This window comes from Antedon bifida, chromosome 5 (genome assembly GCF_963402885.1).
Source record: "Antedon bifida chromosome 5, ecAntBifi1.1, whole genome shotgun sequence".
Taxonomy (NCBI): domain Eukaryota; kingdom Metazoa; phylum Echinodermata; class Crinoidea; order Comatulida; family Antedonidae; genus Antedon; species Antedon bifida.
Genome location: NC_136230.1, coordinates 16,070,643 through 16,142,731, shown reverse-complemented (window position 1 = coordinate 16,142,731; position 72,089 = coordinate 16,070,643). Strand labels below are relative to the sequence as shown.

At 31.3% G+C, this 72,089-nt stretch overlaps 4 protein-coding genes, 1 long non-coding RNA gene and 1 pseudogene across 5 annotated transcripts in view; 3 read left to right on the top strand and 3 right to left on the bottom strand.

The window, feature by feature from the left end:
• Positions 1 to 7,263, top strand: part of LOC144843364 (uncharacterized) — a 14,673-nt gene extending 7,410 nt beyond the window's left edge. The window contains exons 10-21 of the mRNA XM_078700155.1: positions 1 to 45; positions 320 to 478; positions 823 to 1,071; positions 1,590 to 1,775; positions 2,099 to 2,254; positions 2,342 to 2,623; positions 3,085 to 3,165; positions 3,620 to 3,836; positions 4,273 to 4,419; positions 4,922 to 5,218; positions 5,690 to 6,013; positions 6,589 to 7,263. The exon at positions 1 to 45 is cut by the window's left edge and continues 45 nt beyond it. Of these exons, the coding sequence (XP_078556281.1) occupies positions 1 to 45; positions 320 to 478; positions 823 to 1,071; positions 1,590 to 1,775; positions 2,099 to 2,254; positions 2,342 to 2,623; positions 3,085 to 3,165; positions 3,620 to 3,836; positions 4,273 to 4,419; positions 4,922 to 5,218; positions 5,690 to 6,013; positions 6,589 to 6,851 (2,406 nt within the window). The 3' untranslated portion in view covers positions 6,852 to 7,263. The remainder of the gene's footprint in view (positions 46 to 319; positions 479 to 822; positions 1,072 to 1,589; positions 1,776 to 2,098; positions 2,255 to 2,341; positions 2,624 to 3,084; positions 3,166 to 3,619; positions 3,837 to 4,272; positions 4,420 to 4,921; positions 5,219 to 5,689; positions 6,014 to 6,588) is intronic.
• Positions 7,264 to 14,383: 7,120 nt separating this feature from the next.
• On the bottom strand, positions 14,384 to 24,435 carry LOC144843363 (organic cation transporter protein-like). Its single transcript, XM_078700154.1, has 10 exons — positions 24,025 to 24,435; positions 20,875 to 20,978; positions 20,200 to 20,354; positions 19,132 to 19,300; positions 18,562 to 18,691; positions 17,903 to 17,988; positions 17,183 to 17,391; positions 15,452 to 15,560; positions 14,941 to 15,150; positions 14,384 to 14,456 (listed from the first exon to the last, which is right to left on the bottom strand). The coding sequence occupies exons 1-10, from the start codon at positions 24,433 to 24,435 to the stop codon at positions 14,384 to 14,386; spliced, it is 1,656 nt and encodes a 551-aa protein (XP_078556280.1).
• A 2,016-nt stretch (positions 24,436 to 26,451) lies between these two features.
• Positions 26,452 to 31,180, bottom strand: LOC144843362 (integrin beta-1-like). Its single transcript, XM_078700153.1, has 3 exons — positions 31,072 to 31,180; positions 30,312 to 30,478; positions 26,452 to 26,538 (listed from the first exon to the last, which is right to left on the bottom strand). The coding sequence occupies exons 1-3, from the start codon at positions 31,112 to 31,114 to the stop codon at positions 26,452 to 26,454; spliced, it is 297 nt and encodes a 98-aa protein (XP_078556279.1). The 5' UTR covers positions 31,115 to 31,180.
• Positions 31,181 to 32,515: 1,335 nt separating this feature from the next.
• Positions 32,516 to 41,393, bottom strand: LOC144843361 (integrin beta-6-like). Its single transcript, XM_078700151.1, has 12 exons — positions 41,335 to 41,393; positions 40,516 to 40,609; positions 40,027 to 40,113; positions 39,448 to 39,531; positions 38,581 to 38,658; positions 37,971 to 38,078; positions 37,483 to 37,575; positions 36,621 to 36,800; positions 35,521 to 35,657; positions 35,150 to 35,219; positions 33,811 to 33,940; positions 32,516 to 32,553 (listed from the first exon to the last, which is right to left on the bottom strand). The coding sequence occupies exons 1-12, from the start codon at positions 41,391 to 41,393 to the stop codon at positions 32,516 to 32,518; spliced, it is 1,158 nt and encodes a 385-aa protein (XP_078556277.1).
• Positions 41,394 to 44,150: 2,757 nt separating this feature from the next.
• Positions 44,151 to 50,805, top strand: LOC144842416 (G-protein coupled receptor GRL101-like; annotated as a pseudogene).
• Positions 47,340 to 47,977, top strand: LOC144842727 (uncharacterized). The gene is made up of 3 exons (XR_013612165.1): positions 47,340 to 47,406; positions 47,656 to 47,727; positions 47,920 to 47,977. It is a non-coding gene; the product is annotated as an uncharacterized LOC144842727 (long non-coding RNA).
• Positions 50,806 to 72,089: the final 21,284 nt, after the last annotated feature.

The window sequence follows — 72,089 nt, the reverse complement described above, 5'->3', positions numbered from 1 at the left end:
AATCAAGATCTTGATGCCCCAGCTAAAGTTCGTGATCCAACAACTGTAAGTATATTTTACAAATTTCAAATGTTCTATGTAATTGTACATAAATAAAATGTTTCTTTCATGTTATCCTTTACCTTAACAAAAACTGTGCAAATAGCAGATGCCTGATATATGATTGTTGTTATTTCCATTTCCATGATAGTGTTGTTTTTCTATATAAATTGGTACTGCTATAATTACCACAATAATAAGATAATTTGCCACAATGTTTTTCAAACTACCTGTTTAAGAATTTAAAATGTAAATGTTGTTCATTTTCTTTGTGATTTAGGGAAAAATGTATGAACATCGAATGACAAATCTTGAGATCATTCTGTTTTGGATTCGTTCAGTTTTTGTAAACGTAAGAAAAGGACAGAAAAACAAGATAATGCTGATTGGTACACATTATGAGAGCCTTGGTAAAACTGAACAAGAAAGACAACAAAGGGTACATATGTTATCACATTTTGTTTCATTAAACATTACAAAATTGTATATTGTAATTGATTCATTGGAAACAATATGTAGTTTCATATAATAATGTTCCATCAGTTAGGTCTATAATAAAACAAATAAAAGGTATACAATATCTCTGATTTAGCACACATTTTTAATTTGATTTCTTATATTGGTATAATTATACAGTGTACACTGGGTACATAAATGCTTGACATAACTTAAATGAAAGACTTTTTGCAGTTTACAAAAGGGAGGGGAGTGGGGTCTGGGCTGGCACCCTATAAATTTTTCCTTGACATACGTTTAATTCAAATGTGATGTTATTTAATTTAGGTAAAAGCAATAGAGAATATACTTTGGAAAGCCCTGGAAGGAAAACCATTTGAGGACATGGTGTTTCAAGGCGAGCTCTTTACCATTGAAAACAGTGTCTCATTTGAAGAGAGCGGTGCTTCTAAAATCATTCTCCAAATACAAAAATTAGTCCAGATGATGATTCTTACTTTGCCAATCAAATGGCTACAAGTACTGCTGGAAATACAACAGTTACGAAAAGACAAACTATATCTACCAACATCTGAGGTTAGAATATGATACATTTATATAAAAAAATTGATTGATGAATGTGTTCTAATAATAAGTATTTAACATCCATTACATTTGTTTATTCCTAAATCACATTAAAGCATTAAACCCTGTTTTTTTTATTGCTGCATCGAATGGTGTTAAAGTGAAAAAAAAACTTGTTATTGATAGTAACAGTAACAGTATGCTGTCTGTGTTAATTGACTGTTTATGGTGAATCTTCAACAAATGTTTATCAAACAGGAATGGTGCAATTGTTTTAGTACCAATTGTGCCAAAAACAAAATAAACATTTTGTTTGGCAATAACAATTATTAAAGTAAGTAAGTGGTAAACCTTGAGTTTACTGTTGGTTAGGAAACTTTCAGATTTTCAAATCAAAGTATTATGTCCTATATAAACAACATTTCAACATTAACGAAACGATTGATAACATCAACAGAAAACCAGTTTGTAATTAATCAACATTTTTGTTTTCTTTACATTTTTCATTATAATATTTATTTGCCTTTTAGATTAATGATTTACTTGCTAGTTGTAAGATAACTGACAGAAAACTGTTTCTTGAGTACTTGCATGACATCGGTGAGATTCTGTTCTACCCAGATGACAAGATCCTCAAAGACAAAATTGTTATAGATTTAATGGGAGTAGTTGACAAGTTTAAAACAATCATCACAGTTATAGATCCCAGCATTCAGGTTTGCAAACTTCACTTTTTAGTGTGATGGATTTATCTGTAAAAATGTAATATCTGCCACACAGAGAACGAAATTATATCTTATTAATTCTATTATATTCTAATACTAAAATATATGCTTGTAAATGTATTACTGTAGCACTCCCATTAAGGGAAGGCCCAACAAAGTGTCCCCTTAATAGATGTTAGCTGTGATGTTAACCTCATTCATTGCACAAGTAAGTTTCAATAAGGTTGTCCCAAAGAAGAGGTTTTACTGACCAGAAGAACAGTAATTACTTTGTTGCATTGACAAATTACACTTGTGCTTTTATATTTTTTTAGCCATCTTTGAAACAGCTTTGGAGAAATTTAAATGGGGGTAAACTAGATGAAAAACTGTTGCGGCATATATGGAAGGATGATTCAGATGAGATGATTATCTTCTTTGTGTCTCTGATGCAAACCTTTGGGTTAATGTGTGAAAAAAGGAGTAAAGAGGTATTTACATTTTATTTAAAATATTTAGTTCAATTATTTTTTTCATATATTCCATCTACTACTCTTGTTCCATTTTTGTTTCTATAGAATGTTGGACGAACGTTCTACGTTCTTTCACGCCTGAAGCCCCAACGTGATGATACAAGGGCTGTTAAATATGAAGAGAAACGTGCTATTTCTCTATTTCATGACTTTGATGGCTACCTACCAGATGATCTCTTCCAACGTGTTGCAACTAAATTTATTGAGGAATTTCAAATGGAAGATGTTGAGCCTACATTGTCCTATGAGCATGTAGATCTGCATATTGATGGCCATCATTTTGTGGTTCTAAATGTAGCTACCATCAACAATTGCCGTTTGTTTCAGGTAAACTTAATAAAAATGATGCTATAAGACTAAAAACTAAACCTGAGAAAGTATCATCTTAGGAAATGTTTAATTACCTCTGAGAAAATATCAGCCTCAGATAGAATTATAATAGAAACATTATCAGTTTCAGATTTTCAGTTATATTCTCTATTATAGATATAACATAATAAAATAACAGTAAAATGGACAACATTTACTTGAACAAAAATTAATATAAATATAAATAAAACACACTAAGCATTACATAGCATTACAGACAAACAAACAGAAACATGTTGGCAGAAAATCGGTGAAAATATAGCAATTATCTACATTAAAAGGTGATTATCATTCATCTTGTATGGTTATAATATTATATATAGATTATATATAGATTATAGTGGCAATTGCTTTAATGAAAATTAAAAAGAAACAATTGTGAAATGAAAATAAAACAAAAATTGATTTTGATATTGCAGACAACAATAGTTAGAACAGACATCATGAATGCTGCTGGCCTTCCTGAAGATGATGATCCAAAACCTAGCATCTGTAAGAAGGTAAGTTAATGTAAAAATAATATTTATAAGTTGGATATGTAGAGTATTAACAATTTTGATGATTAAAGATAATTAAACAATAATTAATAATTACTTTATTTAAACATAGACAACTTGAGGCTGCAGTGCAAATATTCAAATATGTCAAGCTTTTATTATTTTCTATTCTAAACAAAATGGATATGTTGCATTTCAGTTGTAAGCGTAAATATTTTTTGATCATTTATAAAAACTTTTGAATATTACAGTACACATTTTGTTGTACTGTAATGTACACTTACAAGTAAAATATTAATGTATTTTGTATTTCAATATGTTTTGGTGATCCGATTCTGAAACACGCTTACATGCTATCATTCTTTGCTCCATTTACTAATTTTTTTTTAAATAGCTAATACTACTTTTTTGGTGGGTAGCAATATAATCAACTAAATAAAATTCTTCTATTTTATAGGTACTAACTTTTCTTGAAACAGAATTGCTCTTTTTGAGTGAGAAGAATGCTCATGGTGTTGAAGTAAAGATGTACATCCCTTGTGTGTGTGGTTCAAAAGGTGAACATACTCATATGCATGTTGTACGCAAATTTGACAAAGATGTGTTGCCGTGTGGAAGCAGAGGAATGGAAGTGAAACGTTACCGTAATCTGTTTGGAGACATTGTACTAAAAGGTAGAGGATTTGTGTTTGTATTATCCATCAGTTTCACTGATGTAGGTTAAAATTTTAAGATGAAGTAAAATAAACCAAAACAAAATGAATGAGGATTCAAGTTAACAATTTTGAAAATAAAGAGTATATATATTCTTATATTTATTTAAGTATACTTATAATAGATATAAGACATTTTATTTGCATCATTCATGTAAAAATGAATATTAACTGTATGTTACTTCATTATAAGAAGTTACGATCTTTCAACTATTATATAAATGTCATAAAATGATTGAAGTAAAAAAAAAAAACTTTTTTTTAGATTTATATAATAAGTCTGTGTCATCATCATGTATCATAATCCACAGAATTAAAAAAAAAAACAGTATTATTTAAAATGTACATCTAGTTTATATAGTTTTTAAATGTTTCTTTTCAATTTATTTTTGTTTAGCATCTGAATCGAGAGATAGTACAAAACAAAGCATAGCTCTAGATTATGACAGTGATGGTCACAGCAATGCACAAGCTTCCACTTCAAGACTTCAAAGAATCACTCGTAACGTGAAGAGATTATTTTCCTCCAAGAAGGATAACAAAGGTGCAGTTGATGGTGAAAGATTGATTATGAATGATTGTCATCATCATCGTACACTACAATTCTAGGTTTTTAATGTTTAAACCATGCAATAGTTGAATGCAATTGACTTTCACAGATATAAATTAATATCAACACTATACAGCGCAATATATGCTAACAAGTTGATGGTAAAGTATTATAAATGAAAAACTGTTCAGTTCAGCTAATACAGCAATTATCATTAGTGTATATTTTTGAAGATCATCATTTTTAAATCTAATTCCTGAATTGCCAAACTAATGCATTCATAAATAACTTTGCTAAATTTAATTTATGATTATTATAACTAAAAGAGTAATACTACATAAAATAACAATACAAAACAAGCAATTGTACATCTTGGTTTAACTTTATCATTATTTTGTATTTTTATTGTCATTGTAGCTTCTACCTCAAAAGAAGCTGGTACTATTGTGAAGGATTAAAAACACAATTGATTCATAATTTTGTTTTTTTGATATAGACTATGTAGATGACCTAACTACTGGCAAAGTGTCCAGAGAGATGGATCTTTCCTGCAGACGATTTGGTGTTCGTTTGGGGCTTACATGGTCTAAAGTGAATGCTATTTTTGACAATGAAAAGCAGACAGATAAAGCTACAGCAAAGATGCTGAAACATTGGAGGAGCAACGTTGGTATTGACCTTAATCAGCAGCAAGTATTATGCACTGCACTAAGACAACATGGTCGTAATGATCTTGCTAAGCAGTTTGAGAAATACATTAAGGATGAACTGCCAGAGGTTATCAAACATTCAGGTATATTGTATTCATATGTATAGCCCGAATGCTGGCATCATTACTTTTTTCCTATAATTTTCAGAAATCCTGAATAATTCATGAAGTTGATTATGCCATTAATTGGGATATTTTAAGTGCTTCTATATAAGCATCATACAGAAATGGTTTTCTGCAATCTATAAAACTGAAAACCCTGGGTTTGAAACATATGAAAATCCTTGATTTTTTAGAGGATTAGAGTGCTTAATTATATTTAGGAAGGGCAGCTATCTTATAGTTCTTTATAGAAAATAATTAATAATTACTGTAGGCTCATGGATTATTATGATTTCTACTTTAACATAGGAAAAAAATCATTCTTACCGGCAATAAAAATAGAATATCTATAAAATATTTATTTTTTAATAAATTTCCTTTATTATATAATTAATCAATAATATATTAATTTTAACAAAGCATTGTCTTGATATTATTTTTTTTATTTCACAGCTTGTTTTGATGACCAAGATCTCCTATTCATCTGTGACAATTTAGGTGAAAGTTGGAGAAGACTAGCAGTGCGACTTGGAATCAAATGGGAAAACGTTGGTAAAATTGCAGGCAAAAACAAACATGTAGAAGATGCCATGATGGAAGTTTTGGTTCAATGGAGAAATAGCTGGCCACATGCAGAGGCACATCAACTACCTACAATGATCAAGGCTTTAAAACAACAGGGACGTGTTGATTTAGCTGATAGCCTGTGTACAAGGTATGGATACAAAGATGACGTCAGTTTAGAAGTTGCAGTGTTTACAGACCAATCAGGACAAGGTGGGTAATGATTATTATTTTACAAAAATGCTATATGTATACCTGATACTACTTTAGAAATAATCACTATGTTACTTTTTATTTTCATTTTTAAACGTGATTAAATTTGTAGTTACTGTGTGTATCTATAATTTACAGGCCTCTGAAAACCAAAAACAGAATGATTCCACCAAAAAGTCAAATATATTTTTACTGGCCATACCAATCAGTAAATTACATCCAATATTGACTCAGTATGTTTTAGGGGGAACATAAAAATTATTTGGTTTATGTTATATTGTGATGAAACTGTGAAATAGGTATTTTAATTTTGTCATGCATACACAAATTTTATATTTAGTGGGTTATGTTTACTTATATTTAGGAAATAGGGCAGCTATATATTCTTTATCATAGAAATAATTAGTAATTAGGCTCATGCATTATTCATGATTTTTACCTTATCCTGATAGGAAAATAATAATTTTTAATGCCACTATAAATAAAATGTTGCTTCATTTTAGCACCTCAATGTTTGAAGAAAAAAAAACCAAATGTATTTTATTTAATGAAGTCAATTAAATGTGTTTTTACAGGATGCTTAACAGACTTGGACTTCCTGATAATTTCTGAGAAGATGACAGATTGGAAGAATTTCTGTAGGCATCTTGGTATTGCTGATGTTGAGCTATCACAAACTGAGGGAAGGTTTTCAGCGCTGACTGTAGAAGCAACGATGGAATCACTGGTACAATGGCGATGTAAGCAAGGAAGAGATGTGAACCAACGAAAGGAAGTAATAAGAACCTTGATGGCAGTTAAGAGAATGGATATTGTAGAATTACTAGAAACAGTCTAAAGTGTCTATTGAAAACCTACAATAGACCATATGAACTGCAGTTATATGGTAACTCAGTTCAACAAATAAACAATTTGTATGAACAATAGGAGATACATAGTTAATAAAGTACACATAAAGATACCTATTGAAATAATGTTTTTAAAAGTGCAAGATAAAACTATGTTTTAATAGACCAAAGTAATACAAGTACTTTAACCTGACATCATGAGATGTCAGGTACAAACTATTTTTATATTTGTATGTATTTTTGTATCTGGTTAAATCATAACAAAATATAATGATGCCATTGAAAAAGGCAGTATTCCAATTTTGGACATGGAGTTGAACAAATAGACAGCAGGCCACTACAGGTTGCTTAATCAATCAACAGCCTGGACTCTTATCAAGCGTGTGGTTGCTCAATCTCTCTCTAACAAAAATAAATTCATAAAACTGAATTGCAGTGCCATACTGTAGTATATTTAGTTAATATCATATGAACCACAATCGTCCAATCAAATTGTTATAAAACAAATGTATTATATTAATGTGCAGTGGGAACAAAGGAACACGTTTTCATCTCATGAAATTATTTGTTGTTGAATTCAATTAGAGGGACTGAATTATCCTAAATTATTTGTTGTTGAATTCAATTAGAGGTACTGAATTATCCTAAATTTTGTTGTTGAATTCAATTAGAGGGACTGAATTATCCTAAATTATTTGTTGTTGAATTCAATTAGAGGGACTGAATTATCCTAAATTATTTGTTGTTGAATTTAATTAGAGGGACTGAATTATCCTAAATTATTTGTTGTTGAATTTAATTAGAGGGACTGAATTATCCTAAATTATTTGTTGTTGAATTTAATTAGAGGAACTGAATTATCCTAAATTATTTGTTGTTGAATTCAATTAGAGGGACTGAATTATCCTAAATTATTTGTTGTTGAATTCAATTAGAGGGACTGAATTATTCTAAATTATTTGTTGTTGAATTAAATTAGAGGGACTGAATTATCCTAAATTATTTGTTGCTGAATTCAATTAGAGGGACTGAATTATCCTAAATTATTTGTTGTTGAATTCAATTAGAGGGACTGAATTATCCTAAATTATTTGTTGTTGAATTCAATTAGAGGGACTGAATTATCCTAAATTATTTGTTGTTGAATTCAATTAGAGGGACTGAATTATTCTAAATTATTTGTTGTTGAATTAAATTAGAGGGACTGAATTATCCTAAATTATTTGTTGCTGAATTCAATTAGAGAGACTGAATTATCCTAAATTATTTGTTGTTGAATTCAATTAGAGGGACTGAATTATCCTAAATTAATTGTTGTTGAATTCAATTAGAGGGACTGAATTATGCTAAATTATTTGTTGTTGAATTCAATTAGAGGTACTGAATTATCCTAAATTTTGTTGTTGAATTCAATTAGAGGGACTGAATTATCCTAAATTATTTGTTGTTGAATTCAATTAGAGGGACTGAATTATCCTAAATTATTTGTTGTTGAATTTAATTAGAGGGACTGAATTATCCTAAATTATTTGTTGTTGAATTTAATTAGAGGGACTGAATTATCCTAAATTATTTGTTGTTGAATTCAATTAGAGGGACTGAATTATTCTAAATTATTTGTTGTTGAATTAAATTAGAGGGACTGAATTATCCTAAATTATTTGTTGTTGAATTAAATTAGAGGGACTGAATTATTCTAAATTATTTGTTGTTGAATTCAATTAGAGGGACTGAATATCCTAAATTATTTGTTGTTGAATTCAATTAGAGGGACTGAATTATCCTAAATTATTTGTTGTTTGTTGTAAATATTGTCATTAATTATTCTGAGGGGAACAGTTCTTACTTAAAATGGTTTAAGGAATGAAAATGACATTAATAATTACTTCCTCATTTACATACAACCTGTCATATTGCTATAAAAATATGTTATATTATGATGAACTGTGCAATAAGTAATTGACTGCTGTAGGACTTTCTGTAACTGGATTGTTTTTATATATATATTGTTAATGTCTACGATGAGTCTTTTGTGCTTTGGTGGCTATGGCTAGTGTTAGTGGCGTACCCAAAATTTCACATGAGAAATATGTGTAAACCCACTGTATATTTATTAGCAATACTTAACATTCATAATTTAATATATTTCATTGGTATAGCCTTTTTTCAATCTTTTTTATTATTGACCTGACTAAAATTGTAAACTAATAAATGTATATTTTTTAAGTTTCAATCAACAGCATGCATACACCACAACATTGTACTTTATCTTTACATTTATTAGTAGAGTTACTACATAAATACATATTTCATATTCTATTTTAATAAATGATATACAGTATTGTTAACTTTTTTGTATTGCATTTTTAAAATCTCAACGCGAACAATAGGGTCAGAAATAATTTAATAGAAAAACAACACAACATTGAATTCTTCATTTGATCTTAAATGCATAGGACATAAAAATCACAAAATGTTATCATATTCCTGAGAATTATTGTTATTTACTGAAATTACATTGTTAGTTTTACATTGTTAGTTTTACATGATTTGTTTATAATAAAATTTAATATTAGGATAATTTCATTTTCATAAAGTTTACTCATGCGTGAAAACCAAATCAAAACTGAAAGAGCTTCACAAAGACTCTGAATTCTTACAGTGTAAAGGATCTTAAACTTTATTGTACAACAACTGTATTATTGTTTGTATTGTGAATAAAAATTGGTACGACAGCACATGCATGTAAAAAATTGTGTCAATATTCATTTTTCTTTCAACATTTATATAGTAGACAATTTGCGGCATTTGACACAACCTTGATACTGGTGGTAGTTCCTGGATTAACATACTTAATCGTGACATGAACTGCATTATAGCCTAACTGGACCATGATACAACAAACCAAGTAACACAATACCAAAAGCTATATCAACTGCAGGAGTGGTTGCAACTTGCAAAACTTGTTAATGATGGTTCCTTGATTTACAGGCTTCTCTTCTGTAACACGTTTTATATTCAGGTGCTCAGCAAATCAGCAAACTGGTAAAAATAAATGTTAAATTGTATCAAGAAAAAAAAAGTATTAGATTGGTATAAACATCATAAACTAAATGTTTATGATTTGAATAGTGAGAATATTTCATGAGTTAAAAATTAACTGATCTCTCAGTAAATTAAATATTCTCTATTCAACATTTTTAGTTTTATAACTCAATACATTATCAATGATGATGTGTTAATTCAACATCATTAAAGTACATGAGGATGAAGGAACATACTTCACATGGTAAAGTATGTTGGTGCAGCGTAGATTGAGAATTGAGAGTTTTAAGTAAAGGCCTACTTCATCTGAATCCAATTCATTTAATTATTCCTCTAACTTGCGTTGATGTAAACGAATTGAATATCCAATCATAGCATACTGTATGACACGTGCTGCCTCATGTCATCTCTTTACATCTTCCCTCACCTTCCAGCCTCTAAACCCTACAACACATCAATTATAATTAGTCAACCCCTCATGCCTCACAGCATACTGTATGACACGTGCTGCCTCATGTCATCTACATCTTTCCTCACCTTCCAGCCTCTAAAATATACAACACATCAATTATAATTAGTAACTCAGCCTCATAGCATACTGTATGACACGTGCTGCCTCATGTCGTCTCTTTACATCTTCTCTCACCTTCCAGCCTCTAAACCCTACAACACATCAATTATAATTAGTCAACCCCTCATGCCTCATAGCATACTGTATGACACGTGCTGCCTCGTGTCATTTCTTTACATCTTCTCTCACCTTCCAGCCTCTAAAACCTACAACACATCAATTCTAATTAGTAACTCAGCCTCATAGCATACTGTATGGCACATGCTGCCTCATGTCGCCTCTTTACATCTTCTCTCACCTTCCAGCCTCTAAAACGTACAACACATCAATTCTAATTAGTGACTCAGCCTCATAGCATACTGTATGACACTTTCTGTCTCCTGTCGTCTCTTTACATCTTCTCTCACCTTCCATCCTCTAAAACCTACAACACATCAATTCTAATTAGTCACTCATGCATCATAACATACTGAATTACACGTGCTCCCTCATGTCGTCTCTTTACATCTTCTCTCACCTTCCAGCCTCCAAAACCTACAACACATCAATTCTAATTAGTGACTCAGCCTCAGCCTCATAGCATACTGTATGACACGTGCTGCCTCATATTGTCTTTAAAATTGTTAAAATAGCCTTCTGTGGCTTGGTTTGGTAACAGCATGATGCCTGCAAGATATTTGGCAAAACACTATTACAATCAATACCTGCTTGACCTCTTGTTTACTTTTGGTTGCCAGGATTTTCCTCCACCATATCTGTATTACACCAGCACTTAAATTGAATTCCTTCAATCTTGCAACTTCAAGTTTATCTAACTAAATGAAAAATAACGGAATATAATAAATATACAATGATGCAGATTCTTACTTACTTTTTTACACTGACAATCTAAAAACAAAGTATTATAATTTGATGCTACAACTTTTTCATAATGTTATAAGATTGGAATTTTACTGATTTTGATTCAATGACTTACACACATTTAACTGGGTAATAATTTTTAATAAAATGGTATTTTTAAATTGTGTTAAATTGATTGTTCTTTTGATTTATATACTTTTAAAAAAAATACCTAAATTTTACATAATTATGTAGTCAATTTTGATGAATTTCCTATCTTATACTACAAAAATATTTCTGTAGCATTACTTTTAAAAATAAAGATTTTTTTCACGACACTGATTCTGCTCTACTGCAAAGGTTTATATTATACAGATATTGCCTACTTGGAGGTGAAATATAACAATTGACATCCCCGATGGAATAATATTTTTCTCGAGGAACTATATATTACATCTACTATAATAAAATATGTAGCAAATTGTATGGGTCGGCTAGCCTAAGTAATAAGACTGCCTAGTTTACCTTACCTTGGCGAAAAATGACCGTATAAATTCAAATAATTACTAATGATTCCTTTTCCATAGCATTTTCACTTAATTGCATAGGTCATATTTGATTGAATATAACTAATTGCAAGTGTGATTTGAGTTGATTTTAAGCAATTTAAATTATTTAGATGTTTATATTTGTTAATGAAAGACATATATTGTTTTTATAAACATGTAATAGTTAATTAACATAATTCATAAAAAGATATAGTTTTAATTAGATTTACACAAATAATACATTTTTCATATGCATTTATTATCTAACATGACTATTAAATAATTAATAAGGAAGAAGGTTTAATTATCTATAAAATAAATCTATTTTCATCATAATCGGTTAAGTATTTAATGAGTTACAACCGAAAATAGAGTACCTGTCACTTACTTAAATAGCGCCCTTAACTTCAAAATTTTACTAAACATTATTAAATCCCTGCTACAAGTACCCAAACTTAATCGTTAATAACTTATGTTTGCCTTTTCACAAACACATGTAGTTTACACATTATATATAGTGGGTCAGTTTTTGTGCATATCTGAAAAAAAAAATAATTATGGCTTCTTGCCTTAATTAACATAATAAATATGGTATATCATACATTTTTCTGACTTTTTTGCTAAAATTCTATATTTTTGCTTAAAAAAGGTTATTTCATTACAGTAAAGTTAAAATAAAATTATTTTATTGAATAGATAATGTAAATAGCTATTAATCAACCTTATTTTCAAAAAAATACATCAAATATAAATTAAGTTATGGACAATAAAGTGCATCACTATAAAATGGCGGCCATTTTGGACGCCATCTTGGATTTCAAGGTGACCACAGTAAATTTGCAACGGCACACCTCGTGATTATTTTGTCTCAGGGTATTAGCTAACAAAAAAAGTTGGTGTGCTGAGTGTGTAGAAACATGGCAATGGGACCTCTCTATACAAGCTATTGGACCTCCGCTTATAAACTAATATAACATTTAATTAATTCTACTGCAAATATAAAGTCAACATGTATAGTATGGGATATAGTATATATATATTATAAACATCACAGGCACAGAATAAATACTATACTGAAATTTAATTAATTAATTTGAAGATGAGGAAATCTGTGAGAAGGAGATTCGAACCCGGAACCTTCTGCTTGAAATGCAGATGTCCTAACCAATCGACCACTGAAGAATAATATACAGATAATTACTAATTAATGATTCCTTGGCAATAAAATATTCACTTAGGCCTAGGCCGTTTAAATTAACAGAATAATTTCCAGCAATAAGCCTACATAATAATATTATCATCAGGTCACATCTAGGGAGGACTAATAACTAAGCGAGGGCGCTATGTATGAATAGTTTAAATAGTTTAGTTGATTAATTTCTTCAAGCAAGTTGCGTGATGGAGTGACAATTCAACGCGAGTTCAAGTCCCAGTAGATGACTTTTATTACTTTTATTAACTTATTTATCGCCAAACGCCAGTGTTGCCACACGAAAATTACACAGTCAATATCACCGTACTCGAGAATTTGCTGGATTTTATATATGTTTAATTACAGGGACACGATAATTACTCGAAAATTACTCAGTCAATACCATCGTACTCAACCAATCACGTTCACGCATTTATATAGGCTATTTAATATTATATATATTTATTTCTATGCCTGTAATAAATAAATAGCGAGCCTACGCGTGGATCTTAGAAACACTTTTTAATATTTAATATGATGTATTCAAATTAGTTTTAAAAGCTTACTTATAAGTATTTTGGAAGAAAACAAATTGCTGGCTGTATTTGTTTGTGAGATTCACTCTCTAAACTTTATTTCAATTTCAGTACATCATAACTTAATTAGAATTAGTATATCACTGCTACATATCATTAAAAAAAATGATGTTTTGTTTTGTTTCTTTTCATATTTTGATGTTATGGCTTTTTCTGTTAATACAAAGTGTCCCATGCAACATCATCCATACATTAAAATAAAACATACGGTATGTACATCAATAACCATTATACAGTGTATTATTAAATCATTAACAAGGCAATAATTGGCTAATTTGATTATATTTTCCAATACTTTAAATATGCGTACATTTTTATAAATTTGAAATTTAATTTTCTAAAAAGGCGAATTGCTGCCTATTCTCATGTTATTCCATTAGAATAGGCATCAATTCTCCTTTTTAGAAAATTAAATAACGCTAAAAACAAGTCTAAATTTAAATCATGTGAAATACTTACAAGTTGATGAAATGCGTTTAAATTAAACCTATTATATGGATTTTCATTAATTTTTTGGGATATATTCTATAGAATACCTATAAGTACTGATACAAATTAACATCATAATGTTGATTAAAACAGAGTGTAAGAGCGTTGAATATTTAATAAACCTTATCACTCCAATTGCTTTTATGAGCAAGCCACAGGAGACTGGATTTTTTTTTTTTGGGAACTGCTGTTTTTTCACGTTTTTACGGAAGTCAATCATGGTACGTCGGTGTAACCTTTCTCATGATATCAATGTTGTTTGTGTCATAGCTTCTTTTTCTCCTAATTCTGCTGACGATAATTTTGTCACAGATCTGAAAATAAATTATAAAACGTTAATATTAATTAATATTAATGGACATTAAAAAGTGTAGAAAATGAAGTGAAAGAAATTATACAAATACACCCAAGGTACGGCTGGTTAGTTTAAACTAAAATAGCTATTTTACGTTTTAACATGTTTGTTCAGACCATGATATTCAAAAGTGATCGTATTCCAGTAACATAGGCATACAACGTCTATACACGTCTTCCCTGATCGAAACGAAGCTGTAAACTTAGAAAGAAGATAAACCACACACACACAGACCTACCAAAGCAACATGCTGTTACTAGCGCTGACAACAATTGATGCAAATATTAACTTAATAATTACACAAAACAAAAAATCACACATAATAATCATAATTCGTGCCCTGATAGATTAGACATCTTACTGAACCCATTATGTTTCAATGACTGCGGTATATTTGTACAATCTGAATGCAAATTTTGAAACATTTGCAACCAAACCCTTACATTCTAAGTTGTGTGACTTCATCCATTGTATCTGGTAACTTTCTATTGGCAGTTTCGGGTAAAAGTAAAACAGGTACTCCAGATGAAATGGCTAATACACTGAATGTTAACATTGCAAGTGGTGCCCAATACTTTGACAGGTGGAGGATATATGGTGATAGAATGGCTCCAATCCGACCAGATGTTGAACAAATACCAACAGAAACTGACCTATTGCCAAATGAATAAAGCAGTCTGTTAGTTTGACAAAGATACATTCATATCATATCATTACATCATCATCATTATGGAAAGAAGAACATATCAACATTACAATAAAAAAGAACTAGATTATAACAATGCCAAAATAAAAATGATGGCGAGAATCATTGTTTCTTCTTTATGAGTTGAATAGGGAAGTAAAAAGATGATGTGCATTATTAGAACAGTTGCTCGTTTAACACAGTATTTAACTTTTTTTCAATTGAACTAGACTAGATATAAACACTAAATAGAAGAAAATATTTCTAACCGTATATTAGTTGGATAGAGCTCTGCAGTATAGAAAAATATAATACCGAATGCAGCGGTTACTCCAAACTTTCCTACCATCGCTACTGTCAGTCGTCCTATTCCCATTGCTTTTCAACAAAATAAAAAATATATTACAAAGTCAATTATTGGTAAAAACAAAACACAGTGATGTCTTACTATATTTATTCATAAAAAATCAATAGGTGATTCTAGTACGAATCACCAATAATTAAGACGAACTTTTAATTCATAGATCTTCTTCATTGGCTACCAGTTCATCGCAGGATTAAGTATGAATTACTCATAACCACATTTAAAGCACAGTAGAACTACAGAATATTGCTCAAAATTATTATTTGAGTAGAATCTTGTATCGTATTAACCAGCTCGCTCACTTAGATCATTAGATGACACTATACTGCTTAGAGTTCCATCAGACTTTGGACAGCTGGAGAATGTTCGGCCGTTCCAAGGCAAAACCACGTAACTCGCATTTTTGTCATTTTTGAGATTTTTACATTTGGGGAATTATTACAAATTTATGAACCACAGCAAAAAACAAATACTTCTGGTATTTTCCAAGGCAAAACAACGTATCTACCGGATACGTTGTCCTGCCACGGAAATGCATACGATTTTCGCTTCAAATTTTCACAACCAGCTACAGTTACGTAATTTTGAGACAGAAACCGCTGATGCATGACGATATGCATAGCAACGATTTTAACTAAAAGTAGGCTAGACAGACAGGCCAGGCAAATTAACTATATTTACGAAAAAGTTCAGGCAAGCTTGAAACTAGGCTAGGCTATTATTTTTGACAGACCTACCTAATCTAGCCTAGGCCTACTAGGCTACCCCAGTACTGTCATTGGAACTAGGACTAGGCCTAGCCTAGTAGGATGGCCATTTTTACATTGTTTGTACGTAATAATAATGCAAGTAAGACTATATCCTAAATAGTAGATCCAAATGGCTAAGCCTAGCTTCAAATGCACTCTTGGTTAAGCCAACCTAGTTCGTAGGCAGCATAATTAGTGATCGCAGCCCCTGAGTTTCAATCCATTGTTTTTAAAATCATCACAGTTAGTTGTTTTGCCATGGAATGACCGCAGTTACGTTGTTTTGCCACAGAATATCGCAGTTACGTTGTTTTGCCTCAGAAATGACTTTCATTCTATTATGGAAAAGTTTACCGCGTACAACAAGATCTTCAATGTGGTCACCATTTGAGAAGTTAATTAATAGAATAGAACGTATACAAAGAAAAGCAACAAGGATAATGATGTTTAGAAAGGTTCCTGGGACACATCATTTGTATAGATTGAAAGTGCTAGAATTATTATCTATTGATGACTTGTTTAAATTGCATAGACTTTTATTAGGACTTAATGTGCTGAAATGTTACTGTCCTCATTCTTATAATAATGTAGTATATTAAAACTACTGAAAGGTTTCCGGGTAAGCTTTTACGTTGGAATTCGAAAGGTAATACTTTCGAAAGCTAATTCTGTATTTGTTTCCTTTCCTAGACTATGGAAGCAAATACCAAATCCTTTAAACAAACAGTTTAATTACCTTAGTATCACTAGTTGTCGTAGACCTTTATGGAATTTTAACTTGTTTTATTCATTTTTTAACATAAATGGTTTTATACATGTATGTACTGCAGCTGTGGGCATTATAAATTCTTTTATTATTATCATTATTGGTGTTGTTGTTTACTTACGAATAAAAATAGTCAGTAAACAAGCAACGCCACCGAGTAACAATGTTGCTGATAAAGATCGTCTGCGTCCAAAATAGTCCAGAGCTACAATACTCAATGCATAGGCTGGTATCTCGGTAGCACCAGATACAAGAAAAGATATGTAATGATTAACGCCAAAATCAGAAGTACTCAGAGAGAGGCCAAAGTAAGAGATATTAACAGCAATCCTTAAAAAAAAACAATATTTAAATATTTAAACAATTATTATTATTATTAAAAATAGTCACGGTATTGATCGTTACCATCGTTTGAAGAAGTTTAAAGAAGGCCTGCAAAATGACAGACTCCAGTAACAGCAGGCAAACAAACTTCTCCAAACAATGGTAGATGCTAAGGTAATAGACAGCTTTAGTTTGCCAATTTCGAGTTTGACAAAGGAAGTTTTCCAATGTCTGTTCTGAAAACTATTTAGTTTGCAGAAGTTAGGTCGCCAAAAGCCTCCAGTAACTAGTGTCCAAAAGGCACAAAACCATCTCCAAATTGTTATGTAAATTATGCTAGTGTAGAATATGCTTTAGGGAAGTGGAGACAAACTTTTATTTTTCAGAAGTTTCCTGAGGTTCCTTAAGTTTTGTCACCATGCAGTAAACAAAATGAAAATTTTGCTTGTGTAGACGTTTAGTGTTTCCTAAAAAAAAGCCGTACACATCAGGTAAACATACTATAAGCATAACTTACCAGCATAACATAACATTAAATGTTCGCTTACAAACTGGCCATGGTCTAAATAAATCAAGAAACGACATGAGTGAAGATGGTGTACCCTGAAAATATAAAAGTTCAGCAAGTGAATAGAAGAAATGTTATAACTTAAAAATAATTACATCCTAGTCAAAATATCTAAGAAGCTTACCTCAGAATAGAAAGGTGCGTTTTCATTTAAGGAAACATACATTTCTTTTGCTGTTGATAACTTAATGAAATACCCTTGTTTCGTGTGTAGGTGTATACATTTTTATCTTCATATTTTTATTGTTTGTCTATCAATGAATACCAGAACCAAGAAATAAGATAAATGTGCCCATGTTGACTTTTAAAAAGATACGGGATAAGATACATATACATCTTCACCGTTTATAAATTAAAACAGTATTCAATTCTGGTGGTTTGTAATGTCTCTATGCTTCTTTAAATCCGTTCGTTGTTGAAACCTCTGTATATATTGTAATTGTTTTACCATCAGGAAAAACCAATAAAAAACATTTTGTATCTTGTATGTGAATGAATATTATTATTACTGGAAATTTTCAATATTATAAACAATCATTGTTTTAAAATTAAGAAATATTCGATAACGTTTCATATACCTGATTATATGTAATAACTATTATACGTACCATGTGTTCAGAAAAGTGAAAATCTGTTGGCAAATTAACGTTGTTTACAGTTGCTGCCTTCTCAGTTATATTCTTTGCTTCATCATATCTTTTTTGAGAAATCAGCCACCGTGCTGATTCTGGGAAAAATCTTGAAAAAGAGAGATTATTTGTATTTAAAGAGAGTAATTTCGGTCAAGAATTTAAGCGAATGCATTAATTATTGTTTTGTTAAAAAAACTAAAATAATTTTCTATTAGGACTATAATGTTAAAACATTATATAGAAAATTATTTTAGTTTAACAAAACAATGATGTATTTGTTAATGTATCGTATTTGATAGCTTTTAATATTTTCATACAGGTTTTACCATTACACTGGTGACACTGTTTATCGTTTATGCCAAATAAATGAATGAAAACAAAAATGTTAATCACTTCAATTTACTTTCGCTCTTTGTGTTGTATTCTTTATAATAATTACAAAAGGAAAGGCAAAACTCATGTTATGGACTTGAATATTTGACAATAAAACAATAAAATAGGCAAAAAGTGTTACGGTATTTATACAGTGTTGGAACTTTCTCTTACGGTATATAAAGAAAATATAATAGCCCAGGTACACTAGCCACAAGCTGTAAAGTTCGCCATTCACGGATAAAGTATGCAAGTCCTGCCATGATTATTAGACCAAATGCAAAGAAGAATTCGATAACAAGTCCAGCATATGTTCGTTTGGAAACACCGACAGTCTCAGTACCTAAAGAGATTCAATATGAACAAAAATAAATACCATAATAGTGTATCATTACAGGTTAAGGCCAATTTATACAGACGATCCGAGCGGATAATGGTAGGTGGAAAACCGTACCACGTAGAATTTGTATCTATCATGAGCGGGTTTCCACTCAATCGCTCCTTGTTTTGTAAATGTCTTACGAAATAACAGATTCTATATATGCTAATTTTGTTTTCCGCTTACCGTTAACGTTCGTTCTTGTAAATTGGCATTTAGTATACTAACATTACAGTTTTAAAGGTTTGCTCCGGCAATTTTTAGATCTTTTAAACATTAATTTTGCCAGAGACATTCACATATTAACAATTATTTACACTTGAAGCTTTTTTCTTTGTTTTAAATTTCCTGCTTTATAAGCAACCATTTCTGCTTTGTACCCCATAGCTTTTGGAGGTGTGCCTTTATAACTATGCCTTTTGTTTGTTAACATCTTTGATTGGCTGATTTGTTTTATTATGTAATTTTGTGACTTATATATGTTATCCTTTGTTACAATTCTCTTCACCTGATGATGGGCTATGCCCGAAACATGTCGTAAAAATAAATCTATATTGAGGCAGTTTTAACCTATTTGATCTTGATTTTTTTCTATATCCTGCCTATGCAGCTCTTTGATTTATTATGTTTTTATATATATATATATATAAAGCATAATGTATGTAGGCATACGGCCTATCCACGTTGAAAAACCGGTTCTCGTCAGGTCACCGAAGTTAAACAACGGTTAGAGCTTTGATAAGAATCTGGGAATATCGGTTGCTTTATATGTATAATATGGAGCTGGGTTCAATTAGAAACATCTAGAAACCGCCCTTGAGCATAATGCATTATAACTCAAATTATAGATTAAAATACTCTACCTATAACAAAGGCAGTGATGAAAACAGCAATGTTTGCTGCCGCCGTGATGAATCGCAACGCCGTGTAAGCAGCAAACGATTTCACAAAGGAAGTTAATATTCCAGAGCCACACTGTAAGCCTACAGCTAAAAACAAAACAGGTTTCCTACCAAACCTATGAAGAAAATTAAAACAAAAATGCATATTTGTATCATGTAATAAATCATAATCCCAAATACAGTGTCATTGAAAGAATTATTTATTGGTAAGTCGATATATGAAAAGGGATGTCTGTAATTTGTTTATGTCAAAGATATTTGAGGTTTTTAAGTCACGGAAGAGTGGTTTAGTATATGAAAGATAATTTGAGTCGGTACATATGCGAACTGTGATTTTGATTATAGAGCAATTCAATGGAAATTATGTGTACGGTTACAACATTCGCTGTTTAGCTCATAGCACCAACAAGGATGTTTCATTTGATATAACAAACACAAAACAATAAATAATTGGAATGTTCTATTAATTAAGCGTTTAGTTGCAAATACATTTGACATATGAATTTCGCAATGATAATATATAAGTAAGACCATTCATCAAAATCTACTAACTACATATACCCCTACATTTAAAACTACAGACAGACCAATACGTCGCCGGTCGTCTGTTCAGTTAGGAAATGCCAAAATACTTACTTGTCCGCTAAAGCTCCAAAAACAAGTGAACCAACTAGTGTTCCAACAAAAAAAATTGACTGTGAAAGCGATGGCTTTGCGGCCTTTTCACAGACAAGATCAAACTGAAATTAAAAAACAAAAACTGGTAAAATCAAGATAATGGTTTACAAATGATAAACTAAAAGAAAATGTTACGGAAAAATGTCTGGGCAATTTACAAAAAAAGCCACGGTAATTACAGGCCTTCGTAATATCGACGTCGTTAAACACTGTTTGGTAATAATATGATAACCTTCTTGTTTATACATTTTCATTACAAAATTTGATACTGTAAATGATTTAATAAACATGCAGTAAGCTGTACAGCATATACAAATAAAATATTAATAATAAATGATCCTTCTATATGTTTATTATCTCTTTCTTTTAATTATCTTTCAACTTTCGTATTTTATTTATTCAAACATTCTGAATAAGGCATTAGTATTCGACTTATTTTGTGCCGATCGTCGTCTTTCCTAACCACAGCAAAAAGTAATTCTTTGTTAAAGTGCACAACAACATACACTTAGATTACAAAGGGGAATAATATTAAATTGTATAAACTGTAACCCTTATTTAGTTGCGTTAGAGAGTATGTATTATAATCATAACATAAACCATTGGGGTTTCCGCACGATTTATTATAATGTATTAGCGTCCACAGCCAACTCATGCTAGACGTGATCTCTGTACTTGGTCGTCATACCGCCGCTATGTTGAAGTAAATTGTCCGAAAGAGAGAGACGTATCGAAAGAGACATCTTACTGAAGAATTGCCAAAATTGCAGTATTTCAATTACAATAATTTGCACGTAGAGTCCCTGGATGAGTTACTTCACAACTGGCGCCACCTCCTGTCTGAACTATTATGTGCAATTAGACCGATTACACTACCAGGAATGCTATAGAGCTCCACTTTCTCCTAGAATGGAGAAAATAAGTATTCTATCCATGCTCTTAGTAAATTAACATTTCACAAGTAGGCCTACCAAATACGATGGTGGACATGTCGTGATACCCCATTTCCAGCTTCGAAAGTACAAGTACTACATAGGTTGCCCTGGAAAGTTATATTATTGATAATGATCTAGTCAACGTCCAGATTCAGGATGAACCAGCTTCTCAGGCGAACCGAGATTCGCCGAATTTCTTATGGACTAGTGATTCTACAACTGTGCATGGTATTAATTCGTTTAGTTAACTTTGATTTGTGTGACTCGTTATAATCGTATCACATGCATCATTTGCTCTTTACGATTATATATTATAATGTGCAGTAGGCTACTTTGAAATGTTATTCAGTGTCTTAATGAGCTCTAACAATATCACCTACCAACGTAATAACAAACAAAGGGGGAAAATCACCACCACAATCATTAGGACGTCATTATAAGTAGAGCGAACACTCATTGAATATACTTTCGATCGTGGCGTGCACGGTGGCCTTTAAGCGTCACGGCAACTTTCAAAAAATATACGGCAATTTACAAAATAAACCACGGCAATTTTTTTTAAAAGCCAGGGTGTTTCATTTTTAAGTTGCCGTGGTATTTTTGTTGAATTGATGTGTTTTATTTTTAAGTTTCCGTGATGTTTTATATTAAAGTTGCCGTGGCTTTTTTAAAAATTGCTGTGGCTTTTTTTAAATTGCTGTGGCATTTTTTGTAAATTGCCGTGATATTTTTTTTAAGTTGCCGTGGCCACCGTAGATTTGATAACCCTGACCCACTTAGTTTGGTTTTCGGTAAACCTAAATTAAATTGGATGTACTATCTAACAACTCTTTAAAGAATACCTGATTAAAAAGGGTTGATACAGCATAATTTTAAGATACGTTCGGGTCTTTTTTTGTGTCATTTGAATTTAAAACGAAATGTTTGGAGTTGTGGTAATTTAAGTTCAATGGATGGCGCCGGCATTATTTATACTCACAAAGCATTTATAAGGAATTGAAATGTCTTGTTTTGTAAGTAACTAAGTATGCGCCAAGTTTATGACTATTATTCGATATTTTAACAAATATTAATTTTTAATTTTAATACCTATAAATTTTATACCATTTGGCCTACTATCATAAAAATTAGAGTCATGGACTCATTCATTTTAATAAACATTTCATGAAAGATGTTATTGTATAATACTGACAATATAACGTTGCAATTTATACTTATCCTATACTACAAAGTGTAACACGGAAAGCATCACACTCAATCGTGCATGATAAAGTGACCATCTAATCATTTCTTTTTTTAAATGGTTAATACAGTTGAACCTCCGTGAGCGTGAGTGGAGATTCTGTCCCAGCAATCCTGTTCCCAGCCTCATAATACAGTCCTTGCAGTACCACACAGAAAGACAAACTGTCATATTGATCAACAATCAGAAAAGTGTGAATTTCTACCACCGTATGCCATTCAGCTATAACATCAACGCGTACAATATCTCTTCTCCTACAAAATGTCGACATTTAACCCTCACTGGAATATTTTTCTCAACAAAACGCCAATTCTGTGATAATTTTGTAGTTAAAGGATGGGTTTGTACTAGATAATGTGCTCTCTAACCATTGTTTGGAGAGGTATCTCCCTGGTTCGACACGGTGTCTCTAGGAACTTGTATTACAAAAAGAAACAAACGCGTATAATTCTTTTAGGGGTTCGTATTTGAGAAACATTTGAACCTTTATTAGCAACCAATTACGATATCGATTAATTGTATTAAAATATATAAAACAGCATAATTTTAAATACACTAAGACCGTGGTGGGCGACGATTTTCAATAGAAGATACCGTAGGTGCGCGACTGAGCTATGCTTGGGGCCAAGGTCAGAACATCTATAGAATTGGACCTTTAGTTGACCGGAAATTAAATAAAAATTTGTCAAAGTTCCAGCTTGAAATTAATTAGGCCTATATAAAATATAAAATAATTGTTCGAAACTCAATACACTGGTTCGAGCCAATGCAATTCCAGTGGTTAGTGGTGGTGAGATGGCTTCTTCACCTCATTCCACTAGTACTAAGCAAGATAGTTTTGAGACTTTTACCAACATTACGGTATCATATAGCATATCATAGCATGGGACTATTTTAGATGTTTACGTAACTACCTATATTTGACTTTACCTCTTGGATTATAGTTGACTTGTACTGAGAGGTATCGTATTCCCATCCATTTGTACACAATGTAATGTCAAGTTCTCGAGATACGTTGTTTGTAAAAAGTGCTTCCGTGATGTCTTCGCTCGTATACATCCAGCATTGTGCTTCGTTTGGTATTGTATTTACATCATCTTTAGGTCTTGCTAAGTTTTGTTTTATCTGGATACATGCTTCCCTTTCGACTGAATCACTGTTTGTACAATTAAAGTTTTGTAACTCCGGTACGACACACCAGTGATCTGTTTTAGCGGAGATAAACACATGCGATAGGCTATGTATTGCAACAGGAATGACGATTAGGCAAACCATGGCATACTGTCGCTTCTGATAGCGACCGAAGTCGCCAAGAAGTTTTAGAACATCGTCAAAATCCATATTGTAAAACGAAGTTGATATTAATGTGACTATATAAAATGAATAAAACTCTGGAGTAGGAGAGGACTGCACTGCACTGGCCAATTGGAAGCCATCATCATTTTATAAGTTAGAGCAGCTAATAAAACTTTATGCCGTGTACGATTAGTCCACTATTGTTGCGTGTGTACATTTTACGGTTAGGTGATTCGCTAGACTTGATCCACAAGTTTGTAGTAGTTATTTGTTTATTGATAGGCCTATTACCAGTGAGTGGGCGTTGCAATTTGTGTCTGTTAAGCTTGAATTATACATGAGACGTCATGTGTTATTCTTTTTACCAATTTTAAGCCAAATCGCTGTATAGAACCTATAAATGCGGTGATGGAAATATGATTATTATTCTCTATCCTAAAAATAAGTTTGCAATATGATGATTTTTCGGAACAACTAATCGGAAAAAAATTGTACATCTATAATTTTTATTGTCACCTTTTGGCATCTGAGGCGCTGTAATCGCACGAATTATTAGTTTAAATTACATGTCGTGTTTCGTTTTAGTTCATAAAAATGGCCTCGTTAAGTATGTTTTGTACGCCGTGCATAATACGAGCGTGACGCTAACAAGACGGACAATGAAATGATAATTTGAAATGCTCAAAATGGCCGGCAACGTTTTAGGACATTTATTGTGTGCATTTTAAATGGTAAAGCTCTGTAGAAAGTTGACCATTTTGATATTATAAACTAGTGCTGTATTGAAAATTTCATAAAATCGCGCGTAGTTCAGACTAAACGCGACCGTATTATAAAATAAAAATCTGTTGCAGAAATGAATACAGTATCCTATTACATACAGTATCCATATTTATCTGCTGGTGGTTAAGTAAAAGATTACTGTTCATTCGTATGTTAAGCTAAGTTATAATATAAATTTATAGATCGTAAAATAAAAGAAATGTTTGTGCCGGTACTTTATTTTGACAACTTATATTAGAAGGATCAATAGACGAATATAGGCTATATTCAATGACGTAACACAAAGGGAAAAATGATGTGATAAAGTGTTTTATTTGATATTATCTTATAATAATATAGCTAGGCCTATTATAAAAACATTTGTGTACGGTTAATACTATAAATATATATACAAAATATTACAAGCTTTTTTTTCAAGGCACTTACGGATTACATTTAACTAATTTAATGTTTCAAACATTATATACATACACTAAATTCATAAGGTTCTAAAGACACTCACCGCGCGCACTACTTCATCTGTTGGACATTGCGAAACATCGCAGTGTCCTACGCTGTCGATTTTAAAGACGAGAAGACGATACAACGCCGTAATATACCACACAGGCCATACTACTAATAAAGCAGCATTCATAATTCTAAAATATAACGTTACGTAAAGGTTGTACTAAAGTCAATTGATTTAATGAAAAGTATATGGCAAAATACACGTACAGTTAATATCAACACTCATAATAAGTAAACGCGATCTATATTATACCTGGTATACAAATTGAAGTTGGTGCCTTCATGGCCACACATAGCTATTTATTATTGCCGATCTCTTTCTGCTAGTACAACATTAAGATCAGATACAATTATTTACAAAAATAAATAAAAATAAAATTGTGTAAACTAAGTTATAGGCCTAAATATATTACAAGATTATATAAAAAATGCTGTTGGAAAATCAGATAAACCTTTTTTTTATTGTCACAGAATTGGGTTAGATGTGATTGTGTTTAGTATATTTTTTAATAATTACATAAATACACTATTTTATAGTAATTCACAATAAAATAAAAAGCAATATCAACTTTGTTATTGTTGATGTTTTTTTGAAGGGCCGGGAGCTTTGTACTGTAATTTTTAAAGATGAACGAGTCTTACTCTTCGCTGTTCCTAGTCCATAGCCAAGATTTTTAAAAGAAAATATAGCTATAGGCCTAGTATAGTAGTAGATGAATGATTTGCCAAATAATTGTCATGAGGCCTATTTACCACTTTCGCTGCTGGTTTCTAACTTGAAAAGGGCACCTTAGGATTAGAATTATTTTGAACCGAACGACTCGACATCCCTGTACGAGCTTGTGCTCTTACATAGGCCTAAAATACAATAAGAATTGGTTTATATTAAATTTACTAAATACTCAATGTTTTGACTACCACTACCTACCACATTGATACTAAAAAAAATCAATAATGTACCGGTAAACAGTTTTTTTAAGACGGTTATTTCATCAAACATGTCTATTTAAAGATTGACATTAAACTTGAATTAAATTATTCTAATACAAAATCTAATGGCAAAATGATTAAATTAATGATTTTTCATATCTGATTTTTAAAACATTCTCTGCCAATTTTATATATTTGCCAAGGAAGCAGACAAGAAGAAGATGCAAGATGAAATAAAAGTAGCATTTGGAAAACAATAAATTGTAGAATAAATATACGAGTCCATGGTTAAAAATGGTTGCAAGGTCATTAATATATCGATACCAAAATAATAACACGATCATAAATTTCTATTCCTTTGACATTATAATACAGTCTATTTCGAAAAAGAAGCCCATAGTATCTTGAAAAGAAGCCATGGGCTTGATATCGAGATGGACTTCTGTTCGATGTGTTACGGTATATTATGTATATTATTGTTTGATCTTGAAAGTGGTTCCACAATGGTTCATAAACGTTGTTATCTGTTTTTGTTATTACATTTTATATTGAAATTATATAGTAAACGTCTTTTATGTCTTAAATAAGTAATAATATACACATAAATAACAAAGTAACAATAAATACAAACTTAAAACAGTAGTAATATTACAATATGATTTTACAACCAGTACTGCTTATTAATGTTTATAGTACCCAACAGTATGGAACAGTTTGCCTTTTATATGACCTTTGTACAGTTTTAAAACTAATGTAAATGGAGTCAAATTTAGAAGAAAAAAATGTTATGTATTGACCTGTGATTGTATAATAGAGAATGAATACATTGCCGAATGGCCCAAGTAAAAAAACAGTAGTAAGTGTATATCGTGAATTTAAGGAAGGATAAATATAAGATTTTTGACGTTTTCAATACTTTAAACATTATAAATATTCTTTTTAGCTTTATATTACTTTTTATGTATTAATTTAATAATTAAACTTTTGAAACATATCCATGTATAAATTGGAGAATTATCATCAAATCAAAAAACTAGATATTTAGGATATTTTTATAGAAGAGGGAACATTCCCCCATCTTTGTTATGTACCTGCATAAATATTACAGTGGAAACTGTATTAAGGGGACACCTTTAGGACCAGTGTCCCCTCAAAGTCTGGTTACCAATATGACACAATGCAATGACACAATGCAATGACACAATGCAATGACGTAAGCCACAACGCAAAAGATTATTCGAACTTGCGTTGCGGCTTACGTCCTTGTACTGCATCCTAGTGGGAACCAAGCTTAATAGAGTTTCCCTTGAACACTGGCTGGGAGTTCTTATTTATACAGTCAGTACTGTGCTTTAAGGTTTACTATAGAGTAACCAATTACAGTACTTTTGGTAAGCTCACTATACTGTCAAAATATAAGATATTATTATAATTTTAAAAATATGTGAACAAATAACAACATTTTCACATGTTTTATAAAAAATATTTATCTTAAATAAAATAAAGCACTTTTTTTTAAAGGCAGAAGACATGGCCACACCACTATACGCTACTCTAATTTATTCTTAAATCCTAATTTTTTTGTCAAATCAACCTCTAATTTTATCACATATTGCAACTTAGCACCAAATTCAGCATGATCTAGTACCATTGAGGTATTAATAGATTGACTAGAGTGCTAACTATGTTACAGCAAAATGATGAGACAGTGCTGGTGCTTTAAAATTATCCACTGTATCTGTTCAAAAGTATTATTTAGTAATAATTAATATAAAACAATAACTTACAATATTATGAAGAATACATGAGTCAGAAAATATATATATATATATATATAAACAGAACAGGCAAAGAACATTAATTCTAAACCGCCCGGTGATATACTGAAATTTAATTAATTAATTTGAAACGATAAAGATGAGGAAATCTGTGAGAATGAGAAAAAGTCGCCCCAACCGAGACTCGAACTCGGACCGCCTGCTTGAGATATGCAGATGTCCTAACCATTAGACCACTGGCAGGGGCTTTCATGGTTCGAACTCGATTGGATAGCGACTCTTTAACACTCTCGGCGTAGTACGGCGGAACAGCACTAGCCCTCAGTTGTTGATATATATATATATATATTTAAAATATAAACATACATAAACGTACAGTCCAGTTTTTATAAATTACTTATTTTTTTATGGTAATGAATAGAACAATTTATTGTTAAATATGGAGTTAGCTCTCTAGCCAATCAATTAATACTTCAAGTTATAGTACAGAAACTTCATGTCAGATACCTGTTGTGAATTCTGTTTGACAAGATGCTCTGGTTGTTAGTTTCAGGTATCAGACCATTTTATATAATTATGTGGTATATTTTGTGTTGGCTTACGACATCCGGTATTATTAAATATTATTTGAAGGTTTTTCTGGGATCTTTATCTGGATACCAGCTAAACCATAATAAGTTAAACACCCGGGTTTACAAATACCATACAAAACGCCGGTATTGATGAGTAATATGTCTTACTAACAGAGGAGCCATCATTCACAAGGCATGTTTGATAGTCACTTATTACAATTGTATTTCTTTTAATCTATTAAACTTATTTAATTGTCATAAAAGGTGTGGCATTATCATCACAGTCATCTATGAAAGGTTTACTATTGCAAAACAATTTATATACTTTTCCTGTAGTTGTGTAGCAACTTAACCAGTTACTCTAATAACGAATGTTGTCTGATAATAAATCATGTTGTTTATGCATGGCTTGCCTTGGTTTATGTTATGTTGAAGTGATGTTAGGCCTCTTGGAATTATCTGGACATTCCTTGTGGATCTGGACAAGCCACTTTGATCTGATATCCTACTGTGTGGCCTAGTGGAGAGTATCTCATGGTATGTTAACATGCGTTGTGGATCTGGACAAGTCACTTTGATCTGATATCCTACTGTGTGGGCTAGTGGAGAGTATCTCATGGTATGTTAACATGCCTTGTGGATCTGGTAAAGTCACTTTGATCTGATGTCAGTTGTGGCCTAGTGGGCATTTATTTTTCTGATAACAGGCTTGATGAGTTACTTTCTGAACTTGACCATAAATTATTATTCTGATATCGTTTAGTCTAGTATCACTGTGTATCAGTTATCAAATTGATCGGGCCTTGTTGGATGGTTCTGAATGAGGTCTTGTTTGGCAACAGGTACCAACATCTTGCATAAAACCTTCTATTTACCATATGTTGGATTCTTGTAGGTTGTTGTAGAAGATTTAAAAAGGGGATTTATATTCTGAAAGAAAGGCAAGTATGTATAGGTAATATTTTCATAAACATATAATTAAATTTCAATTAGTATTTTCAATGCTAATGTTCCAATGCAATGCATGTTAATCACAAAAATTGATATAAATATATACTTATACTTTTAATTAAAGGTATTTATTAGTACTGTTAGATTTAACATTTTCAATTACAATACTACGATACATCATAATCATACTAGAAATAGATATAGAGATAGATAGAGAGTTCAAATGCAAATAGAAATGTTTAAAATAAATAATGTTTTCTTGGAACATCAGCTACAGTGAACTTGGATGCTATGTAGTGGTGACTCTACATAAAAATGGTCTGGTCCTTAAAGGGAAACCATAAATAATAAATAAATAAACATTATTAACTACAAGATAAGAAAAATAATCATTGCTTACCGCATCTGTTCGTGCATTTTCTAACTCTTTCAAAAATTTAGCATATTCTCGTTTGTCATATATATATGTAGCTATCTTCCAGGCCAGCAGAAGGGCTAGACCAACTAGTAATATACCAATAATGATGCCAATAGCCAGCCATAAGGCATCTATTCCTTCTGGGCAAGCTGAAAATAAAGTACCACATGTTGATAAACATTCATATAAATTATTAACATGAAGTGTTGCACATGTTGAATCAAGACAAGCTGTGTTTGCTGCACTTGACTGACATTTATTTGTCTGCAAATATTTCCTACAAAAAAGCCATTACAATCATTTTTTTCACTCTACTCTATCATGCATTTCACATACTTTGTACAAACAAGTCTAGTATATTAATGAAGTCTCAAATTGAAAAATAAAAGATGTTTAATATACAAAGAATACAGGTTACTTGTACTCTTTGATAATTCTTTGTGAAAAAAGTTCAGTATGCCTGCTGATGTCCATCAAATTGTCCCTGTCAAATGAGGGGATGTATACTGTATATATGAAGGTGTGTGTGTGCGTGTGTGAAGTGCACGGAGATCTCAATATATAGCTCTATGTCTACACTATCAAAATAGTTTGACAAAAAAGTGTAATGTACCCATTACGGTAGTTTTCATCACCATATATGGGCACATGTTTTTGTCACATAAAGTTTGATAGTGTAGACAGAGCTTTAGACAATGTATTGGGTTTCATTTTGCTGGGGTTTTCTTTTTACATTACTTACATGTTATTTTCTGTACCAGAATCACCTCCATTGTTCCATTCATAACAAAGTTAAAAGAGAAGAGACAACCAAGTTCATCTTTGTATGTACAAGGATCAGTTCCATTTACTGTGAAAAAAAATCCACCAATTTGGCATAAATAAATTCATAACCTCCATACTATTATTTTATTTTTATACACTTTTATAATTTTAACTGTAGTGAACTACTTTCTATCTATAAATATACCAGATATTTCAATAAAAGGTTAAGACAATTGTAGAGTACAATGATGATGCGTTTCATTAAACAAACATAAAGTCATGGTTATGTTCCATATAAAATAAAGTTAAGTGGCAATATTCAAAAAATTTATATAATATAAATTTATATTTATTTTATTTCAACAATATTTAACAAGGATAGTACATCCAGACAAAGCTGATCATAATAGGGACCCTTAGTACAATATAATTTGACAAGACAAGTAACATAAAAATACAACACTTAAAAATAACATTTATAAATAAATAAAATAATTTAAAAAATAATTAAAATCAGAAAAAAATGATTTAAAAAACAGAAATCGCTACAAACGCTAGTGAGTTGACCAATCATAATTGACAGTTCGGATAATCCATTGCGTTGACAATAACGTACACCATACGTTTTTAAGGACTGCTTCAAATAGTTATTTTTTATGATGTTAATGTAATCTACATATGTTTCATTGATTGTACCAGCAATATTAGTATTATCATTTCTAAATTGAATCCAATTGCAATTAGATTATTTTATTAACATCAATAAAATATGTTTAATATATACCATATTTTTTAACCCAATATGTTGTCAGAACAACAGCCAATCAGAAAGCAGAAAATGTTGTGTTTTTTTGTCGGAACACATATATTTAGTGGCTCATACAAAGTTTTGATTTGTACTGTACAATATGCGGTTTTCGTACCAATATCAAAGTGAATTCCTTGTTTTTATACCAATATCAAAGTGAATTCCTTGTTTTTATACCAATATCAGAGTGAATTCCTTGTTTCTATACCAATATCAAAGTGAATTCCTTGTTTTCGTACCAATATCAAAGTGAATTCCTTGTTTTTATACCAATATCAGAGTGAATTCCTTGTTTTTATACCAATATCAAAGTGAATTCCTTGTTTTTATACCAATATCAGAGTGAATTCCTTGTTTTTATACCAATATCAAAGTGAATTCCTTGTTTTTATACCAATATCAAAGTGAATTCCTTGTTTTTATACCAATATCAAAGTGAATTCCTTGTTTTCGTACCAATATCAAAGTGAATTCCTTGTTTTTATACCAATATCAGAGTGAATTCCTTGTTTTTATACCAATATCAAAGTGAATTCCTTGTTTTTATACCAATATCAGAGTGAAATAATTCCAAATAATAAAAACCAGAATTTTATTATTATTATTATTATTATTACTGGAATCTGTGTGGCATTTTATCAAAATACTTATCTAAAACCAGAAATTTATATATTTATTAGTAAGTTTTATATTTGACTGGAATCTCTGGCATTCTCCAATTCATTACACACCTACCTAGCACAAAATATAAAGCATCCACCTGTAAAACTATGTGGAGATACAAGGTTTTTATAGAAAGCAATGCATAGTTTTCTTCATAGGGGATATATTTCAACAGTGGTTAGAGCAGTACTTTTTTTAACGCGATTTATATTTTGAAAGTAAATAAAATGTTTTGGCAAACAATGTTTCAGTCATTACTGCCAAAAGTCATGGGTTTATGTCCCACCCGAGAATTACTTCCATCAATTCCTGATTTTTTTTTTCATTTCGCAAAAAGGAAAAACTATTCGAACAACCAATTTCCCTGAAAGGAATTTATGAACTGGAAACATCAATATGCAAGTGCTGAAAGCTTTTGATTAACACAAACAGGCCTAGCCCTATAATTCGCTAGATCAGCAATACACAACCCCATGGAAAACAGATGATGAGGACCATTTTTTAATCAATTTAATCAATGGATGAATATATAAATGAAATTAAATAAAAAATAAATATAATAAATTAGTTTATTACTTTTCAACTTATCGACTTCTTACCAATTAAACCTTCTTCTTCCCTTATAAATAATCCTTATTTTTTACAATTTTTTTATAATTCAAGATAATAAACAGCTAGTATATAAAACGATAGATCACAGAAGATTTCCTTTAAGTGCTTAAGAAAATCCTTATAATAATATTTTACAATGCCATAAATTATACAGTACCTGCTAAAACTCAGTATAGATTATACTGTACTTTTATAACATCATGAACAGATAGCTAATAAAGAGCTTTCCTTTCTGCTCATTTGCATAACAGACAAAAGTTTCGTTAAAATACCTGTTCATTTTGATTTTGCTTTGACAGGAAGTGTAGTACGCAATGCATGTGTCGCGAAAGCAACATATGCATAAGGTACTCTTCCCTGAACAAACCAGAAACATTTCCTAAATTGTCATATGCTTCTCTTACTATACTTTATAGTTTATAAACACTGTGAACCACCAATTACAACGTGGCAACTCAAGACATTGGATTGTACTAATGTATTTTAATCTGTTTTTTATCCTTTTTAAAGTTTTTTTATCGGATGAATACAATAAAAGAAATGAAACAAGAAGGTTTACAGAATCTTGAAGACAAATAAAATAAAATAAATGAGTTTATTACTTTTCAATTAAAATGTTTCTACAATTCTTACCTATTAATTCTTCTTCCTCGACAAGTATAATTCTTTGAGGACACTCTTGGCATTTTTCCTCAGATATACCTGTACCGTAAGCTAGACATTGCACACAGTCACGATTGCGATCACATTTAGCTGGACATGTCTACAAACATCAGTAAATATGATTATGTTCAATTGGGGTTCTGTCCTACAGTAAGCACAAAATAGGTGGAACGGATCGTCTATAGAACGATTCGGTGATGTGTGTCACATGACTTTTAAACTTAAGAAAGTTTTACATAGAAAATAGAAGTATATTATAATACAAATACATTTATTCATCATCAGAAAAATCATTGGAAAAAGTATGGTACTGTATAAATTATTATGGTAATGTACAATGTTAAAATGATGAAATCGGGTCTCAAGAAACCAGAAGCTTTGTATAAAAGAGATCCCGGATTACATGAAAGAAAATAATTAAAATTGAACTAATGGATAATAATTTATTAGTATTTCTATGAATAGGGCATTTGATCAATCCTGATGATGATGACATCATACATTTGAATTTGAGGATGCACTAAAGATTTTAACATAAATGAACTTACATCACAATCCTCACAAGTTGGGCCATCGTAGACCAGTGTTGCATTACACATGCAAACACCACATTCACAGTGTCCAGCGTCATTGCACTATTTTCCAGTAGATGCTAGGCAGTTTTCAATGCTGGTTGGACAACTGCAATCAGGACCACTATAGCCTGGCTTGCATTCACACTGACCACAAACTGACCACAAAATATAAAAAAGCTCTATTTATAATACATTTTATATTATATTAATTGCATTCAAGAAAATATATGACCAGTATATTATCAGGAGCCAGGTTATAACATTTGGCACAAAATTAGTGGGTTGGATTATAATCTAGCTTGGCATTGTAAAACAGGTTAATATGGTAATAACATTTTTATTGAACTGTAATAATGATGACAATGATTACATATATTTTTTAAAACTAACTGGTGATGACACCAGTGTCTGTTGATCGTATAGTGGTTGACCATTATTAGAAATAGAGAAACTAAAATTAACATATAGTACAATAGTTATAAATAACAAATTGACTCCTTGAGTCTCGCCTCCTCCTCTCAAACCCTATATAAGAGACATTCTCTATTTATAGGGTTACATTATTTTTATTCTTTCGCACTTACTAAATTGTCAATTATCATCAGCAACATATTTTACAAAACTTCTTTTTTCCTCTAATTGACCCACTATAGTATACTCACAGTACATACTGTAATAGTTGATCTACTGATATGGCCCAATAAGAAAACTTTAAAATCATATATTTCACCTACTTGTCGCTTGTTACACACATTTCCACATATGCATGACCCTTGACCTGAACAAACCAAAGATGAGTTACTTCTATTGAAATAAATAAAAATAAGATTTGACCAATATTTTTTAAACATACAAGTACATAGGCCTATACATCATTTCATTGATTGGATACTGAAAATAAGAAATCAAAATTATGATTTCTGCCCTCTATAGTTTACAGTATGTGTTCAGAAAATAATGGTTAAACAATTGTAAAATACTCAACAGCAATATTTTTTTTAATGCTTGTATAATGAATAAACACTAGTAAACTAGGTTAGCAGTATATCATGCGTTTCCAAAAAGGAAATTAAGTAAAGAAGTTGAAAAAACAAAATTAACTTACGTGACATGGTAAACTATCTGCAAGTGTTTCAGTTTCGTCTGAGCCAGTGTCATCACATTCACAGACCTCTCCATACCAGCCTTCATTACACTCACAAATACCACAGACCTACATAGCTCACTGTCTGGTGTCACAGACTTGGTACATTCACATACACAATTTGTTATTATGACAACTTTTAGGTTCTCTTCAAATCCAAGAGGTTTAACTGAAAAACTAAATATTTTGATAAAAATTCAAGCACATCATGTACCCTGTAACTTATTAATATTACATGAAATCTTTTATTTGTTCAACCACTGCATATTCAAAGTTAATCATCATCATATCAATTTATTCAATAAATGGACATTTTACAAATAATAATAATCATAATTTTTTTTAAAGAAATAAAATAATTTTTCTTAATGATTAGTATCATATTCATGATTATTCAACATCAATGCCATTATCTTCATAACAACTACTATGTCATCATCATGCTTTATTGCAACCATTAAAATCATCATTATTAATTATGTCACAGCATTTAAAAGAGAAATGCTAGAAACACAAAGCTGATTGTAAATCTAAAAGCCCTAAACAAATTGTTATGTTGCCCAGGAACACCATAAATTGAAATACATGGTCATATCAGTAGGACAATTTTTTTTTTAATCTATTTTGTGTTTTAAATAAATAATATACATTGTAGATTAAATAAAATGGGCAAAACATTACAATAGAAATAGAGGGCACTAAAGAAATGTTTGCATTTAATTACAAAAACAAAGATGTTTGTCCAAGAAAGTCTAAATGTTGATTCAGAAAAAAAATGTTTGGGAAAATATATTGCCTTTAATTTTCATTGTGCTTTTTCATTAGATGCGCATTACAATAAAAAAAAAAGAACCTGACCAAATTTTGGGTTGGTCTGGCTTGGGCAGCAGAAACATGTGTTGTAGGCGTTCCAATGCATGCACCAAGGTTATTGCCTCACTCCTAAACCAATTTCTGAAGTCAAATTCTCTGGACCTCAAAGTGCATACGAAAGTTGATCATGGCTACTAGAGTAAATGCCTCACTTGTGATTGGTAATAAACAATGTAATCATGTCTTACAGGATTTGTTGTACACTCATCAACGCTAACATCCAGTTTAAATTTAATGACATTTCCTAAGCAAATGTTACTACAGTTCTGCAAATTAGGCGTCAATGTCTCGCCATCGCAATAGGCTGAGTAGGTTACATGAATAGGAGCTGTCACCGTGTCTACAAGTTGAATCTCAGATGTAATTTTCTATAAAAACAATTATTTTAATTAATTATGATACTAATAACTAATAAAACATGTGCAATATACAAAATGTGTGTATTAATAATTAGTAATAATAATATTATAACACCACATCTGTGTAAAAGATTTTTTTTAAAGAATTAAAGTAATTTTGAACAAGAAAAAAGTTACTTTAATTGAGGTTAAGTCTTTTTATGTAGTTAAATGTTTAACTTAAATTAAATTTACATCAAACTTTATTTCATTTCATTTATTTTTGTCTCCATAAAAATACAATATAGAAAAACATGGACAAAAGAACAAAGAAAACATCACACAAAACTAGGAAGAGACAGGATTCCTAAAAAGCGAACTTAATCACTATCTAGTAGGTCTCCTATTGCACTGATTGTATAAAAAACATTTAGAATATAATTTGTATAAACATTAAACATGCATATAAATACTATATCAAAAAAAAATTAAAATATATTGCAATATCATTAAAAATCATCAATACTTTATTCATCGAAGTCTGTAGAAAAAGCAATTTTTCAAGAAGTTCTAATGGCATGTAGGCCTAATTTTATTTACACTCAATAAAGGCCTATAAATCAAAAAATTATTCCACAAACAGCATAAATGTTTACTACTGGGAAAAAATCGCAAATAAAAATAAAGGTGCTATGAAAAACTCCAAACTTACATCATAACTACTACGAACAAGTTCAATAATGTTTCTTGAATCACTAGCTAGTGTTCCCACAGATCCACCTGGGAAAAACTCATTTACAACTTCCTGTTGAAATGAAGAAATACAAATTAAAATATACCTCATACTCCGGATGGGACATAAAGCTGCTGGCCCCTTTACAATGCATGTTAAAGAACTTGGTACATTATTCGAAAAAGAGCAGGGTTCACCTCTTGGCGTGCTGATCTGGGTAGATGCTGCACTGTTGGCAGGTAGGTAAATCATTTTTTTCCCACCCAATTTTTGGAATGGAATAACTATTACATGACATTAAAATGGCATATTCAACCATAATTTTTCAGGGAACAATATATATATAAGTAGCAGTAGCAGATATACTAAACCCATGCACTAATATGACTAGCATGTGAAGAATTTTAAAGAACTAACACAAGATACTAGAATGTATTCTATCTTTATGATTCAACATATTCAAGTACCTGATAAAGAGCTGGGTCGTCACGCTGTTTTGATTTTGCTACTGCAAAAATTGGAATTACATTTCTTTCTAATAATTTCTCATAAAGCTGTCCTAAAGATGGAAAATCCTGAAAATAAACAAAGTAAATGTAAAATATGTATATCAATCATACTTTGTATTGATCCTTTTTTTAGCATAATTGGAGAGAGGGAGTGGAATGCATAACAAGTAATTGACATGCGTTTGAGAAAGCGTGGGTTCAGATAGTGCATGCGCCATTTGTCTTGTTTCCCCTCTGATAGAATTATGTGGATTTTTAATAGATAATACAGTCAACTCTCCCAATATCAGAAATCTTTGGGCTGGGCTAAATGTCTGGCAATTCTGGTATTCAGAATTTGTTTTTAATGGTAAAAATTAATTTTTACGTCTGGTTTTGGGTAAGTTTCCAGTTTTCAGAGAGTTCAGTTGGTAGGGTTGACCGTATTATTATTGTAATTTAATTAATTGTGTTTTTATTATTTTACTTGGTTTCAATTTAATCTCATATTTGGACTATTGTCCGTATTTACATAAGTAACACAACAATGAAAAATGAAATCAGAAAAGTAAATCAGAAAATTAGTTACATTTTTTACAGAATGAGTATAATATCCTTGATCATCTAAATGACATTCACCATCGTTTGGTAAGGTCAGCCCGCCAACCTAAAAGAAAAATTAAAAACATTTGGTTGCAATTTTTTTTTTCTTCCACTTATGAACTCACTCATAATGTGAGTGAATTATTTACAATAATTAAATTATGACTAAATATTTTAGCCAGCTACCCTTCAAATGCGTCAGCTACCACTCAAATAATCCAGCAAACCTCAAATGAGACAGCTACTCCTCAAATGGTACAGTTACCCCTCAAATAATCTAGCAAACCTCAAATGATACAGTTACCCCTCAAATAATCCAGAAAACCTCAAATGATACAGCTAACCCTCAAATGAGTCAGCTACCCCTCAAATAATACAGCTACCCCCCAAATGAGCCAGCTATCCCTCAAATGAGACAGCTACCCTTCAAATGAGACAGCTACCTCTCAAATGATAAAGTTACCCCTCAAATGAGATAGCTACCCCTCAAATGAGACAGCTACCCCTCAAATGAGACAGCTACCCCTCAAATGATATAGTTACCCCTCAAATGAGCCAGCTACACCTCAAATGAGCCAGCTATCTCTCAAATGAGCCAGCTACCCCTCAAATGAGCCAGCTACCCCTCAAATGATATAGTTACCCCTCAAATGAGCCAGCTACCCCTCAAATGAGCCAGCTATCTCTCAAATGAGCCAGCTACCCCTCAAATGAGCCAGATATCTCTCAAATGAGCCAGCTACCCCTCAAATGAGCCAGCTATCTCTCAAATGAGCCAGCTACCCCTCAAATGAGCCAGCTATCTCTCAAATGAGCCAGCTACCCCTGATATCTTATACATTTTTCTACAAACCTTGCCATCAAGTGCGAAGTGAAATCCTGCATCACTCATATAAATAATAAAATGTCTTGAATAATTACGCCAACCTATTTGCTCCTAAAAATCAATGACATCAAATGATCATTAAAAGTGTGGAAGGCCTTCTCTTGGTTGGGTTTCATTTTGAATTCATGTTAAAGATGAAAAAAACAACATGAAAATTGAACTTAAGTCTTAATAAAAACAGACTTTAAATAGGCAATTTTGTAGTTCTGATAAAGTTAATCACAAAAAATGTTTTTTAACTTATAAAACTTAGTCAAAAGAAACAGTTAAATTAAACACAAATCAAACAAAACAGTGTAAAAAGTACGATCACAGTAGGCCCACTATTGTATGTCAGAGAAATCAATTATAAATTGTTAATACATTAAAATTAAATTAATAGTATTGACACATCCTTTGATTACGAATACGAATACGAATACGATTGATTGATAGTTAAATCAATATAAACATAAAATAATAAACTACTTTTGATCCATCAATATTATGTAGGTTACACATCCCAAATGTGAGTCATTAAACAAGTAAATAGGTAAAATTAGATACCCTGCAGACAGTAGCTTGCATCAGGGCATCAAGTCCACCCTCGGGTCTATCAAGACTCATCGAAAAGGTTTGATCTTTAAGTGTTCTCTGAAAAAAAAAAGAATATGTGCAATTATAAAAAAGATAATTTGGTATTTAAACAAAGTCCATTACGAAAAGCAAGGCTCAGATTTTAGTCTATATTGGTTGGTTTTCACATTTTTTGGCTTATCGCATGACATCACCATTTTCACTTGCATGTTGAATGGGACCATTGAATGTCACTGTTATCACTGAATGCAACAAAATCACTAATGTCACATGATACAAAATAGTAAATTTGGTATTGGTAAGTAAAAGTCTTCAATTCGAAGAATGGGTTGTTTTGTGTGAGCAAGTGATGTGTTTAATGTGCACTTAGAGCATTAAATCCTGAACCATGTCAGTAGCCCTTAATATAGCCAATGCCAATACCAACAAAGTCTAGGAACTTAACAGAGTGTATTTTACCTCAAATAAATTAATATCAACCAGTGGAATGACATTTCTAAAACCATAAGGTTGTTCACAAAAATCTCTGTCTAGAAAACATGGATTGTCACGTCTAAAAAAGAAACAGACAATGGTTGAAAAATGTAGTAACTACAAATTTAAGCAAATATAAAATGAGTACTCCAGTGTATTTCAACAGTTTAAATTAATATGATTGATGAGTAATTTACAGAGCCATATATATAGAGAGAGTTACAGCATTGAATGGATTAGAAGCCGTGTTTGTGTCCAACTATTCCTATGTAGCGTATGGAGTTGAGTCTTTTGTTTTGAAAATGTATAACGTTCAAAAGGCTTTAATTATCGAATTTAATATCAAAACAATCAATTTGATTAAAGGTTTTTGTTAAAATAATAAAAAAATTATAAAGTTACTGCGAACATGATTTAAAACAACAAAAATAGCAATTTCAGAATGGCTCTGGTTATGCGCTCCATGCACGCTCTACGCGTGCGCGTTTAGTTTGTACAGCGATTCTCTATAGTAATGCATTGTTTTTACATTTTGTTGTTTAAAATCATGTTCGCAGTAACTTTATGATTTCGTTATTATCTTAACACTTTGACTGCCAAACACGAAGATCTTCGTTTTTGGAAACACAACGCTTGACTGCCAAACACGAAGATGTTCGTGTTTCGCGTTTTTTTACGAAATCCGGTAGATAGGTTAATTATTGGTATATACTATAAATATGAACACTATATTCGGTCTGGACCGTCAATATTTTACAATTTGAAAGTAACTAATCTGGTTACGAACGACTGTCAAAATGGTACCTGTCGAAATAACAAACACCGCGCATCACAGTAGCGCGTAGAGCGATGGCTTGGCGCATTGTGTATCGGTCGCGCGCTAGCTATGCCGCCGAAGCATTACAAAGGTTTTTGTGGATTGACATGTTTGTTAGTTATCTGAATAAAAAATAATGGAGTCATTTTCAATATGAAGTTTTTAATTTTATTATTGTATGTATACCCTAATTGTTTTGGTGTTTTACTGAGAATTTCACGCAACAAACTTGTTTTGAAATAGTATGGATATTATCATCAGTTTTGGTATCTAGGCTAGTAGTACTAGGCTAGCCTAGCTTAGGCCTAGTCGTAAAATGATTCCGGACCAACTTTAGGCCTGGTTAACTAGGCCTGGTGTCTTTACTATGTGGATTTTGGCGAAACATTGATGTAAGATTTATGATTTATAAAATGTAATACATTTTTCGATAGTGATAACTTGTTTTTATAGGCCTATCGGTGCCGTGTAAGTAACTTTTTTGTTGTTTGTTGATCTCACCGGGCGATATTTTCATATTGTGATGTCTTGCACAAAATCGCGAATATCTCGACTTTCTTGCGCGAAACTACGAAAAACTCAAAAAGTGGGTTACTTTCATTTTACTAATTACGATTTACATATTGCGATTAAAAATCGTTCTTGGTACCATTGTAAAGCTAAAATCTTTATGATTATTTTAGTCTAAATTACATATAAATCAGATCACATACATGGTTTCAATCAGCTTTAATAAAAACATCGAATTGGGCTAAAAACGCTAGCGGTGGCAGTTTCTAACTGGAAAAACCTCTGGCAGTCAAAGTGTTAACAAAAACCTTTTAAACAAATTGATTGTTTTGATATTAAATTCGATATTTATAGCCTTGTGAATGTTATACATTTTTTAAGCAAATGACTCGACTCCATACGCTACATAAGCATAGTTGGACACAAACATGGCCGGCGTACACACCACGTGACTTTCTAAAATCCATGAACGCAAAGTCGTAACTCTCTCTATATATTATGGCTCTGGTAATTTATAGTATATACCGCCCTCTATAAAGATCCCATAACTTGTTTCTCAACAAGCATGAATTCAATCTTGTTTGAAACTCAAGATTGTTATGTTGTTTTTATTATAAATAAGTGTACATTTATAAGAATGTACACATTTGATTAAAATAACAAAAACTGGTAACATGCATACAAATCAACTGGTTGTACACTTTCTTAATTGTGAATGATCCTTATTATTGACAATGTAGATGCCGCAATACAAACACAGAGACAACTTGGTTACTGTTAATTTAAAATGCGTTGACCTAATATGATCTTCAACGATTAACTGCAATAGTAATCAAACATACATAAGATAAAGGGGCTAGGCCTATGCTAGACCAGAACTAGGCTAGGCCTAGCTAGGGCCAGGCCTAGGCCCTCCTAGCTAGGCCTAGGCTAGGTTGGGCATAATTTATAAACACAAACCAGAGAGATGTAAAATTTTACATCTCCCTGCACGCACAAACATAGCAAATAAAACTGTAACATGTAAACTCAATCAAAGAAAGGGGTACAGATATTTACCGTACAGTTGAATGTCCCTGATATGGACAACTACATTGCGTATTCATTAATGTTTAATAGCTTCTAGGCCTATGTGATTGTTTTATACTGCAAATAACTAGGCCTAGGCTAGTTTAGACAACATCTCAACATGCTTGCATGGGCGCAGCCATATTAATTTTCCCTTAGCAACCTTTTCCAATTAGAGGGCGACAAACACAAAATAATAAAGAGAGTTGGTGAAAAAGTCTTGAAACTACAGATCATTACGTTTTTATTCTAAATAAGTGTACATTTTTAAAAGAATGTACACATTTAATAAAAATAACAACAAATGTTAACACTAGAGGGTGAGCTCGCTCGAGCTCGGGGGGGGGGGGGGGGGGTGGCTGGGGTTGGTTTTTTGGGGAATGGAGGCGGATTTGATTGAGGTAGGTGCTTATTCGAGGGATACGTTTAATGTTTTAGTTTTAATATGGTAATAGTTATAATCAAATAAAATCCTCTAATAGATATGAAAAGTGGTAAAAAAAATGCTTGGTAAATTGTAGTCGATGAAGTCTACTACAATATAATTGTGTTATAAATACAATACATTATATATATATATATATGTGTAATGCGGATGGGCGATTATTATTCTAAGTGATGTTTTATTGGGGAGCTGTTGGGCGTTTATTTCAATAAATACCATCCTATTTGGTATAATTAATACACTATTTAGTTTAAACAACTTTTGAAACCGCGAAACAGTGGGGCGTTTGCCGAAGAAGCACTTGCAACATTGGCAGAAGTATCCCAGGGTCCTAACGGGACTTATAGTCCACAGTTATTCCTGAGAGATTACTCAACAACTCGGCTATCGGGGTATCACTGGGTTTAAAACAAAAGGTCTTATCACCAGTTCTCCCGATGTAATTTTATATACTATTCCCCACAATATAGGCCTACTTTGATGCTTTATGAATATATTTAATTTAATCTTTATTAATTTGCATTATGATTTTTATTTTGCTAATTACCTACTGATCCCTTGACACACGTGGTCCTAAAATAAACAAAATCCGATCCAATTGATTGATTATTTAAAATATTCAAATATATTGGATGTTCAAATAAAGTCTTTAACGGCAAACAACCGCAATGTAAATATATATGTTATGTGTCAGAAATATATTTTCTAGTCATTTTAGAAGAAAATGTTCTATTAAGACAAATATAAAAATGCACATTATGAACACTTTTTGAGACCAAAATGAAAATCATAAGACGAGATATGATCAAGGTCAAGGTTAAAAGGTCAAAAGGTCAGAAGTGGTACTTCTGGTAATTATTTTATAAAACTTGTCATTAAGATAAATATAAATATGTGTATTACGAACAATTTGAGACCATAATTGAGTTTCTAGAGTAAGCGGTTGTCGAGATATATGATATAGGCGGCCATTTTGAGAAATGGTGAAAAACGCATCTAAAAGTCGGACACTAAGTTGAAATTTGTTTCTTATGATGCTATTGACCACATGAAAGTGAAAAATCAAACTTGGCCAAATCGCATAAAGTAAATTACAAATGCTGCCTGACTATTATGTATTATGTAGAAAATGAAAATAGTTATGGTGCTCTGATTTCATTGTAGGCCTAATTTGTGTATTGTTTACAAGCCTAAACACTAAAAGAAATGATCAATAATTAACGTATAGGCCTATGGAATGCAAAACGATTAAATAAAAGCCAAAGTAAATCAGAACACAATTGAAAAACCTAAACAAACAAACTTAATTGAAATAGCATGATTAAACAATTATATGATATTTTTTACTTCAGCACAAATCCAATGTCCACGTGAAACTGTCAAATGTCCTGGATCATATTGCATAGCTAAGCATTTGCAATGTAACACGATTTGGGATTGCCCAAACGGAGAGGATGAAACTAATTGTGGTAAGTGACATCACGCTAGCAATTACTGCAAACAGCAACAACAGAATTGAATTATTCTAAAACGAGTTACGTTTTGTAATTGATTATGTTGTATGTTTGTATTTTAATTCCATTTATGTTTTCCCACAAAAGAGTGAAATTACATTTTTCCCAACAGTCTATTATTAAAAAGTAGTAGTATGTTCATTTTGTGTTGTAGAATCCTATGAATGCCCCGGTATGTTCAGGTGTCATTGTTCTAAAGTATGCATTTCACCATCTCAGAAGTGCAATGGTGTTGCCGAGTGTCCACATGCCGATGATGAATTGTACTGCAGTATGTATTTTTAAATTAATTAAATTCTTCGCGTTACAAACATTGCTTTCTTTGTTTATCATATTATTAATTGTGCTAATTATTTTCTTTGTTTAATGTTGAAATAAGTTTTAACATTACACATAACGAATATTGGTAGTTTGTGACTTTTTCTATAGGCTTTGAATGTCCAACGGGGTGCGTATGTGTCGGCTTAACTGTCAAGTGCCAACGTACAGGATGGAATGTTTCAAAAGCTCAAATGCTCTCAGAATCAACAAGATACATGTAAATATACGTTATTATCTCATACCTACTCTCTGATAAATCAACAACAGCATGCATTGTTCTCAGAACAGCAATGCAGCAGCATTATAATTCGAATAAAATACAGTAGGCCTATTTTATCATTTTGAATCAGGTTTTCACCAATAGAAGTGTATTTCGAAAAAAAATATATTTATCAATCAAATAGGGGTCATTTAATTGCGTAGACCTACAATTAGTTGTACACAATCGCATTACTATTGTTAAAATTATATTACGCATGGGTGGTAGTATTTCGTGCAATTAGATGTTCAATATTGATTTTATCTGTATAATACAACATTTAAAAACGATTGTTATTTAACGTGTTATTTTTGTCTTTTTGTAGCTCTCTTTCGTATGTGGAATCTTATCATGATCGAGTTAGAAGGTCATCATCGTTATTAACAATTAATGATGTATTGCAAATAGAATTTACACGCTTCCAAATGTTAATTTCACTGTATGTAATAAGATTCAACAAGTTTAATAATGATTCTTAGATTACAACCATTCCAAAGCTAAAGTCAAGAAACCAAGCAATATTAAGCAATAGTATAAATTGTGAAAACTAGATTGTCAAAGTTAAAAATTGACCAATTATAACAACTAGATGGTACGCTCGCTTCGCTCGCGTACCATCTAGGTCATGCCCACAGATGGTTCTCGAATACATAGTAATTTCAGCGTAAAAAAACTTGTGATTTCAAATGTACGTACCACGTCAGGACTATAAAACATTGTCGTTTACAGAAACAAATAAATAGACACAATGATTTATGTAGTCAACCAAAATTAGCACCTTGGGAATTACTTCCAAAATGAGTCCAAATTTTTGATTTGGACTCACTTAAACAAATCCAATTTGTGTTTTTTTTTATAGACCTATAAATAATATACCACTAAATAGAGTAAAACATTTCCGATTTAATACTTTGTTAAAACTGTCACTGTCGATTGAAATAGTAAAGTACATGTAAAGATACACCACTACGACGTTTATATTTTTTATATAATTATTAATTAATACAAACGTTGAGAAGCAACTGTCAGTAATATTGTATTATATTATTATGTGTTTATAATCTAAAAGTAGGGGCTACCCACACTCACAGTAATGAAGTTTATTAGTATATTTGTTTATATTATATCTAACAGTACCTACACTCACAATAAGAAATTTTCGATTAAAATGGCGATCAAAAGTGGTTAATACCTATTTACAGTATTGTATTATTCTCCAGGGGCCCATACATTTACCTACTTGGACGTGTTAAACCACGGAGGTATGCATCCATGGTTAAACCAAATAATTTGGAATGTTCCATTCATTGCAAATCAATACATTTTTATAAACGTATATTAAATCTATCAAAATAGTGTTTTTTTTAAAGAAAATCGGCCTGTCTTCAACATTATGATGCTGTACTCGAGCTGTTCAACTGGTTTTCAGCCATTAAAAACAATTATTGTAGGAGGAGATAGCAAAATGCGAAGCATCCTCGTATTATTGTGTGCGGGTATTTTTCAAGATGGACATGCATTAGACAGTGTATACCACGATCGGAAAACACCCTTATTTGGGGCAAATCGTTGAACCTAAATTCGTTTTAATCGTCAATAACTAATTATCGAACTTAATTTAATTAGTAAACAGAGTTACATCAGGTTAAAATCAGTATCGAAAGTACGAACCAACTTTATATACCATCGGGTAAACATTCTAGAAATAACGCGCGATTTACCGAATTTTGCTCTTACGTTAATTTATATATAGATAATAAAAGAAGAATACTTATCCTATATTAATAAGCCTAAATTAAGTATTACTAGCACAAACAATTATACATTGCTTGAACTATTCTAATATGTTTATATTATTTTTATGTTACAGTAATATATCGTGGAATGGAATTGAGTCAATAGCAACGTCCTCTTTTTCGTACCAAATTAATCTAGAAACTCTGTGAGTATTTCAGCATAATTGGGATGGGATTTTAGTAAATAAAGTGCTGAAACAAACTTTTATGTATTTTGCTTACCAACCTCCATCATTGCAGTCGGGTTCTTACCCATCCAATTCACATTTTATATATGTTTTATGTTCAATACGTTGTTAATGAATAACCAGTTTCTGCTTTTTGACAAAATTAATACAGTCAGTCAGTGTTTAACTTTGGAAGAGATGGTCTAATTGTCACTTTATATCTTTAAGGGTTCTATCTGGAAACAAAATCAAATATCTACAGGCTGGATGCTTTGATGGACTTAATAAGCTAAAATCATTGTAAGATTTATGTATTATTAATTATTGTAGGCCTATTATAAAAAAAACATTTATTGTATGTAATAGAGGCTTAAATGACATGTATAGCTTTGCTGTTCCTTTATTATAAATTATGCAATCGGTGATTTGTGTGTGCAACAATAAAGTGCAAATAATTATTACATTGACAATGAAGTTTGACTTTTTAAATAGATTTATTGACAACAATGGACTAGTAACAATTGGACCAAATGTTCTTAAAAATGCGCCATCGGTTGTTGTCATGTAAGTAAGCACACTAACATCATGTAATATATGTAAATATAATTAAGATTTAAAATCAATAATCTTTTATTTCAGCATTTAACACCATATAAAATACATAATATACAAGAGAAAACAAAAGCATCAGTAAAATTCAAACACAATGCTCTCAGTATCATCATCTGTGTACAATAAAATTCAAAAATCTTTTACAGCATCCATAACCATATAAAGCCATATAAAGATACAGACAATTCGACATAATAATACAAAAGCATCAGTACAATTCCAAGTATTAGAAACATTATACTCTCAGTATCATCATCCATGTAGAATAGGCCTATATAGTCCTGAGCCTTTTAAACATGACTGAACAACAGTATTGACCAATGTGTTACTACTCTGTTCCATTCTACACATGAAACCATAGCATGTTTTCCTGTAGTATTCATAAAAGAGGTGACAAACATCTGACTGGTACTACAGTGCCGAAATAAACCTAGTAATTTTCTTAATGCATTATTATAACATACTTGAAGCTCTCTGATATTGGCCTGTGTATACTTGGCCCAACGATTACTGCAATACTTGGTGGAGCAATATCAACGAAATAGACTGCTTTTTACCTCGTCAGAACATTTGTTAAATATTTACGACATAGCATATTCGCTTAAAGAAAGAAAAAAAACAGCATGTTTTTTAGAATGTTATTATGTTTTCTTATCTTATTATATTAAGTCCGTTTAAAATTGCCTTTTTAATGATTAATAAGATTATTGTTTTATGATACATGTAATAAAGGAATATTGTATTATACAAAAGTCAACAACGTGAATACTTGTTAGCTCTGTATTTCTGTCTATAAATGTGAAGCAAAGGTTCCGAGATTGTATCACGTTAACAAATATTTTATTAGTTATTATATACACCACCAAAACACTGCGTTCTGTGTACATATATTTAATATATTCCTACACAACAAATTCCTATTCCTAGATCATAACATCCGTATTATAGCAAACAGTTTTATACAGTAGTTCATTAAGAATTTAGTACAAAGAGCTTTTTTTGTATTGAATTATTACAGACATATGGAAAATAATCTTTTAGAAGATATAGACCCAGATATGTTTAATGGTTTATCATTAACTCATCTGTAAGTAGGCTATATTAACCAGTTATTTACGTTGTATCGCTATACTATCAAAACCTCTCCATTTGTACGGTCTCAACACGTGTGCTTTATTGGCACATAGCACGGAGTTTTGATATTAAAATTGAGTGAATTCCTAAAATTCTTTTTAAAAAAATTACAAAATCTTTTTAAAACAACATCACGGCAATAATGGAACTGTCTTTGTTTATCATTCAATATTCTGTTGCAGGTATACTGATGACAACCAATTCTGTTGCATGGTGTCAGAAGCCACACACTGTGAACCACCTTCTGATATATTTTCGTCATGCGAAGACTTGATGAGAATATCGTTCCTCCGAGTGATGATGTGGATATTAGGTGTTAGTGCCCTTATAGGAAACGCTTTCGTGGTTGTCTGGCGTGTACTAGACAACAGTTACAATAACGTGCAATCATTTCTTATAACAAACCTTGCAATATCAGATTTTTTAATGGGTGTCTACATGGTCATAATTGCCAGTGCCGATGTTTATTATCGTGGAGAATATGCCGTGTATGCCAGCATGGAGATCAAGTTTCCTATGTCATTTCGCAGGTGCGTTGTCTATGACATCCAGCGAGTTCTCAGTATTCACGCTGGTTATCATAAGTATTGACAGAGCAATATCGATAGGATTTCCTTTCAGTAGACTAAAGTTAACCCGCAAAAAGAGTTATGTCATTGTAACTTGTGGTTGGCTGATTGCTGTGACTTTAGGATTTTTGCAAGTCTTAGTCATTTCTTACTTCGGCGATGATTTCTACGGCCGCCCAAGTGTATGTTTGTCATTACCATTAACAAGCACACGATTATCTGGATGGGAATACTCTGTAGCAATCGTGTTAGGTTTAAATTTGCTAAGTTTTTTAGTTATAGCAATTAGTTATATTTACATATTCGTAATCGTAAAGAAAACAGCTGCCTCCGCCAAGAAAAGCGTTTCAAATCGAACAGACGTCAAAATGGCGACCAAGATGGCGATGATTATATTTACTGATTTCTGTTGCTGGTTCCCGATAATTTTAATGGGAATAGTTGCTCAGACAGGTTCATGGGAAATCCCAGTGGATGTTTACGTTTGGAGTGCAACTCTGATACTGCCAATCAATGCGTCTCTCAATCCATACCTGTATACAATATTATGGATAAACGATGCAAAGAAACGTAAAATGAGGAAGTTAAGTTCATTACAATTGACTGCTCACTCAACTACACGTTCAGGTTAGTAAATGAATGGTTCACGCCATTTTCTTTCATTATCTATCGGAGATGATGAAGCTATGATGTAAAAATATTTAATGGTCTTCTATGCCTAAAACGTGGCACACATATCAAATACAGAGCCTTTGCGGGCAACAGCAAGCGCACTATTTAATATTCCGATACACATAAAGATAACTCGAGATTCATCCGCCTTTTGTGACGATTTATTTGAATTAATAGGCATAGTTTTTGGTAGCATTTTGGTATTATGATTTATTATTTAATTTCAGTATTTATTTCATTTCAATTTATACTTTCAGTTATTCCCTACTATTTTTCAGTAAACAACGATAAGGCGACATCTTCATTTAAGGTTGTTCATGACAGTTATAATGCTTGCAATACGAAACAAAACAAACTATCCTCTGCACAGATAACTGATGTGGAACTTGAATTGAAAAGAACGCATCAGTTCATGCACGGTAGACATATATACCACGGTCACGTAGTCGTTGATAATGTTGTGATATACAAAGAAAATGTAAGTTTATAGAAAACTTTTCTTAAAACAACACAACTCATTGAACGTATCTTTTTAAGGATCAAAACGCTTTACATGGTCAGATAACATGTAATGTAATATGATATGTTTTAAGAGTATTTTAAAATGTGTCTATAAAGGGTTAATTCTTCATTTTATATATACTTTCGTTATTGTGGTTGGTGTTGTCACGTGTTCCAATTGGAGAGGTATACTAATCCAGAATTTGTTGAACACCGAGATATTAATTGTATACAGCAATGGCAGTCTTATTGTTTTTTTTTATTTTTTAATAAATAACCTTTCTTAATATTTTTTCTGAAAAATTATTGAAGGTTCCTAAGGATACATTGTGGAATACATTCATGGGAATTGTACACGTGTTGTTAAATAAAATTAAATCATTCAAATCACCTACCTACTGGGTTACAATTTCATCTGTCGACACCATTTACTCTACCACTACAACAATAGCACTTTGATAGTTGAAGCTTCTTTTTTGAAGTAGTCCTATACCAGTATTCATATCGGTAGTTACAAATTACTCTACTAACTATTTTAACCACCAATATCTACGATTCACTGGATCTACCACCGTTACCAATGAATACCACAACTCTACAGTTTACTCTACAGCCGACTCTAGTAGGCATTTCTAATATATTTCCATATCACTATATAGGATTATTTCTATAATTCATGTTCTGTACATGGTAAGTGGTATCAAAATTGACGCACGCTTCTTTCTGTACTATTGAACTTCGTAATTGTGAATGAATAAACTCTCCAGCATATACATTTGAAACTTAACACTTCACCATCACTACCACTACTGTACAACTACCCTACCTTAACATACCCCTCTAATAAATATAATATTTACCTTAATACATTTTTTTTATATTTCTGCAGGACAATATTCGTACTTGCCTTCTATTAACACGCGATGCAGTTTACGAACAAGATAAGAAACAACATCTTATTTCTAGAGACTTTGAACAACTGAACTTATTTATGAAGTCGTTAAAAGATGCACTCAACAATCAAAATATTCAAGAAAATGACACGAACGTTTAAGCTGCATTATTATATTAGACAAGAGCAATAAGAGAGCTGCAACCTCCATCAGGAGTAAAACGAGAAAAAATGATTAAGAATTGTGATAAAGATCCGTCTTGTAGTTTTGACGTATGACCTAACGTTAGTAAAAATAACAAGAAGTGTCCCAGAATTGGAGTCTTGGTCCAGATTGCCTACACAATTTAATGGAGTTGCTCATGACCACATATCTATCTGTGGTTTAAATATGGAAATGATGACGTACAACGATAGTATCTCCCCAATTCCTATTAGAACAAAGCACAAACACTATCTTAGTATAACTTGAGCAGAATATAATCAATTCTTATTTTTTTTTTCAAAATGCTTGATACAGGGACACTATTACTGATGATAAAAGTTACACTTCAAAATATTTGAATACGAACTTTTTTTGGGCTATTTTAAAACATTCAAATTGATTAGGGGAAAACAAAAAAACAACACATTTACATTGGTTGTGTAGTTTACTATATAATTAAGAAACTATTGTTTTTTTTAATAATACAACATAAATATTAGTTCCGTATTGACATAAGCCCACATTTAGTTAAGACCGTGAACAGTAACACATTGAGGGCGTACTTTATGCTTAGAATACCAAATAAGGTAATGTTCGTCATGTTTGTTCAATCAACAATCATAACAGTACGTACATTTTTGCGCAAGAAAATCCATTTCTATATAACATCATCGATATTATATGATCTAACAAGGAAAACTCGTCCAATATGTTTTTGTAGGTTTATACTGTTCTTTTCGAGTAGGCTTTACAATTTAAAGACCGCTTAGCAGTAGAGCAATGGTCTACTTATATCAATTCGCCTCCTTTTATATTTGTGTATGCCTACATATTAATTATACGACACGAATAAATACGATTATATCGATATCTACTTGTAGTGCGGCATGTATTGATTGATAAAAATGTCTTACTGCGCATTTGGCCACATGTACCTACATTACATCAAATAGAATAAGATTTCAAGGATTCTCTAGATTCACTATTCATTTTACAGTAGGAGGTTAAGTCTGTACCACCTCAATCTCACGGTTTTAAAATACCTTATTCTATTTGATTACCCACTGATTACATTCACGGAAATGTACTCGTATGCCAAATAATATCAGAAACGTCCCAATGGTTCAATCATTTACAATTCACTTCCTCCCAAAAATATCTTACACACGTTGTAAGCTAGTCTCTAGACCATGTTTTGAAATAATATTAGTAAAAAGATAAATCTTTTTGGCACATGTTGCGTTGTATACTTTTAAATATTTAGCTAACATTTCAGACAAAATCGAAACGTTGACTGGTGAATAAATGATCCAAGTCTGTTTATTATGCATACCTGTTGTTCATATTTTTTTCGAATATTATTGATTCACAATTATCTAATAAGTTCACATACGTGAAATGGACTACTATTGTATAATAATAATAATAATACAGTACTATACCTTAGTGAACTTAACCTGATAACGCGTTCAATAAGTAAGAAGACTGTTGACTTACAGTGCGATAAACACATGTACTTTGATATTGTTAGCTATCTTGTTCAAATGCACGTACGCATTTTGTAGTTAAAATATCGTCTATCTCTACTGTGAATTGTAAACCAAAGTATGACCAAAACCTACATTTTGGTCTTCAATAATAATAATATATATGTATTAGTGGTATTATAAATGTAAAACATAATACTTTAGCCAAACTAAAAGACATCAGAACCATGAAATTGTCTATGTCACCTGGTAAAATCAGAATATTTCACGTTTTGCAAATGTGCTTCACTCACAATCCATTGCATTAACAAATGTGTCACCGATAGACAGTTCTTGGTACTTTTTATAATTAAAGGAAGGAGGTGTTGTCATCAATTATTGAAATAGAGAACCTGGTAAAAATAAAACTTATAACTTATTATATAGCTATATATCTCAGGAGCATCATTATTTTGTTAAAGGAATCACAAAGACATGGAAACGACCACATCACAGACTCCCCAGATAAAAGGTGGCAATGTGAAACTAAAGGAATGCTTAAATATGACACAATCCGTTTCACAAGTAAAGCGAAGGGTAAAGCGGCGATCAATGCCGGCTGGCGTCATTTAAATAATCCCTTAAATATATATGCTTGGACTTATTTCTACTTGAAGTCCAAATATCGCATTAAGTTAGGGGTTACTTGGGGTCCGGTATTTGAAATTTGGTTTACCTAAATAGAACATTGATATCTTTAGCTCCAATTAGCTTTATGACATGGATCAAAGCAAACAGTAGATCACGCCACTTTTTATTATCCATACAAACTGTCATCTTTTATCATATTACAAATAATGATATCAAAGTGTTTGATCTTCTGTGTACAACAACTGAAACATGTTATCGTTGGTAGATAACAAAATGGATTTTCTAGTTCGTCTTACCAATCTATATCCGTCACTCTGCTAACGGTATACAGCCCGGCAGGAAAATTGGAACGGCTGAGCTAATATCATTACACATACTGTTGGCCTAAATAATTATGTGAATTGAAAATGTATTACATAATGTCTAAAAATAGAATAAATATTACAATTATTACGCATCAACTTTAGATAACTTTAGATAGAAATGGGGTTGTAGCTTGATGGTTAACGTGCTTGCCTTCCAATCCCAATGTTCAGGGTGCAATCCTGACCTAGTGCCAGGGTTGTAACTCTTTTAACTCCACTAACAACTCCACTAACTAGCCTTAAATAAAAGGCTTTGAATGTCCAACGGGGTGCGTATGTGTCGGCTTAACTGTCAAGTGCCAACGTACAGGATGGAATGTTTCAAAAGCTCAAATGCTCTCAGAATCAACAAGATACATGTAAATATACGTTATTATCTCATACCTACTATAACAGCATGCATTTGATAATGTTGTGATATACAAAGTAAATGTAAGTTTATAAAAACAAGAAAATAACTTTTTTCTCATCTTTTCTTAAAACAACACAACTCATTGAACGTATCTTTTTAGAGATCAAAACGCTTTACATGGTCAGATAACATGTAATGTAATATGATATGTTTTAAGAGTATTTTAAAATGTGTCTATAAAGGGTCAATTCTTCATTTTAAATATACTTTCGTTCGTGGTTGGTGTTGTCACGTGTTCCAATTGGAAAGGTATACTAATCCAGCATTTGTTGAACACCAAGATACTTATTGTATACAGCAAAGGCGGTCTTATTGTTTTTTAAATTTTTTAATAAATAATCTTACTTAATATTTGTTTTGAAAAATTATTGAAGGTTCCTGAGGATACATTGTGGAATACATTCATGGGAATTGTACACGTGTTATTAAATATAATTAAATCATTCAAATCACCTACCTACTGGGTTACAATTTCACCTGTCGACACCATTTACTCTACCACTACAACAATAGCACTTTGATAGTTGAAGCTTCTTTTTTGAAGTAGTCCTATACCAGTATTCATATCGGTAGTTACAAATTACTCTACTAACTATTTTAACCACCAATATCTACGATTCACTGAATCTACCACCGTTACCAATGAATACCACAACTCCACAGTTTACTCTACAGCCGACTCTAGTAGGCATTTCTAATATATTTCCGTATCACTATATAGGATTATTTCTATACTTTATGTTCTGTACATGTAAGTGGTATCCAAACTGACGCACGCTTCTTTCTGTACTATTGAACTTCGTAATTGTGAATGAATAAACTCTCCAGCATATACATTTGAAACTTAATACTTCACCATCACTACCACTACTGTACAACTACCAATGGTGTACATACACTACCTTAACATACCCCTCTAATAAATATAATATTTACCTTAATACATTTTTTGTTTAGAGCTTTTTTTTTATTTCTGCAGGACAATATTTGTACTTGCCTTCTATTAACACGCGATGCAGTTTACGAACAAGATAAGAAACAACATCTAATTTCTAGAGACTTTGAACAACTGAACTTATTTATGAAGTCGTTAAAAGATGGACTCAACAATCGAAATATTCAAGAAAATGACACGAACGTTTAAGCTGCATTATTATATTAGACAAGAGCAATACGAGAGCTGCAACCTCCATCAGGAGTAAAACGAGAAAAAATGATTAAGAATTGTGATAAAGATCCGTCTTGTAGTTTTGACGTATGACCTAACCTTAGTAAAAATAACAAGAAGTGTCCCAGAATTGGAGTCTTGGTCCAGATTGCCTACACAATTTAATGGAGTTGCTCATGACCACATATCTATCTGTGATTTAAATATGGAAATGATGACGTACAACGATAGTATCTCCCCAATTCCTATTAGAACAAAGCACAAACACTATCTTAGTATAACTTGAGCAGAATAAAATCAATTCTTATTTTTTTTTTCAAAATGCTTGATACAGGGACACTATTACTGATGATAAAAGTTACACTTCAAAATATTTGAATACGAACTTTTTTTGGGCTATTTTAAAACATTCAAATTGATTAGGGGAAAACAAAAAAACAACACATTTACATTGGTTGTGTAGTTTACTATATAATTAAGAAACTATTGTTTTTTTTTAATAATACAAAATAAATATTAGTTCCGTGTTGACATAAGCCCACATTTAGTTAAGACCGTGAACAGTAACACATTGAGGGCGTACTTTATGCTTAGAATACCAAATAAGGTAATGTTCGTCATGTTTGTTCAATCAACAATCATAACAGTACGTACATTTTTGTGCAAGAAAATCCATTTCTATATAACATCATCGATATTATATGATCTAACAAGGAAAACTCGTCCAATATGTTTTTGTAGGTTTATACTGTTCTTTTCGAGTAGGCTTTACAATTTAAAGACCGCTTAGCGGTAGAGCAATGGTCTACTTATATCAATTCGCCTCTTTTTATATTTGTGTATGCCTACATATTAATTATATGACACGAATAAATACGATTATATCGCTATCTACTTGTAGTGCGGCATGTATTGATTGATAAAAATGTCTTACTGCGCATTTGGCCACATGTACCTACATTACATCAAATAGAATAAGATTTCAAGGATTCTCTAGATTCACTATTCATTTTTGCAGTAGGAGGTTAAGTCTGTACCACCTCAGTCTCGCGGTTTTAAAATACCTCATTCTATTCGATTACCCACTGATTACATTCACGGATTCGTATGCCAAATAATATCAGAAACGTACCAATGGTTCAATCATTTAAAATTCACTCCCTCCCAAAAATATCTTACACACGTTGTAAGCTAGTCACGAGATCATGTTTCGAAATAATATTAGTAAAAAGATAAATCTTTTTGGCACATGTTGCGTTGTATATTTAAAAAAAAATTAACTAACATTTACAGACAAAATCGAAACGTTGACTGGTGAATAAATGATCCAAGTCTGTTTATTGTGCATACCTGTTGTTCATATTTTTTTCGAATGTTATTGATGCACAATTATCTAATAAGTTCACATACGTAAATTGGACTACTGTTATATAATAATAATAATACAGTACTATACCTCAACTGAACTTAACCTGATAACGCGTTTAACAAATAAGAAGACTGTTGACTCACGGTGCGATAAATACACATGTACTTTGATATAATATTGTTAGCTATTTTGTTCAAATGCACGTACGCATTTTGTAGTTAAAATATCGTCTATCTCTACTGTGAATTGTAAACCAAAGTATGACCAAAACCTACATTTTGGTCTTCAATAATAATAATAATATACTGTATTAGTGGTATTATAAATGTAAAACATAATACTTTAGCCAAACTAAAAGACATCAGAACCATTAAATTGTCTATGTCACCTGGTAAAATCAGAATATTTCACGTTTTGCAAATGTGCTTCACTCACAACCCATTACATTAACAAATGTGTCACCGATAGACAGTTCTTGGTACTTTTTAGAATTAAAGGAAGGAAGTGTTGTCATCAATTATTGAAATAGAGAACCTGGTAAAAACAAAACGTATAACTTATTATATAGCTATATATCTCAGGAGCATCATTATTTTGTTAAAGCAGTCACAGTCAAACCTTGCTTCCTAAGGATACCTACATTAATTGCTATAATCATATAGGCCTATATCACTTTGGATATGTTACAAATGGAATAAAAAAAACATGCAAACGACCACCTCACAGACTCCCCAGATAAAAGGTGGCAATGTGAAACTAAAGGAATGCTTAAATATGACACAATCCGTTTCACAGGTAAAGCGAAGGGTAAAGCGCCGATCGATGCCTTAAATATATATGCTTGGACTTATTTCTACTTGAAGTCCAAATATCGCATTAAGTTAGGGGTTACTTGGGGTCCGGTACTTGAAATTTGGTTTACCTAAATAGAACATTGATTGATCAGTCTTTAGCTCCAATTAGCTTTATGACATGGATCAAAGCAAACAGTAAATCACGCCACTTTTTATTATCCATACAAACTGTCATCTTTTATCATAATTACAAATAATGATATCAAAGTGTATGCTCTTCTGTGTACAACAACTGAAACATGTTATCATTGGTAGATAACAAAATGGATTTTCTAGTTCGTCTTACCAATCTATATCCGTCACACTGCTAACGGTATACAGCCCGGCAGGAAAATTGGAACGGCTGAGCTAATATTACACATACTGTTGGCCTAAATAATTATGTGAATTGAAAATGTATTACATAATGTCTAAAAATAGAATAAATATTACAATTACGCATCAACTTTAGATAGAAATGGAGTTGTAGCTTGGTGGCAGGGTGCAATCCTGACCTAGTGTCAGGGTTGTAACTCTTTTAACTCCACTAACCAAGCCTCAAATGAGACTTAGTTTATAAGCACGATGAATTATAATTATATTTTTAAAAAACCCATTGTTCTTTGAATTAGTGGTTGAGGAATGTAATGTCTATACATTTATGAATTGTACTTCGACCTCGTTAACCGATTCGGTATAATGGTTTACTTTGCTCACCTAAAATGGAAATTCACAACGGTGTAGCTCCAATCACCTTATGATAAGATTAAAGCAAACAATAAATAACAAATCACGCTTGTTGCAGAAACTTTTTAGAATGTACTTGTTATCGCTTATACAAATGATAATGTATAGTGTCTGGTGTTCTGTACAAAAACAGTCAACTGTTGATTGAGGAAACATATATTTCAGCAAAGTCAGGTGAGTTTGTAAGTAAGATACTTAACTATACGTGAGTGTATGGTTAAGTTTAATGTAAAATGTTTGCACATTATGCATTTTACAGATACTTTAGTTTGTTAGCTACTGCAAATGTTGCTATACAAGTACCAGATATTTATCTTAACGAGCATTTCCTATGTTTCTGTAAAAATAAATCAGTTTCGTATATTTAAATTTAGAATGATAGTCCATGGGCCAGGTCCAGTTTTTTGCGAAAGCAGTATCAAATTGGTGGCAAATGCTACCATACATTTTTGGAAAGCTTAATATGTCTACTTTTCAGAAATCCATGATAGCAATGCCAATTGTACAGCTTAATAGACATTTTTTAGGATTATATAACACCGCCTACGGAAAATATGCAACACAAAATTTTGGGGTAGGGGGTAACATTTTTGCTAATAACTTGGGATTGAGTGAACATATTTGCATTTTCTTTGTGTCAGTATGTAGTGTATAGACTGCTTAAGCATAATATATTTTTATAAGTAAATCCAACAATTATTGACGCCATTAGAGGTCAGAAGGTCATTGAACTTTAATAAAAAATGAATTTTTTCTAATATTAACTTATAACTTTCAGTTTTTAACAAAAAAAATACAATAGATGTTATGCAAACTGATGTTTTCATGAACATATAGACCCAATAAACAAGAAAATTGAAGGTAAAGATTAACAAAATATGAATATACTGTGTATTATAAAGAAATTTGTTGTTTTTAGTAATTTGTAATCGTTTACAATTATGGGGTAGGGGGTAACATTTTTGCAAATAATTTACAATTTAGTTAACCGATTTACTTGCTATCAGTATGTAGTGTATAGATTGCGTAATTGCAATATACTTTTTAAAAATGAATCCCGCATTTATTGACATCTTTAGAGGTCAAAAGGTCACTGACATTTAATCAAAAATGCAATTTCTTCTAAAATAGCCTATGAATTTCAATTTTAAACACAAAAATACAAGAAATCTTATGCAAACTAATGTTTTTTTAAACCTATAGACACAATAAATAAGAAAATTGAAGTTAACATTTTTTTTTAAATGAATATGCTGTTCATTATAAAGAAACTTCGTCATTAGTAATTTGTGACAATTATGGGGTAGGGGATAACATTTTTGCAAATAACTTAAGATTTAGTTAACAGATTTACATTTTCTTGTTATCATTATGTAGTGTATGGATTTCTTTATTGTAATATGCTTTTAAAAAATTAATCCAACATCTATTGATGTCTTTTAGAGGTCAAAGGTCAATTACCTTTAATCAAAAATGCAATTTCTTCTAAATTAACTTTAAATTTCAATTTTAAACACAAAAATATATAGAGATCTTATGTTAATGTTTTCCCAAACCTATAGACACAATGAACAAGAAAATTGAAGTTAAACAAACAAATATTCTGTGAATTTATGAGGACATTCTGTCTGTTAATAGTAATTTCTTATTAACAATTATAGGGTAAAGGGGTTACATTTTTCCTAATAACTTTGTATTTAGTGATCACATTTGCATTTTTTTGGTATTAATATGTACTGTGTAGGTTGCTTAATTGTTATATTTATTTTGAAAAAAATAAAACGTAACATATTGACATCTTTTTAGGTCAAATGGTCATTAAACATTTAAAAAAATGCAATTTCGTCCAAATTTACATTAATAAAGTTTCAATATGTAACGCAAAAATACAACAAATCTAATACAAACTTTTTTTTAAACCTATAAAGACAATGGACAAGAAATTGAAGTTAAAGATTAAAAACAAATAAACATGTGTACAGTAATAATATTAAGAATTGTGACCGTATTAGTAATTTGTAATTATTCAAAATTATGGGGTAAGGGGTAACATTTTTGCTAATAACTTTGAATTTAGTGAACAGATTTTGCATTTCTTGGTACCAATAAGTAGTATATCAACTGTTTAATTGCTATATATTAAAACATTATCAAATTGTTATTACCAATAGATTTATGTGGTTTTTATTTTATTAAACGTATAGAAAAATATTCACCGTTTAGTATTGTTATAGGTTAAGAAATAACATGACTTTTTGGAGGGTATACATTATTTGATTTATTATTAATTAAAAATATCGTTGATGTTTCATTGTTATTACATATTTATAATAATAAACATATCCAGCTTCTGTGTTGTAAATTGTTTTTTATAATTTACATATTCCAAACATCCAATTGTCTATAGTAATCATAGAAATGACAATTGTTTAGATTACCAATTATATCTGTAATTGATCTGTATTTGTAAATGATAAGATATTCTAAGGTTATAAATGTTCATCTGGTCTGCAAATGCAAATTAGGTAGTTTTCTTCTTTTTCTTTAAAACAAAACTGTTATGGTATTGTAATATTACAGGACAATAACATTTTCCTTCATCTTGATTTAAAGAAAACAGTTAGTTTATTCAAACTCATTAATATGTCAATTTTTTAGATTTTCATATTAGCTGCAGTTCAGCAATTCACACTTACTAGGAAATTTACACTACAGCCTCAGAGACCAGTGGAGCTTCCACGTTTGAAAGAACTGGGTATCTCTCTGTTTTCATATCTCAGTTTGAATTATATTGGAGGATAACTCTGACACAACCACCTAAAGTTAGGTGAGAAGATCCAGTCAATGCAATTTACACAGGAAGGAAAAATCATATCTGGTATCTTCAGAAGAGACTGTCATGTATACTTTACATTTTCTTCATTGATCACAGACGCCACTGAGCCAAATAGTGTTTCTATCCATTGTTGGATGCCCTTCACATCTCTAGAGAATACAGACTGAAGACTATAACGTGCTGTACCAGGGTACTTGGTTCTAGTATTTTTGTCAGCTTTTTCATAACATTTTAAAATATATTAGCGGTAACATTGATCAAAATCGGAAAACTTGCAAAGTATCACATTCCAAAATGTCAAGGAACATTGCACAAGATCATACTTCATTTTGCGATAACAAAATCATGTCTTTTTAAGATTTCCATATATACCCAGTTGTTTTAAATGATGTAGGCTCCACTGGAATTTGACGATGTAATATAATAGAATTAATTCCTAGAAAGTGTGAATTGCTAAACTGCAGCTGATATGCAGATCTGAAACATTTACCTATTGTTAATGAGTTCATTTTTGTAAACCAAGATACAGGAAATTGTCAGATGAACATTTATAGAAAAGAATATCTTTTAAATACAAATTTAATTGGTAGGCCCTAGTGTCATTTTTAAAATTACTATATAAGTCGATTAATTCATTTAAAGTACAAAATGTAAAATAATAACAATTTACACAGTATAGCCTAAAAACTAGAGCAGCAGCGTGAAAATAACCAAATACCCTATCAAAAGTAGTGGAGCTGTAGCTTGGTGGTTAACGTGCTTGCCTTCCAATCCCAAGGTCCAGGGTTCAATCCTGACCTAGTGCCAGGGTTGTAACTCACGACTCTTTCAACTCCACTTCTTCACGATAAATTATAAAATAGTTTATCCATCCTGTAATTTCACGATGAAATAAATGTTTTTATAAAGCTCTATATCCTCATATTAAAACAAAATCATTAATTTTTTTTTCAATAAATAAAATAATGTATACCCTCCAACAAGTCATGCATAATGTTATTTTGTACCCCACAACAACACTAAATACTACAATTTTTCAATTTGTCTACATGCATGCTTTAAATAAAACTACACAGCCACTATTGGTAATATTATTTGAGATCAAAATGTTGCATAATTGTTTGATATAACAATTTTTAATTAAACAGTTTATACAGTACCCTACTTATTGTTACCAAGAAATGCAAAATATGTTTAAAACATTCAAAGTTATTAGCAAAAATGTTACCCCTTACCCCATCATTTTTAAGGATTACAAATTACTAATACGGTCAAAATTCTTCATTCAGGGCCTATACATGTTTATTAGTGTTTAATCTGTAACTTCAATTTGTATTTGTACATTGTCTGTATAGGTTTAAAAAAACACCAGTTTGTAATAGATTTCTGGTATTTTTGTGTTTAAAATTGAAACTTTATTCATGTTAAATTTTGACGAAATTGTATTTTTTGCTAATGTTCAATGACCCTTTGACCTACAATGATGTCAATATGTTACGTTTTATTTTTTCAACATGAATATAACAATTAGCCAACCTACACAGTACATATTAATACAAAAAAAAGCAAATTTGATCACTAAATACAAAGTTATTAGAAAAAATGTTACCCCTTACCATATAATTGTTAATAACAAAGTATTATTAACGGACAAAATGTCTTCATAAATTCATAGAATATTTGTTTGTTTAATTTCAATTTCTTGTTCATTGTGTCTATATGTTTAGGAAAACATAAACATAAGATCTCTTATAAGTTTGTGTTTAAAATTGAAATGTATAAGTTATTTTAGAAGAAATTGCACTTTTGATTGAAGGTCATTGACCTTTGACCTCTAAAGATGTCAATAAATGTTGGATTCATTTTTTAAAAGTATATTACAATTAGGCAATCTATACACTACATACTGATAGCAAGAAAATGCAAATTTGTTAACTAAATTGTAAGTTATTCGCAAAAATGTTACCCCCTACCCCATAATTGTAAACGATTACAAATTATTAAAAACAACAAATTTCTTCATAATACATAGCATATTCATATTTTGTTAATCTTTAACTTCAATTTTCTTGTTTATTGGGTCTATATGTTCATGAAAACATCAGTTTGCATAACGTGGGCCTAGAGTCAGAACTGTCTATGTCCAAAACTGACGTTTTGAGAAAAAGAGGTTTCAAAGTTTAATTATGTCTTACAAATCAAAAAATCTAGGCTAAACAATAATACTCAAGAATTATGTTACTAATACTCAGTCAAAGTTGATGTTTGGGCCTCATACTCGTTCTTCCCTTGGGTGGGCCAAAAATGGCCAAAAATCATCAAAAATGGACATAACCAGTTCTGGTCGAGAAAAAAAATAACACAATGGACATAATCAAAGTCAGACATAGTACTATTTTGGTAATTTAAATCACAAAAATTCACCAAAGAAGTGAGAAACAACTTGAAAATGATAATACGGAAGAGACAGCATGGAAACCACCGCTGCATACAGGAATCCAATGTAAAAGATATGTCTATGTCCTAAAAAAATTTTAAAAAATCATGCCAGAACTGACCATGTCCCAACATAGACAGTTCTGGCATAAATCAAAATCATATATATGGACATAGACTTAATTTACTTTGTCTAACGCCCCCTATTTTGAAGGGAGTGGACCTGGTCACTTCTGGCAGAGAAAGTATATCCAAGAACATAACTCATAGAGGGTCTAACTCATTTTTGCTCAAATTGGACATAGACAGTTTTGGCACTAAGCCCACGATAACATCTATTTAATTTTTTTTGTTAAAAACTGAAAGTTATAAGTTAATATTAGAAAAAAATTCATTTTTATTAAAGTTCAATGACCTTCTGACCTCTAATGGCATCAATAATTGTTAGATTTACTTATAAAAATATATTCTGCTTAAGCAGTCTATACACTACATACTGACACAAAGAAAATGCAAATATGTTCACTCAATCCAAAGTTATTAGCAAAAATGTTACCCCCTACCCCAACATTTTGTGTTGCATATTTTCCGTAGGCGGTGTTATATAATCCTAAAAATTGACTATTAAGCTGTACAATTGACATTGCTATCATGGATTTCTGAAAAGTAGACATATTAAGCTTTCCAAAAATGTATGGTAGCATTTGCCACCAATTTGATACCGAAAAAATGTCTGGCCCATGGACTATGATTTATATTAAGAATTTATATTACAAATGTATAATATTTAAATTTAAAAAATTAGAATAGTTCATAAATCAAACATACAACAGTAAATGTGGTGTCCATACGAGTACTGCGCACAATAAATAGAAAAATTGTCGTCGTAGTGGTGGCCGTTTTTCTGTACCACAAGTATCTAAAGTGATAATAAATGTTAATACGGTAACTTCTATGCTTATGAAAGCTTTTTAAATCTAAATAATTATAAACGTTTATTTTGATAGCATGCCTTTGTGTTTAATTAGTGGTCCAACGTTAACACTCTATACACCATGTTTACATTCCTTTTATTAAATATATTTTACAATCAATTTTTAACGTCCATCGTTAAACACTTCTTTTATGTTTTGCTAGTACACCGCAACTACAAATGGATCTTAAAAAAAGTCTTATAAAACTATGTGCTTACAATAGTCTGAAGGTAGGTGATTTTACTATGCAACTACTGACAGAAATCCTTTTAGTATTTATTTACTAAACATATTAGTGTTTTACCTTGATTATGTTGAAACGTAAAAAGAGTAGTACCTTCCATCTTTGTACAGCGTATTCTAGACAAATACATTAACTTATTAAATTAGCTTCGATAAAACATGATGATAATTTGCATGAATTTGTAATTCTTGATTCATTTCCCCAAACATTCATGTGTTAACAATATTTTTTTTTCGTTTTCTTCACAATGTATTCACTTTTTTGGGGGATTTTTTAAATAACAATTACTTCCTCTCTACTATATTATTCTTTAATACTTGAATCACTATTATTATTATTATTGTTGTCTATTATTACTGTACATATAAAATACAGATGAATATGTTAGAATATATTATCAAATATTATTAAAAACGTAATCGGACAACTGTAAAATTGGGGATGAGATGTTTTCTTTTGAACGATTTATAAAATATAATATTCTGATGTGTTTAACAATATTATCAATGCATGTCATTAAATGACATAAACAGTTGGATTTATATTAATAACATTATCGGTTCACATTTTATAGATTCCGGAAAGTGCAAAGACTAGTGAGATTGGTATATGTACCCATATTATAAATACAAAGAGCGTGAACATTCAGGACAAGGTAGGCCTACAAATCAATTATGATTTATTTTCTATGTAAATAATAATAATACAAACATTTTTAACACATATTATCTGTAATGTATTAACATATTGACATCAGTCTGTGTAATATCATGTAGATATCCATTGTTTGTCATTTATTATGTGCAATAAAAGTGGGCTTCACTACAAAAGAGAAAAAAATACAAATACTGGAATAGTAATGCAAACAATGATGCAGAAACAATATAACAATAAACAAAAATAATAATGAAAATAATAATAAATAATTTAAATATACTAATTGGAAACATAACATTTTAGTGTGATTTTTCGTTTTTCTTCTAAGTATTGTTTGGAATTGAAATGGAATTGTTTTTCTGAAATTAAGTGATCAATCAAATATGGTATATAATATAATATAAGTAATATTCAATATTTCAAATAACAATTCTAGCAATCTATTATTCTATAATAAATGGATTAATTTTCAAATTACAAGTTTCAATAAATCATGAACAATCACTAGGTTCATTATTTATCGTTCTGTAAATATTAGAGAAAAAAAGTACTGACATGATTTCAGCAATAGTGACAAACCAACACGAATTTAAACTAAACCATTTGCCACATGCATACATTACAAGAACGCTTACTGTATACCAATAAACATATAAACAAGTAAAACAAAATCAATGAGAAATCAAAATTATTTTTATATTAAAATAAATCTCCCGGATGAACCTCCAAAAGCAATCCAGGTTTAAATTCTTTGATGATACATACTTGAAACAAATAGCTTACGTATTATGGGACGATATTACAACATTATAAAAATAGCATAGCTAATATATTATTTTTTAAGACAAATCAAAAATATACAATGAATTAAACTGCTTATAAACTTAATAAAGTTAAACTGTGACTTTGATCTGTCGTTTGTAGCATGCTTGTTTTTGGAACTGGATACGATGCTTGATTGATAATTCCCTTGCTTTTATTGTCTACTACATTCAATGATTCAGGGATTTCATGTGCTATGCTGTAAATACTTCCTACAATAGGGAGAAACCTACAGTATAACAATGTGTGCTATAATAATCAGTAACTAAACACGACAGTATACCACATAGTCCGGTGGCAGGAGGGGGGAATCACCACCCGAAAGGGGACAAATTGCCATCCAACTTTTCTAGACCAGAATTTTCCGTAGATTACGAATATGGAAGGTAATCGATCAGGATAGGAAGCGTTTTCGAGATATAAGGGGTCAAAGTTCAAAATTGACCAATTACAACAATGTATTATGTATATGTATAATCACAAATTTATTGAAGCCCAATTTGGTCTTTTATTACATTTTTATGATTATAAGTGTCTATTCAATCACCTTATGAAAAAAAAATCCTTTGTAATTAATGGTCAAATGTCAATATTGCCCAATCATAGAATGTACCTATAAAACCAAATAAAAACTTATATTTAATAAAAAATTGGATGTTTTCTCATCCTGTTAATCAATCATACCCAATGTAAAAGAGCGAATACATCATTTCATCAGTTGACATAAGGTCAAAGGTCAACATTTTAATACACGTATTAGTTAACAAATAAATGCAAAGTTGTCCAAACTATGATATTGATGGTTTTACAAGTAATCAAATTATTTGATTAGTAAAGTTATGTTATTTCATTATAATTTTGATTAATATAATTATAATACTGTATTTAATCAAATCAGACTTTGATCAGGATAGGACGCGAATAGGAAGAGATAAGGGGTCAAAGTTCAAAATTGACCAATTATAACAATGTATTATTATATGTATTATAACCAATTTATTGAAGTTCAATTTGGTCTTTTAATACATTTGTATGGTTATAGGTATCTATTCAGTCGCCTTATAAAACAAATACTTTTCAATTAAAGGTCAAATGTCAATATTGACCAATCACACAATTTGCATATAAACCCAAATAAAAACTAACATTTAAGATAAAATGTTATGTTTTATCATTCTGTTAAGACATCTATCAATCATACACAATCAAAAGAGCACATTTATCATTACACAAGTTGACATAGGTCAAAGGTCAACATTTGAACAAGTGATATACTAAATAATGCAAAGTTATTCAAACTATGAGATCGATGTTCATAAATGTAATCACGTTATTTGATCAGTGAAGTTATGGTATTTTTATATTTTTTCTAGTGCGCATTAAATGTATTAATATAATACTGTAAAATAAATAATAAAATTATTAATATTATTAATATTATGACGGTTAAAATGTTTTTATGTTGAAATGTTACGCTGACCTTCAATGATTTGCCACTATACAGTTGCATTTATTAGGGCTACAATATTCGTTTTTGGAAAATAAACTACTATTCATCAGAACCAGAGAATACCAATTCGTACAGGATAGGGCATAGGCAGATCCAGGTGGGCATAGGCAGATCCAGGTGGACAAACTCAATCCACAACTCACTACACAGACAGACCACAATTTTTATATAGCCACAGATAGTTTGGCCGATACAGGAAAGAGTTTCCTGTACACAAAAGATTCTAAAATAACCCATATGGATTTGCCCGAATGAACCCTCTAAGGACCCTTTTGTGGTGTGCTACATAAGGCCCTGTATTAGAAATTAATATGGGGTAAATAGTTTATAGATGAACTATGGAATAAAACTAAAATGTTCACCCTCAATATCTTTAAATAACATTTATGGATTTGCCCAAATGAACCCAAGGGCCGATCCTTCATGGACCTTTCGGGGTTCTCTATGTGGGTCTACAAGAGACCCTATATTGGAAATACTGTATGTGGGGTGAAAATGTGGGTTCATAGAGATATAATAAATATCCCTGTGCACCCTCGATCATCCATAAGGAACATTTTATGGATTTGCCCAAATTAACCCAAGGGCCGGTCGTTCTCCATGGATGGACATTAAGCCCTATAATGGAAATATAAGGGGTGACACTGTGAGTTCATATAGAGAGGCGCGGCCCATGGAATAAAGCTGCCTGTGCACTCTCGATCCTTAAGGAACACTTATGGATTTGCCAAAATTAACCCGCCAAAGGCCGGTCCTCCATGGATGGACATTAAGCCCCATAATGGAAATATAAGGGGTGACAATGTGGGTTTATATAGACAGGCACATGGAATAAAGCTGCCTGTGCACTCTCGATCCTTAAGGAACCGATTTGGATTTTGCCTAAAATGAAACAACAGCAGGTCATCTATTTAAACCCTTCTCTACTGTATGTTCAGTTCTACATTTGGCCCCTATATCGGATCAATGCATTTGGCTACATAAGTTACTGTGTTAGAAATATATCGGGTAACTAAAACTGTGGGTTCCAATATTAAGCCATGGGAAAAGCCTGTCTGTGCACCCTCAATCCTTTTAAAAGGAACCCATATGGATTTGCCAAAATGAACCAAGGGTAACTTCTGAATTCTCTATGAACCGTACATTCCGTTTATTGGAGATACATGGATACCTGAATGACATTTCTCAAATGTTTCTGAAAGACATTGTACTGTATAGTAGTAGTAGTATTCCCCTCCCACACCTCTTTGAATTAAATCCACCCCGATAGGCTCTTATGTACAGGATTTCAAAGCAATAATCACACATGTATTTTTCAAGCAGTATAATCTATTAGATTGAATAAAAATATCTATTATAAACAATTTGCCGTTAGAAATCTCTATGCCTTTTCGTTATTTAGATGAGAAAAACAGGTCAAAGGTTAAAATTACAGAAAAATAGTGTTTCAGTCACTTTTTGAAAAAAATGTTGCATTATGGCAAGTATAAACATATATATTGTTAACAATTTGATACCAAAATTGGCTCCTTACGACAAATATTTATTAATTTATGTTTTTATAACCTTATTCAATTATGTCAAAGGTTAATAACCACACTTCCGGTCATTTTCAAGCAATATCATCTGTTACACTGGATATAAATGTATATCTTGGGAACAATTTGCTCCTATTTTTAATTCTCTCCGACCTGCCGTTATTAAATATAGCAAAAAGAGGTCAAAGGTCAAAATTGCTAAAAATGGGGTTTCCGGTCAATTTTACAAAGAAAGTTCTGTTAGAGCTAATATAAACATATACATTGTGAACAATTTGACACCAAAATTATCTCACTAGGTCCAGAATTTCCAGAGATATAGCATGTTTTTATATTGGTCAATTTTGAACTTTGACCCCTTATATCTCGAAAACGCTTCTTATCCTGATCGATTACCTTCCATATTCGTAATCTACGGAAAATTCTGGTCTAGAAAAGTTGGATGGCAATTTGTCCCCTTTCGGGTGGTGATATCCCCCCTCCTGCCACCGGACTAATAACAGTATCACATCGCATCGCAATCTTTTTCAATTCGATTTACTAATTAATAAGACTTTATTGCATTCAAGAAATACTCTACCTAAAAAATCAGCTGGACAGCTTTAATTTAGTTGTATAAAACTAAACTTGACTTTCCATACGTGGGCTTACCTTTCTGTAGCATACATGCTAAAATATATCTCGTATATTGTCTTTACACTGTAAAGACCAAATGTAAGTGTCCATCAACTGAGATGAAATCAAAGTTACACAACAGTCCAGCGCTTCCGATGGCAGGAGAGGCCTTGGACATTTTTAATTATGTATATAATGTATTAATACAAAGAAAACGCTATATAGAAAACAAAATGATCAAACATTAAGAAATAATTTTTAAGAAAAGCAAATAACCGCTTAGAATAAACCACATGAAACACTACATTTGGTATATTTAGCTAACGTGCTTAAAACATGTCTGGGTTACGCATGCATTGTAGATTCAGTACTGTCAGGACAACTATAAGATAAGATAAATAATGTTTATCGCGAAATCTTTATTATTGGTCAGTGTGCTACATCCCCAATATCCATGCTAACAACCGTTTGAATATAGACTACAATTATACATCCTATAAATATTCCTCTTCAAATCCCAAAATAAGTAAGGTTTTTTTTTTCTATTTGTTTACGCCGTCAGCAGTTTTTATTTCTAATTAATCTAAGCAGTTAAAGGAAATTATGCGCCTTCTGTGGAAATTCAATCTCAAAAGAAGGATTGGAATATTCCATTCATTGTCATCCTTTGAATAAACGAATATCCTAGCGATTCAAATCATATTTTTTACAATATTTGTTTGCCGATCAACATTACGATTGTTCTCAATAATTTAGCATTTTAAAACAATCATTGTAAACAGAGATACACATGACTAAGCTTCCTTATAGTATTGTGTTTCAACTTTTTTATGTGGTAAAAAATGAGTACCGTACCACATACATTTACATAAAGTAAGAATCTACATATACATATATTTTGCCAATTATAATTTACTCACAGGCTAAACAATCTCATAAATTAAATTTATATTTTCCACCTGAAAAAATTAACTTTTTAGTTGTATGCCATTTTGTCACATAATATTTAGTTATTTTGGCCAATAATTTTACCAAAACAAATTATCATTTACCTGAAAAACTGTAATATTTAAAGCAAAAAGTAGTCAAATCGACTGACAACCAATGGATATAAAATGGCATATTATATAGTTTTTGGACGATAATACAGGTTTTAAAGTTTAATTTAAAGCAGTTAATTTACCTGCCTAGTCTATCCCCAATTATTATTTTTTAATATTGTATTATGCTCACCTTTCTTAAAGATGTATTGTCCCCCAAAATCATGAAAAATAAAGATTTTTAAAATCGGACTTTGAATAGGCCATTTTGCAGTTCTAATGAAGTTGTTCACTTCCATAAGAAAAAAAAAACGGGGGAAAAAAATTATTTCACCTATAAAAAAACAAAATAAACAGTTAAATTACCCAAAAACTCATTGTCTTCCAGACAATT

What these genes read in the sequence shown, in the direction of transcription:
- LOC144843363 (XM_078700154.1), bottom strand. Translation starts at nt 24,435, where the DNA reads ATGGATTTTGACGATGTTCTAAAACTTCTTGGCGACTTCGGTCGCTAT. An exon ending in CATCACTGCCTTTGTTATAG is followed by an intron (nt 19,301 to 20,199) that starts GTAGAGTATTTT and finishes GAATCTCTTTAG; the next exon opens with GTACTGAGACTGTCGGTGTT. An exon ending in TTTAATGTTATGTTATGCTG is followed by an intron (nt 17,392 to 17,902) that starts GTAAGTTATGCT and finishes TTTTTTTTTAAG; the next exon opens with GATTGCTGTTAATATCTCTT.
- LOC144843362 (XM_078700153.1), bottom strand. Translation starts at nt 31,114, where the DNA reads ATGAATGGAACAATGGAGGTGATTCTGGTACAGAAAATAACAT. An exon ending in TCTGGTACAGAAAATAACAT is followed by an intron (nt 30,479 to 31,071) that starts GTAAGTAATGTA and finishes CTTTATTTTCAG; the next exon opens with CTTGCCCAGAAGGAATAGAT. An exon ending in AAAATGCACGAACAGATGCG is followed by an intron (nt 26,539 to 30,311) that starts GTAAGCAATGAT and finishes ATTGTATTTTAG; the next exon opens with GCCTATGTAAGAGCACAAGC.
- LOC144843361 (XM_078700151.1), bottom strand. Translation starts at nt 41,393, where the DNA reads ATGCGCCAAGCCATCGCTCTACGCGCTACTGTGATGCGCGGTGTTTGT. An exon ending in ACTTCGCACTTGATGGCAAG is followed by an intron (nt 38,659 to 39,447) that starts GTTTGTAGAAAA and finishes TTTTTCTTTTAG; the next exon opens with GTTGGCGGGCTGACCTTACC. An exon ending in TTGTTCGTAGTAGTTATGAT is followed by an intron (nt 36,801 to 37,482) that starts GTAAGTTTGGAG and finishes TTGTTTTTATAG; the next exon opens with AAAATTACATCTGAGATTCA.